The sequence below is a fragment of the Sciurus carolinensis genome, chromosome 1 (assembly GCF_902686445.1).
Source record: "Sciurus carolinensis chromosome 1, mSciCar1.2, whole genome shotgun sequence".
Lineage (NCBI taxonomy): Eukaryota > Metazoa > Chordata > Mammalia > Rodentia > Sciuridae > Sciurus > Sciurus carolinensis.
In genome coordinates this window covers 59,601,770-59,673,858 of record NC_062213.1, presented here as the reverse complement: position 1 = coordinate 59,673,858, position 72,089 = coordinate 59,601,770, and the positions used below count along the sequence as shown (strand labels likewise).

Below are 72,089 nucleotides of genomic sequence, written 5' to 3'. Positions count from 1 at the left end.
TTATTGTCCTATGAAGTCACTGCTTCTTTCATTGTTGAGTTATATTTTGATAAATTAATAATTGTCTCAGGTTAAAAGACAAAATATGAGTTCTTAGGAGGTTGACTGTCTTCTGGATATCTGAGTTTGAGAACAAATATTAGGTGTTCTGAGTTATTTAAGGACATCATCAAACCCAAATATTTCATGCTGTTTTCCTGAATTTTTTTTTTTTTTTGAGAAACATTTTTTCTTGCTATTGGGATTGTATAACTCTTATGTTACCCTGAAGATGTGAGCATTCTCAGTAAAGTCTGGGATATAATTTTGAAATGGAGGTTGCAAATATACATTTCCTAAGAACTGGGGAGGATACTCCAGTGGCCCTGTACATGGATCTTGAGAGATTACTAGTAATCCTAGCTCCATAGAATTTGATTTCAGGTATCACTAGAATTCCAACTCCACAAGGTTAAACTCAAAATCCTTTAAATCACTTGGAGACCATTGGTCTATCAGTTATACTCACAACCTCTGGAATGAAGCAATCTGGCTCCAAATCTGTAACATATATTACCTATGCAAATTTGAGTAAATTATTTATTTCTCAGTGTCCCATTAATTTCATTTGCAAAGTAAGGATTTTTAAGTAGTGTATACTTTGAAGTTTATATAGTTGTGGAAATTACTTGAAAAAAACATATTTTATGGTTAGAATGATCTCAGAAAAAAATGTTGAGTGAATGTTAGCTATTAATAATTGTCCATCTGGTTGCATTGGTACACTTTGGGCATGATACTCCCTTGAAGACTCTTGGGGAATATAGTGTGCATCCATTCTAGAATTCTCTTGGTAGATTTCAAATGTCCTCTTAGCATTTTAGATAGTCTGAAAATGTAGCTAATATTAACATAAATTTTTGTCTTTGTTGTCCTATGAAGTCATTACCTCTTTGTTATATTTTAATAAATTAACTTTGGCTCAGTTTAAAAGACAAACATATGAGTTTGTCTTCTGATTCTGAGTAGCTCTGAACAACTATTGGCAAGTTGTCTGGCAGGCAGACATCCTACTGAGTAGCATTGTAAGTCTCAGCTGGTTTAGATGTATGCACTTAATAGGTTAATGTTGTGATCGTAGACCTACAATATTGTGTGAAGGAGAGGCAAGAGATTAGTTGTTAAACCACTATACATGAATGATAATATTAGGGAGGGAAAGGAAAAAGACTGGAAGAAAGGTATGAGAAAGGCCAGACACCTCACTCAAAATCTAAGTTGAAGTTTTAAAAATCTTGAGTGCATTAGTTTAAAGGATAGAGACTGGGGCTAGAAAGGATAGAGACTGGGGCTAGAAACGAGGCTCAGTCAGTAGAGTGCTTGCCTTGCATGCACAAGGTCCTGGGTTCAATTCCAAGCACCACAGGGGGCGGGGTGGCGGGGAGAGTCTAAAGGATAGTTTCTGGGAGGACTGTGGACTGCTTAGGCAGAAGATAGGAGTGAAAGATTCACACAGGTTACAACAGTTAGTGATTATAAACCACACTGCCCATGACACTTTGTTATGATATCAGAGAAATTTGACAAATAATTATAAAAGACCCATGAAGAGAAATAAGAAATGACAAAAAATTCTTAGAAGTGTTTTTGATTTAAAAGAGTAGATATGAATAATCCTAATTTATAATTTATGTACCAAATTATTGTTTGGAATTTAAAGCATTTTCCCCTAGAAAGACTTGTTTTAAACTGCAGTTGTGTTCCACCATAACCACCAAATATCTATAACACAAAATAACATCTATACAATACTTCTGAAAGTATAATTTTCTATAAGATGTGAAAAACTTCGGATAAGATTTGCCTTGATTCCTGATTAAAGAAGAAGTAAAACATTTATTAAATCATGAATAGAAGATAATTCCTTAAAATGATAAAGACTAACTACCTGAACTTAACAGTGAAATAAGCATTAAGAGAAATTTGACATCCTCACTTAGAATCAAAATGAGTTGAGGAGAACTAATGTGAGTATTTTGGAATTTCTAGCCTTTGTAATAAGAATCAAAGGAAATTATAAGCATTAAATGAGAAGAGACAAACAATTTTTATTTGTACATAATATAATGAACATCAGGAATAACCAAGGGAATAAATAAAAACCTTTTAGAAATAGTAAGTTATAAAAGTATAGAGATTAAAAGCAAACATACAAAATCCATTTCACTATGGAATAGAAATAATCATTTGGAATATAATAAAATATCTTACATTCGCAATAGCAATAAAAGTATAATTACTGACTCTGAAGACAGTTTGAGGATCTATATGAATAAAACTTTAAAATTTAATTGAATGAAATTTAATAAACCTATATAAACATTTCTTTTTAAAAATATAGATTTTTCTCAGCTAATTCTTTAATTTTATGTAATTCTAATCACAATTTTGAATAGATTTTTTTAAGGGGAAGGATGGTGATTAAAAAATTCCAAATCTTATTTACAATGGAGAAGAAACTAAAAATTTGTAAATTAATGACAAGAAACGACATTTAATCATAGATCGCAAGGTCAATTGAGTAGTGAAAGGGAGTCTTTTAAAAATGATGTTGGAACAAAAGGACTTCCTTATGGAAAAAATGTACACCTCCTATTATGCACAGAATTTAACTCAGAATTAACTAAAATATAACTACATACATTTTTTGAAAGAAGAAAACTTTGCAGCCTTACATCAGGCTAAGTACTTTAAGAATAACACCAAAATCATAAACCATAAGTGAAAAAAGTTGATAAAATATATTTTATTCCTAGTTCATGCTCTGAAAAGGACATTGTCAAGAGAATAAAAAGACAAGCCTCAGACTGGGAGAAAATACAACTTCTACATCACACAACAAATTCGTACCTTGAATATTTTTTTTAAAGCTCTCAAATGGACATAAAACTTTATAAATTACTTCCCCAAAATATCTAGAAGCTAGTACAGACTCTTCACCAAAGACGATATGTGGATTGCAAATGGGTCCAAAGAAAGATGTGGATTGCAAATGGGTCCAAAGAAAGAAGTTCAACACCATTAGTCATTAGGGAAATGCAAATTAAACATGCAAAGAGCAGAATGGAGAAATTCTTTGGGAAGTCAGATTGTTCTGCATCATGTATGCAGCATTGCTTAGCAAAGACTGGGCCTGAATCTCACAGAAATGTATACCCAAAAAGGGAATATTATTTTATTTAAGTTTCAGTGTTCCAATTATGACAATGAATTAAATGAATAAAAAATAAAATTCTGCTTAATGTGTCCTGGAAAAAAAATCAACAAGTCATTTGAAGAAGCCAGCATACAGAATCAAAATATCCTTAAGATTTTAACATGTAGTATAGATGAATTTTCAAGTAAGAGGGTAAAGATGTATGAATGAACCAATGATGCTTTTAGGACACCGGATTACAATGTAGGGTAAAGTACTCCATTCCAACATAAAAATTATTTTCATCTAAATCTTGTTTTTATTTATTTATTTATTTAGTACTTATAATAGAACCCAGTGGTGCTTTACCACTGAGCCATATCCCCAATCCTTTTTATTTTTTATTTTGAGACAGGGTCTCACTAAGTTGTCTAGCTAAATTGCTGAGGCTAGCCTTGAACTTATGATCCTCCTGCCTCAGCTTCCTCGGTTGCGGGATTACAGGTATGCATTACTCTACCTGGCTTAAATCCTGTTTTTAAAACAAACCAACCAAAAGGAAGGTCTAGAAAAATATTTTCTTTCTTTTTTAAATTTTGAGTATTGGGGATTGAATGCAGGAACACTTAACCACTGAGCTACATCCCCAGTAATTTTTATTTTTTATTTTAAGACAGAGTCCCCGTAAGTTGTTTAGGGTCTCATTAAGTTGCTGAGGTTGACCTTGAACTCATGGTCCTCCTGTCTCCGTCTCAAGTCACTGGGATTATTGGCATGTGCCACTGCATCTGGCTGGAAAATAGTTTCCTATTATTTAGGAAGGAAAGCAATATCTAAGCATAACACCAAAAGCATGACTCATGAAGCTAATAGATTTTAATATATAAAAATTCTTAAAAACATAACCTGTAAAAGACAAGATGAACTAGGAAAAAATATATCATTATGTAAATAACATTTTTATTGCCAGCCTTAGTGTTTCAGGACTTGCAAATGTCACGACTACTTCTGCCCAACTCAAGGACAGGCGGATCTAGCAAATAGGGAATAATTCCCCCAAATCATTCAGGAGCTATCAAGGAAAAACAAAAGCAAACTTTTTTTAGTGTGGATATTGAAACTTTATTTTCCATATGAATATATTAATGATTATAGACTGCAACTAAAGCCCCAAATATATATAACAAAAAGCAAAATGTAATTCATAAAGCTCATGTGAAAATTCTAAAAGCTTAGATAAAACAAGGAATGCACAGGTCCACATAAGTGACAAGTCCACAGTGATTCTCTAATATGTCTGTACCCAACCATCCAGTGCTGTGTCCCAGACACAGCTCTTCTACCTCCTGTTTCTAGCTGTCACCTTCTTGTTTACTCTTTCTTGTGGTCCCAAGATATTTCATGGAAACAGCAACCTCAAGTTTATATTACAAGGTACTTATAATAGAAGTACATGGCTTTTTAAAAAAAATCCAATTTCTTGTCATGAGTGGGAAAGTCCCACCTCAGATGTAAGTTTCAAATACTGAACCTGATCCCAGCCTCTGTCTCTTCATTCCTCATTGCTATTGTGTACCAGTCATCTGGGTTTCTTGTTCTGTTATTAACCATGTATAGTAGTCATGTGGCTTAAGCCCCACACACAGATTTCCATTTTGATTTATTTTTGGTCCCAGAGATCTTGTTCTTGTTTTAAACATTCCTTAATTTTTTACCTAATATTTTTTTTTTCTAATACTTGAAGCAAACTAGGAGGAATCTCATAGTGCAAACTTCTAATTTGTCTTTAGAAGCATAAGGTGAACTAGGGGGAAAAGAGCCCCATTGTCTATATTCTTAATATTTTACAGAAAAGATATTAATTGGCATGAGAAATCTTTGAGATCCACATCATATTTAGAGTGGCCAAATAAAGTGCAAAAGAAGTCAGGTAACTTTGAATTTTGGATGAAAAATGAATGATCTTTTAGTATGTTTCAACTATTGCACAGGGGATCCCTTTAACCAAAAAAAAAAAAAAAAAAAAAAAAAAAAAAAAAGAAGAAGACTACTTTTTTCTTTTACTGGCATTAAATTTTGGCTGCATGTCCTGCACTTTTATTTACTAAATATGACAAGGAAAAGTTAGGCATAATAAACTATTTCTTATAAGGAATATATTGTATCCTTAGGATCATTATTTTAGGAATCTGAAGGTTTTAATTATAAAACAGTAGGCATAAACATCTCTATCTCCTAGGATTGTTGTGAAGATTAGATAAATTCTGAATGTAAAAACTGAGCATAGTGTTTGACCCAAAGTGCGGTTTCAGAAATGAAAACTAATTATTAGTGCATTAAATACCAAATTTACTGAAACTGAAAATAAGCATAAGTAAAGGGATAACAGATCCATGCAAACTAATGACTTCCAGAAAAATGTGTAAAACTATTCTACTTTAAAGGTGGCTGGCTTAGGAAATAAGAGAAGTTACACAAAACTTCTTTGATCCAGTTGTGGAGTAGGAAGTCATGGCAAATTTATAGACTAATCACTGGATACAGAAGAGCCAAAGAGGAGACATTTTTGACAGGTTTTCTGGGATCATACTATAAAATAAGTTTGCAAGGGGAGGGGAAAGGCAGATAATAAAGCACATTGAAAGGCAGGCAGAAGAGTGTGGATTTAATGGGATACATACGAGGAAGCCTTTTTCAATTTTTGACCAAGGAAGTAAAATGATCAAATTGGCCCCTAACAAAATTAGTCTGTCAAAAGTATGCAAGATGGATTGGAGGGGAGAGAAACTTATCAGAGAGCTCAGTTATGAGGCTATTGTAGTAATCTAGCTCCCAAGCAGGAAGGACCTAGATTAATTGGTGGCATGAGGGGGCCAAGGGAGCGAGCAAGTCTGAAAGACATGTGAAAGGAGAAGTGACAGAAACCCAGGAGGTGAAGGAAAGTCAAAGTGATGTCAAGAATTCTTAAACATGCAAGGGGAAAAATAATAATGATGGTGAAAGCACAGGGAGACTGATACAACTAGAAAATAGGACCCATTTTATAAAAACTCCAGTATGGAAATGAAAGCAACTTTTCTTGGAATTAAACTGTTTTTCCTTTCAATAATCAACCAATGTCAGATATGTATCTTCTTGGTTTGGGGTAACACTTCCAATTCAGATAATCAAGTGTAGGTGACTATCAGTTGATAGGACCTGAAAATCAGCCCAGATCAATCTCTGTAAGCCATATACGCATTGCCTCTGTATAATGAAATGCTCTCAGATGTAAATATATGTAAACTTATTCAGCAGTCTTCCGGTATTTTAGATTTTTCCTCAGTTTATAATGAACTATTATGTGCATTAATTATAAGTATTCTAAATTAGTATAGAAATATTAGATAATAGCATTCTAGAAGATAATTAATCATATACAGTACCTTTTAAAGATTTCTGTTTTGTTTCATTTTCTTATACATTAAAACTTCACATATTAAAATAATTATGTATGAAAACTATCTTTTTTATGTTCAAATATGATAGTTATTGTAATTTCTGAGTCAGTTTCCTCAACAATTTTTATTCCCATCTTGACAAACAATTTCATTACAGTTCTGCTTAAAAAAAAAAAAAAAAAAACGTTTGTTTGTTTTCCTTTGGTCTATCCTCTAAAACAGTGAATTTGAAAGAAAGTGGTTCAGGGGAGCTAAAAAAAAATCATGAGGAGATGTAATCCTAGCAGCTCAGGAGGCTGAGGCAGGATGATAGAGAGTTCAAAGCTAGCCTCGCAAAAGCAAGGTGCTGAGTAACTCAGTGAGACTCTGTCTCTAAATAAAATACAAAATAAGGCTGGGGATATGATTCAGTGGTCCAGTGGTCGAGTTCCCCTGAGTTCAACCCCAGTACAAAAAAAAAAAAATTATGAAGGGAAATTTGAGGAGCAGAAAGCAGAAATTTAAAAAGCTATCATTATAAAAAGAGAGTCTGTTTTGAATTAATAATGACCTCCCTTACATTGGAGCATATTTCTTGGGCAGATTTTTTAAAATATTCACTTGCGTTATGTTACTATAATCTCAAAGAAATTAATTTAAATGCATCAGAAAATATTATTGCTCCCATTTTCAAATGAGGACAAAAAGTGAACATTAATAAAAGTTGTCCATATTCTTATGACTAGTGGGTAATTTAAATAAATCCAGGTCTTCTGGCTTTCTCTACTGATGATAGTCCTTACTCAAAAAACAAAAGCAAAATTTTAAAAATCAATAACTGTTGGTTATTTCTTGAGTAACTAGAAAAGGAGTTCTAACACTCCATTGCATTGTTAAGTAGCTCTTCATAGATGCTACACTTTGACTCCCATAGTCCCAAGAATGCTCAGCTGCTCCTGGACCTTACTTCATTCCTCCTCCCATGAAATTCCCCTGTGACATGCAAGAAATAACCATGGTTATGTGCCTTTCAACCTTTCACAGACATTTTCTATTTTTCCTTCAGAAATTAACAATAAAATGGAAAGCAAAAAAAAGAAACTTATTCCTTTCATTATGTATAAATCATTCTTGGCCAAAGATGCAAAGTATAAATATGAAATGCTCAGTATTTAAAAATTTGAGATTAACAGAAATGTTTTGGAAATGTAAACTTACTGAGCAATTGCTCTATACCTTTAAGTTTCTAATTATTGTACCTCATAATATTTGATATTCACAGATTGTAGACAAGCCAGGAGAGCCCATCTGTGTTCTGCTGTACAGATCTCAAGGGTGCGTTTCTCTTCTCCTTACTGCCCTCCTCCTCCTCTTTCTCTGCTTTCTTCTCCTCTTCCTCTTCCCTATTGTCCCCCTTATTTTTTTTCTGCTTCCCCTTTTTCTACAGACATTTGATGATAATACTATAATCTGTGGAGTAGCATATTATAGCTATGCAGACTAGTTACTGATTATTTTTCTAGCCACAAATGCCATGAAATTTTTTTTTTTGGTTTTGATAAACTTCTGCATATAAAAGATTTTTCACATATTAAGAATGTAACCATCCCACTCCAACTTTATAATATATATGACAGGAAAATCTTGGATTTTATTCATGCTCCACTTCATATGTGATTCTGTCTCACTGAATTTGGAAGGTTGGGGGTTTGTCGAGAAGCAGAAAAAAACATTGTTTTGAATGGAGTATTCTGGTTTTGAATTAATGATGATCTCTCCTGCTTGTGAAGCACATTTTTCTCAGACAGATCTTTTGATTCTCTCTGTGACAGACTGCTGTATAACATGTTTAATGAACATGACATAGTATGTAGTAAGTATCCCTGACAGTTGTGAATAAATATTCATCATACTAAAAAAAGGCAATGACTCAGTCCACTCCCTTCATCATTACAGGATCCTATGTACTTAACTCATTGTCCTCTGATTACAATGAGCATCCAGGATGCTCTGACTGGAATATATGACTTGTATTTTGATTTACTCTCTCTAAAATCATTTCTTTTACATCCTCCAGTGATCAATTCTATTTAAGATTAGGCTTACATAAAGTCAAGTAGCCAAAATGAGAAAGCCACACAGTCAACCATATATTTGAGATAGCCCAGTTTGTTCATATGATATAGATCATATGTCTGGATGAACAATTCTGTTTTTACATTTTTATTTAGGATATATAAGATGTTCAGGATCTCTCCATCCAAAGTACAACATAGATATAAACAAAGATACATTTTGTTTTGTCCAAGAAACTTTTGGTTACTTTGACCTACTTACCACTCACTCAATTTAAGAACAAAAGTAAATGAAATAATATTGCCTGTTATTCCAAATTAAAACAAAAAATACAGATAAAGGATTTATGTTGATAATTTTTATAAGGAAGACGACCTTGGCTAAATTGATGTAAAATATATAAGAAAATAGAAGTGAGTCTATAAAGTGACTTATTCCTAACAACCTTGGAAGTGATGGCTTTTATTTCAATTTCAAGTTACAGTTTGCATATTGGCTCAGGGTCAACTTCTTGCATGCTTTTCAAACTGTATAGTATTTTGAAGCACTCATATTATACTTTATTATACTTTATTTTAAAAGCTACATAGTTCAAACTAAAGCTAAATGGATTTATACCAACATAATTTTGATACATGGTTTAAACAATTCAAGTAACATTGAACATAGAAAAGTTCACCGCCTTTATGTCTTCCTTAGCAACAGGAACTCAACTTTGCTGAAACTTCGTAATTAGTCTGTTGAAATTAAGGGGGGTGGGTGGGAAGCCCTGAATAGAAAATTCTGCCACTAAGAACAATAGTATTGAATTTTTCTAGGGTCAACTTTATAGCAGGGTACAATTCAGAGAAGATTTACAGCTAATTGGATGAGTCAGATGTAGTTCAAGGACAGGGCCATCTGAATTCTTCAGAATGAATGAAAAATGAATATAGAATAGTAATAATAATAGCTAGCATTTTTTGAAAGTTTTCTGTTTTCCAAGTACTGTTTTGTATATATTTTTTCTTGCATTAACTCAAAGAAGTCTTACAAAAGTCCTAGGAAGAAAATAGCATTAGTTCTCATATTTTATAGATGAAAAAACTGGGACAAATAGAAACTATATGACCTGACCAAGACCAAAGAGTTAATGTCATAACTTAAGTGTAATTACTATGCTGCATCAAACCAGAGTGTTGATTTAGAGGGAGTGTAAATTTTATGATTGCAAAATTGTTGGATATCACCAGACCATAAATATTTGGCAGAATCTATTTGTGTTTTCTTTCATCAAATTAGTTGAGTTCATCAAATTCTTAATAAGCCAATTTCCACATGAAATTAATTCCACATTGAAGAGCTAAACATTGCCCCATCTCAAAGAAACAACAGATTAACAAGAGGTATTGGAAACAGGTCCTTTTTTTTTTCTCCTTTCAGTCTTTTGTATCTCCAATTGAAAATAAAGATTCATTAATTGATTCTTCTAAAAGTTATCTTATGCACTTAAGATACATCAAATACGTCAGAGAAAAATCTGAGACCATGCCTCAAACAATGCACAGCGCAGTTGAAAAGTCAGTTACTTAACCAAGCACTGATTATAATGTATTGCTAAGGACTATTTCAGTGAACATAGTGAAAATCATACTAGCAAACTGGAATGTTGGTAAGGCAGGGAGGTGGGGCTGGACTTGAAGATGCAGCTTCCAGGTTGCTTAATTCTGGACATCATTGTTTATATCAGAGTCTATCAGAGAGTATCAGAGTCTATTAGAGCTGCCATGTTCTGTTTCCTGAGCTGTTCTTTAAAGAACTGACTGAAAAACTGAGAATAAAAGAAAAGCCTTTGTAAATGGTAACATAATATTCAAACATAAAATAGTGTTATTTTTGTTATCATCATAATTATTATTATATTACTATTGATATATAACAATCCATTGTTTACTTGGGAGGTGCTGCATGGTTGACCCTCAGGAGGCAATGGGAATGAGCAAAGGTATAACAGACTAGTTATATAATGTTAACTTTAAAAGCTAAACAATAAAAAACTTTCTTATTCTCCATAACCATACTCCTTGTTTGGACTTATCTGATGTTAACTTATGATCTTAATTTTCCTATGTTGAAGAAACTCCATCCTAAGTGGGTAAGGCATTGATTGCCCTGATTTTGTAAATCAAAATAGATTCTCAGATCTACACAAGGATATTAATTATGAGTTGTGTGATTTTTCCCATATACATAATTTCTGTGGAATTTCAGAAAATGTTTTTCAATATAGCACATTTTACAAACCCAAATTTTACATAATTGTATATATTACTGTTAGATTTTTATAACATTAATATTTAATATATATATTTATATATACATTAATTTTATTACAATTTTAAAATGCCAATTTTTAACCTGTGAAAAAAATAATTTAGTGTTGGAATGTGCTACTTTATGCATAAAGGATAAAAGAAAATACTGATAAAATTGTTTTCATCTGTGGACATTTCCAAGTTATATTAATATTAATATCAACAGCTGGAAAGAATTATTATATTTAGTAGAGGTAATTTTTCAAAGTACTGGTTACAGTTCGAAGTCACACTATTTCCACTATTAGGAATCATGTTTCTGAATTCTAATGAATTGAGAGTGTAGGGATTAGGTTTTATAAAATGATATACAAATAGTGATATTGAGGTAAAGACAGATTACAAAGATTCTGAATATGCCACATAGGTGAAAGTCTTAGGAAATAAAAAATTTAACTATACCTAAAATAGAAGCATCAATTCATTTTTACATAGTCTCTCTAGTTGGGATTCTGCACTTCCTAATCTTTCCCAGGTTTCCCCTGAAATCACCAGATGGTTTTTACTAGTATCCTTAATACCTAGAATGATACCTGGTGTGTAGGAGATTCTCAATATAATTTTGAACTAAATTGTAAATAAATAATTGTGTTTTATCCTCTATTCCTCTTCAGTAAAAAATTCAAGCATATGTGAAAATGTAAAAACAAATAATCAAGAAACAAAAAGACTAATTTCTTACCAATTGAATGTGCTGTCCACATTCAAGGGTGAGATTGTCCATTGATTCTGAGGTGGGACAGGAAGTGATTCCTAATCCTTTACCTTCAGTCGTTTACTGTCACATCAGCAAGGAATAGTCCTCATCCTTTCCACTTTCCTGCCTGCTGCACCCCAAAATTGTTTCTATCTATCTTTGTTCACAATTGATATTTTGAATGTCTTTATGCCAAAAGTTCAGAAAATATTTTTTGTTTTGGTCATTTTAGCCAATAACACAATGTGACAGTACTTATATTGGTAATTTGACAAAATCATCTCTGTTGACCCTTATCAAGTATGCAGAGAAAAATAATCCTGACCTAACAATACAGTCATAGATGAAATAAGGAGATAAAAAATGCCATTTTTGAGTGCCTACTATGTGCTACACACAATATTGACAATTATTTCTAGATAAAGATGTTATCTTAGGTTTATAGAAATGGAAAGGAAGACTACTAGGTATTAAGAGATTGCCTTAAGGTTATTCATCTTTTAGGAATATAGTAACTTGTGTGAAGTTTGGAAAGCATGGTCTTTAGAGCCTAAGTTCTTTTTTTCTTTATGAAACTTGTCAACAGCATGTATATTTGTTTCTCAATCAAAATATACAAAGCAAAAGTCTTATACTGTAAAAGAAAAAAAGTATATGATTTTAAGAAGTGGAATACACACACACATACAGCATAAACACTCCCATATATGTTGTATATATTTGCATCTTTGTGTGTACATATTATAAATGCATATGAATTAAAAATGTGATAATGTGTGATTTCAGTAACTATATGACTCATTAAAAAATTATACTTTAGTCTTATCAGAGTTTCTTCATCTTCATTTTCAAAGCATCTACAGTGATATCTAGTAACTCATAGACTTCTCATTAATGCTATAGTGAATGGACATTGTGTTCAAAATTTTATCAGTGCAAAATATCATTATCTAAGAGTTGAAACACTGGCAGATGATTGACAGTGGGGATGGGAGGTTGTGTGGGCTTGCAGAAATTGTGTGGGCTCTTGTCATACAGGCCCAGTGCCCATTCACCCAGCTTGTGATGATCAGCAAATTACTTACCACAAAGTTTCCTCATCTGTTTCAAGTGATTTCCTCATTACTTGAGTGGGATGCACTATGCTATTTCCAACAAAACAGAATGATCCAACTAGAGTAAACTAGGACAAACTATTCAAATGAAAACTTTCCCTGGTTAACCACACTAGCTATATTGTCCCCACAAACTTCTCTTACTAAATTCCTAAAGAGAAAAATTCAAAGCATCTTGACAAAGAACTGATACTTAAAAGAAAAAATTGCATGGGCAGAAGAGTAAAGCAGTGACCTGGTAATATTTCTTCTTTGAAGACACATGCTAAATTGCTTTGAATATGAAATAGGAATTTGCATAGTTGCATGGTTGTTGTGGTTTGGATATGAGGTGTCCCCAAAAAGTTCCGGTGTTAATACAGTAATATTCAGAATCGAAATGATTGGAATAAGAGCTGTAACCCAATCAGTCCATCCTAGTTTGAATGGGTTCACTGGGCAATAACTCTGGGAAGGTAAGCACCACCAGAGGAGTGGGTCACTGGGGGTGTGCCTTGGAAGGGTTCATCTTTCCTTTGGCCAACCCCAGTTTTGTGCATCATGTTTGCCATGAATGGAGCAGTGCTCTTCCACCGTGCCTTTCTGTTCTGATATTCTGCCTCACTTGGTCCCAGAGCAATGGAGACAGTTCACCATGGACCAAACCTCTAAAACCATGAGTCAAATTAAACCTTTCCTCTTCTAAATTGTTCATGTTGGGCATTTTGGTCACAACCATAAAAAGCTGACTAACACACATGTATTGGCTATCATTGTTTTAATGACATTATAATTGCTATTATTATTAGTGTATTTAGTAGCTCTTTTGTTGCTTTTATTATCATTGTTATTGTTACTATTTGCAAACTAGGGATTGAACCCAGGGCTGCTCTATCACTGAGCTACATCCTCAGACCTCTTCATTTTTTGAGATTTTGAGACAGGGTCTTGCTAAGTTTCAAAGACTATCCTTGAACACACTATCCTCCTTCCTCAGCCTCCCAAGTAGCTATGTTTTAATTATTTCAAAAAATTCTCTGCCCCTCGGATATTTCTTCCGTAAAATGAAGACAGAAATATGACATGTGCTCAAAATATTAGCCAAGAACTAGGAATCTTCTGAGATATTTCGGCTGTAATACATAGGACTAAAAATTTTGCAAATAATGAAGTTTGAGTTTCTAGGCCTCTGCTTGAATAAAATGCAGTAAATTATTTTACTTCCTTTTAAGCTGTTGTTAATATTTTATGTTTTGCTTTTTGCTAAGAATTAGGTAATCTTTCTGAGACACAGGTGCTAAGTGTTGCTCATATGTCTTCATAATATCCTTGATGGTTCTTCCCTTGTCCCTTTTCATGGGCATGGCTTAGACAGACTGACTAGGGTTTTACAATGTGACTCTGCTAGAATTTTCCTTCTGAGTCACTTTGGAAGGAATGTCCTATTCCTTTCTAGTTTTAGTTTCTAACTTATTTTTAGGGAATTTTTTTCTATACTTAAGCAATACTTCTTTAAAACAAGTTTAACTCTCATGAATTCTTCATTTTATACTGCAAAATTTAAAATAGGTCTGTATGTAATATCTTTCTTCACACTGATTAGAAACTCTGCTCATTGTCCCTGGTTTCTATTTCTGGTTTGTGATCAGATAACAGTCTGTCTGTGTTATGCCCATTTCATTTGTAGGGTAATCTGATCGTCTGAAGCTTCTGAGTTAAAATCACAAAATGTATCTTACTGTAGGTCTTTTTTTTCTTTTTTTTTCTATCTTTTAATTTGCAATAAATTTATCATTTTTAAAGGAGATGTCAGATATGATATTTTGGCATTCATAAAGCTTTCTGAAATATTAGGGCAATATGCTTCATGAAATAAAAAGTAATATTTTCATTTTCAATGAGGTTTTCAGATTATTGTATCAAGGCTTGGGTTTTGATTTTACAAAGGGCTCAGCTCATTGTTTAATGTTATTTCCACTGGTAAGAGGAATAGTATGTTCCTTCTCGATATTGGATATTTAGTCTAGGAAACATGAAAAATATATTTACAAATATACTTAAAATTAAGTGCATCAGATTTTGGAGCAAAAATGAAGGTCTTAACAGCAGTGCTATTTTAGGAACCAATGTCAAAAGCTAGTCTACCTTGTATAGTTCAATTCAATCCTAGTGTCTGAGGAGGATCTGGGAAGTGTGGAGAGAGATATATGCCAATAAGAAACAAAATGAAATTTCTGATATAATTATGAGAGGTGTCTTTCTAATAAAGAGGGTTATGAGAGAACAAAATCATACCAGTAAGTTCATTTTAATATACACTAAGTTCACAAATATAACATGTATTTGACCATGGCCTTAATGTTTTTGCTTGTTGAAAGTATGTTTACTTGCTTTGTAAACACAGGAATCCATACTTAATAAAATTTTATTTATTTTAAAAAACAACATGTATGTCGATTTTTTAATTTTCCTTTGTTACACAAAAGTTTTAAACTTTAGGCTTTAAATGTTGCGTTTGTAGCAGCAAAGTAAAGTTAAGCTGTAGAAATTATCTTGAAAGCAATCTATTTAACATGTTTCCTCAGAACCTTTGAAGAGGACATCCATCCTGATCATTTAAAACATTCATAAGTAGCAACAGTATTTCCTTTTTACTTAAAAGCTCAGATATTTTATAGGTCTGAGAAGCAATTTCTAGGTGAGCAGTAATCATTGGCCTAATAAAGGTGGATTGCTGTAAGCCTCTTTCCTCCCATTTCCCTTCTTTGTGACCTTTATGCATCCACACTTTGCACGCTCTTCCTACCCCCTACCATAAAATTGTCCAGCCATTTCTCACACTCATTTGTATGATTTTCCTTAATGGCCAAATGTGTCATGCTATTCCACAGGGTCCCTCCATTCAGCTGAATCTGCTTGAAATCTCACTCTTGATTTCCTTTGTCATTTTATACCATCTTTCTCCTTTTGTTTCCTGAGTTCCTGGAATTTTTTTTGGTACTGAATGAATTATACTAAATTGATATTTCACATTCTTTATGCCAAAACAACACCTCGTTTTGCCTTTATCTGAGTCAATGTAAATGTTAATAGGGTGTTTCCTTACAATGGGAGAAAATTACAAACTAAATCCAGAACATTAAAACACACACACACACACACACACACACACACACACAGTGTCTCTGCATAAGTATTTTGCATCACTGAAATTTTTTTAAAAAATTGTTTTAAAGTGTAATAACTAAAGATTTTGAATTTCCTATTGTTTTAATTTCTTACTAAAAGCCAGATGCCTTAGGATAAAACAGTGGCCATAGAATAGTTTATTTATAGAAAATACAAGCTTCTATTAAATTTGTAATATTTTAAAATATAGAACAAAGTCTAATTTGTACTATGATAACTAGGATATATATGTGTGTGCCATTTTACTTTATAATGCTTACTAAACACCATTTTGATTTTTAGCAAGAGATATTTAACGTCATGCTATTGCTACCTCAAGCATTGATTAAACCCTCTGCTGTTCATGAAAGCTGACAGGGATTCAAAGGAGGAAATGTAAAGCTTGAAGGTACAGCAAAATAGTGACATTTCACTCTATAAAACTGCCAATATTTGAATCCTGCATGTAAATCATTTTTATCAGTTCAATTCCATATCTTAATTTGAATATCATGGAAAATACTCAGTTGTATTAACTTTAATAAATAACAATGTGATATTAATTATCCTCATTTTCAGGGTCCTTATGAACCAGTAAGCATTTTTTTCTCATATTGGTTCCCAATGTTTTTATCAGTCTGTGAATAGATTCTTAAGGTATATTTTTCATTTTCCTTCAGTGAATAACATACCTTTCATTATTTTCTTATTTAGAATCTTTACTTTCTCAGCTTAAGTGATGTCTTTGTCAATGATAGCATTGTATTCATTTAGAGTGATGATTGATATGGTAATAGATACAGTGTGATTGAAAGCAACCTTTGTCAATAAGAAGGCCAAATACTCAAACTGCGTATTGGTCTGAATTTGCTCATTATTGGAGACCTTTCATAGTCATATTGACTTGCTGTCCAAATGTTGTTACTTACCTGATGCTTCCATTGTTTAAGTAGTATAGACATTGGTATTGAACATAGCATTTCCCAATATTTGTCCTAAAGTATATATGGCTCAATTATGCAGTGTCCAAGCATGTTATGACTTCTATAACAAATGTTTTCTGTTTAAAAATAAAATAGGTACTTAAATGCATAGAAAGAAAAAATATCAATAAAAAGCTACATGTAGTATGTCCTTGTACTCTTAGTTCACTATATTCTCAATTTTGAAACATTGCTTTTGTCTACATTTATTAGAAGAAAGGTTTAAAACATTTGAACAGAAAATGTTTAATTATTATTCAAGAATTTGATTTTATTATATTTATCTTTGGAAGAATTGTAAAAAAAACATAGCTTATTGCAAATTTCATAATTTTTAATGTGTACAAGCTATTAGACATATTCAGACTTCAGAATCTTAAAAATTCAGTGTGAAGATCACCCTTTTGAATGACTCCTTGAACCCCTCCAAACTCTTCTTGGCGTTTCTCGATCCTATCAGTATGAGGACCATCTTTTTTTCTCTGCTTTCTATGCACAAGCTGAGGACATCTTTTCTTGTTCATGTTTACTTTTCAATGCTTTCTACTGTGCTTGGTGCTTCAGATTACTTTATAATGCTTACTAAACACCATTTTGATTTTTAGCTACACATTAGTTGATTTGAACATGACAGTTTCAGGTACTCAAGAAGTAAGATAACAACTGAGTTACTATTTTTTTCATATAACACTTAGCATAGAAAAAGACATTTCTGAATTTTCAGAGAACAAGCGTGACCCTCAAATGTTCTACTAGAGAAAGAGATAATGAGAATATATATTCCAAACTCTTATTGACCTGTAGATTTAACCCCCACACTGTCAAATTTAATGACTATTCTCATTTTAAAAAATCAATCTCCTTTAGTTTATGGCCAAATAATCTCTTCTTATCTCATTACATACTTCCTACTTCCAAGTTTATGAATAGACTCATCATTTCATTTTTCGCAAATGATTTCAGAATTATGGAAAGACTTCCTTTTCCGTCTTCTTGACTGATTTGTTTGAGTGTCATGATTATTTAAATAATCCCTCTCCACTGTCTCTAGTGTCTATCGATACTTCATTTGCAGGGCCTTTCATACCCAGTCCTTGTTCTCTACTTCTACTGCAGTCTCTCTAATCCAAGCCCCAATAACTAGTTTAACTGGTTTACTAACTAGACATTGGACCCAAGTATCTCTCCTCATCTTCTACTCCCATTTCATCCCTCAGCCTGCTTGTGATCATATTACTCAAAGGTTTCCATTTGCTTATAAGGTGAAATTCAAACTCACTCTACTAGCCTTCATGTCATTCCGTATTTTGATCTCAACCTATAATTTTAACTTTTTCTTTCCTGTCTACTCTACACACTGCACTCAGCACACGCTACTCTTTTCTATCCCCTATACTGATGCTCAGTTACATGTTATTGTCTAAAATAATTTCATTTTCCCATTTTCACTGTGCTAAACCCGACATGCCTTTCAGATTCTAATTTCTTCATAAATCTTTATCGACTTCCCAAGATCAATCATTTTAGTTATTTGATGAGGGGCGGCACAATACATGTCCCTATGCCCTTCCTCGTTATGACCTGAAGTTGAAATGTCATATTCCTCCTAGGTGCTCCATGTTGCTCAGTAGATGGGATAGTTTAATGAGTGTGATGTGGGTGATCATACAGGGCTACTCTCTTGGAAGGGCCTAGGGTTTGGTTTAATGCTCTGCTATTTTCATTTTGAAATTATTGAATATTGAAGAAAAGTCCTTAAAACTTCCTTTTGTACTGAGCCCCACACATTATGAAGCTGGGTCTGTGTTCAGCAACATACTTAGTACAAAGTATTCACTGAGTAAAGAAATACCTGTTAAAAGGTATGTTGATCAAATTCTGAGCTCATTTTCCTCCTCCTTTGAAACAAAAAGCAGGTGAAACTCTGAAGCCTAATTCAGTTGGTGCCTTGATTTTTATAACTGTGCTGTAAGGCTTCATAAAACAATATTCAGAGAAGTATATGGGACAAATTGGTATTTACTCTATCCTATTGTGTTACCATTAAGGAAAAAAAATGACACCATTTTATATAGATTAGAATAAGTCTTTATGCATGACTACAAAATAATTTATCATTCTAATATTTAGAAATAAAGACTTGAGATTTTAATATTTGACCTTGAAATATAGTTAATATATTTCATTTAATCTTTTATAAAATGCTTGCAATGATTAAATTAAAAAAAAAGATGCATTTCATAGTCTCATTCACTATAGTATTAACTCAGCTAATATTACCTTGACTGTAAGACCTCTTGAGACTGGCAAAGGTGGGAAGCACACTTACATGTTTGTTGTTTAGAAAACAACAAGAAAATAGCATCATATAGGACTTTAAAATTAGCAGGAAGGTTGACAATCCTTAGATCCTGCCCCACTTGCTTATGGTGCAATATTTTAAATCTGTCTGGCAAGAATTTTCCTCTTTGACTCATTTTGAGGGATGTTGATCCAAAAGTAGTTACAGACTATTCAGCCTCTTTTTTTCTCTATAGATTTTGTATTGAGTACATACTGAAGGCTAAATTCTCCCTGTTCAAGATTCATGATAGAAACAATTCTTCAAGGACAAGATATATTTTTTTGTTCACTGAAGGCCTCAACTCTTATAATGATGTTAGTGGTTCATACACAGAAGAGAAATTTTAAGCATCAATGTGCATGTAGCAATATCTTTCTATTCATGTTTTAAGAGTTACATATTTATATCTTATTATCCAATTTTGTTTATTCTATGTCTTACTATCTAATGGCTGTAAAAATATAATAAAAAAAGGTGACTTTTATTTAGCTGATATGATAATTAAATTCTAAGGTGATTTAGAGAAATATTATGTTTTAAGTCATGGATAATTTTTATTTACTAAGTATCAGTTAGATGTGTATAGACTCAAAAACCATGAAGGTGAATGGTGAATTTTTAATTCTTTCAGATCAAAACTTCTGTGTACTTTAATAGTATTATAAACTGAACATATATTTGAAATGAACCAAGTTGAAGCTATATTATCTTTAAAAATATGAATATTCAAAAGCTGAGCATGGAGATAGAGAGGTAAATGAATAAGACTGAATTAGGAGCTAATAACATAAAATAACATAATCGTGCTCTCATTTTAGGTTCATACTCTAAACCTAAAATGTGACTGAATATGATTAGCTTTATGTTTAATATCCTCCAATTGAGTTCCTTTAATATGTTTTTATTATTTACAAGTAAAAGAGGCCTTTGAATTTCCTAGCTGAATAGGGCAGAATATTCAGGGAAAAAGGGAGAAGAGATAACCTCTAAAAAAATTGTCATGATCAAGTCCACTAGCAAAACTGTTTTCCAATAAATGTTTTTTTTTTAAGTCTTCCTCTTTAAGGGTTAATCAGTTCTCTATGTTGCATTTTCAAAAAGCATTTAAAAATAATCTCACTGGAAACTAAGTGCTCCAACTCCACCTGTATGCTAATAATGTTTGCTAATATCTCTTTTCTTGATGGCACATGACTTGAGTAATTCTCTGGACGTCTCTCATCTATTTAGTGCTGCCCAATGTATAATGGCATGTAGATATAAATACTAATGGAGAAAGTGCACCGCCTTAGGGAACACCCATCATGACAAGTAACTAATTGCTTTATGTACATTAGTACCAAGTGAAGCGTTTTACATCTTCTGAAAGGAACCAGCACCCTCTACTTTCTAATTTACCAAAATGTCATATCCCCTCCTGAAAGACAGGATTAGAAGACTTTTTTTTTTTAAAGCATCTCACTAACACTCCTCAATTGACTTTTCCATGTAAACTGACTTAAGAATCATTCTAAGTCAAAAAATGTTTAATATTATGACAAAATCACTCTAGATTTTCTGATTTATTTTCACTTAATGTCTACCCTTGTAATATATATATTATATTTATATAAATGTAATATATATAATATCATGTATATATATAAAATATCTTGTATGTATATAAAATATCATGGATATATTATGTATATACTCTATATTATACATTTATTATGCATATTATGTATATATGGATACACGCATATCCGTATATATATATATATATATGTGTATGTATATGTACACATACACACACATACACACACACACAGGTAAACTTTGACTTTTGATTCCTTAATGAATTAAGATAAAAATAAACCACCTGAATTTAATTTATATGGTGTCAAATGTGTTAAACTATTACTCTCTCAGTCGACAAGAAATTGTCATACGAAGATAAATGAAGGAAATACACACACACACACAAACACCTTCCTCTGGAAATAAAACTGAAAGATTTTGGAAAAACAAATAAGCCTCAAGCATTAATGACATTTCTTACTTGGCATGTAGTATTACACTTTGATGCATGTGTCTTTAATGTGTGTACTTAGTGATGATACACCATTATTAGAGAGTTAACATACCTCCAAATGATGAATTGAAGTTTCCTGTCATGAAGCCCAAATATTTCAACGAGATAGGTTGCTACTGCTGGCACCAGAGAAGTTCTAATAATTATTGAAAATTAATTGAAATGCTATTGCAAAAGGAGAAAAGCAAGTTAGAATAAATATTTTCTAATCTTCTTTCTACTGGTTTTGCCACACTCTCATCGTATATTTTTACTCCTCTCAGATTTGAAAGGGGGCCTTCCTATAATTGTAAGCTGTATTTCAGTTATAGACTAGGACATTTATTCTGATCTTCTAGCACTGCATTTTCTGATTTTGTAGTAAATTTTTCTTATAAGGAAGAAAATTTAAAAGTATCCTTGCACACAACATAAACATTGTCTCACATAGTAAAGCAGAGACCTGTGTTGTGCATTAGATAAGTAAGGAAGAATTAGAAGAAATAATTTCCTATGTCATTGAATAAGATTTACTTTATAACGTGATGAATACATTAGATTAGATGGTGTGTCCTGCTCATCTATTTCTGGACATCTGCGGCAGTGAGGGGACTGAAGACACATGTGCAAAAAACAGCGTTCAGGGGACTCCAGTTTTGAATCCTCACTCTCCTGGGCAATCTTAATCTTCACACAATTCTATTACATTATTTGTAACCTTGGTCATTAAAATGTTTCTTATGTGACTGTTGTCAGAATTGTATGAAATAAAGTTGATACTGCAAGTAAAGGCTTAAAAATCGCAGCTAATACTTTTGCATGATTGTTGACTATATATTTCAAATTGTTTTTATGATTTGCTTAATAGAATATCAGGGTGATGATTACAAAAACCAACTTTATCTATATCAAAAACTTATCTCTTATTTATACCATACAGGTAATTTTGAATTCAAGATACTATAAGGAAAACAATAGATTCTTTAAGATAAATTATTTATTGATAAATACATCATTCATTAAAATTTAATGTGTTTACATAGATGAAGTAAATCATTAGTCATTAACAAAAATTGATGAGTGTTTTTATTTTTCTGCATTAATAATCACATAGTATAATTTCCTTCTTATAAAATTTGGTTGTGTGATATTTTCCTGTTTATTTTATGGAAGCTATACCTTTGTTACAACCATACATGCATGTGCATTATCAAAATTTATTGGAAAATACATGTAAAAGAACATTTGTTTATTGTACTTAGTTTTGCAAAATAGAAGGTATATTTGACTATAATTCACTGATTTTGTTGGTAAAGGAGAAAAAATTATGAAATATCAATATTATTTTATATCATGAAGTCTTATTAATTTTTCACCTTTAATCATCTGATCATTATCAGAATTAAGCCAACTCTTATTTATTAGCTAAAATATGGTATTCAAGTAAACTTTATAATGACACTTTTTTTCTTGCCTTTCAGGGTAGACCTGTCTCTTGAAATTGCAAATTCCTTAACTATTTCTAAAAAACATTCCTTTTTAGATAAAGTAGAGGAATTTCTTATTTAAAATTATCCTATAACATTTTTATGCAAATGAAAATATAGTGCTCTTGGTTAATTTGTGTTGCCTTAATTTTGGTTTTACTTAAACTCTTCAATAAGCAGATGATTTTTATGAATTTACTTAGTCTTCTTTGACTGTTCTTTCCAAGTATTATCATTACCTACTTTATTTCTCCCAGGAAACAGTGAGCTTTTTGCTCATACAGAGTGTCATTTTTACATACAGATTTATTTTCCCAAAAGGCAGCAAGTCCTCTGACCTAGAAAATTCAATCTCTTAGGAATATGATTCCCATGTCCTGTAATATCAGATGAAGATAAGCTTAAGTCACTTTATATCTTGTCCTCAGTTCTTGAAATCCTACCATTCCCTGATTATCACCCTAAGAAGGAATTTTTGGTAAACAGCATAGGCACAGGTATTAACATATATGTACAGCAGAGAATAGAAAGAAAGGTGTCTTCCCACAAAAATGTCCCAACAGAGACTAGCTGCATTGGCTACACAGCCTCAAAGATAGTCTTAGGTTAAAATATTCACTTAGCTGGAGTTTTATGGGTTACAATATTTTGCAGAAGAGATGAGAGACATGGAATACTAAAGAAATAAAGAAAAAATGCCAGAAAGAAATACCAAAAATAAATGTTGCTATAGCATGTTTGTGTTGAAACAAATCCTACTTTCTATAATAAAATAGCACTATGCTTTTCATTAGTGGTATATTAACCACCAATGATGAATTCATTGCTATTATTATGTAGTTGATACAAATGTTTGCATTTTTCTACTTCCTACATTTGAATATGGTCACCCAATTAAAGGTAACTGGGATCCTAGCTGAGATGTCACCAATGTAGGAATATATGACTAGCAATGTTTAGTAAAAGACCACTAGGAGCAAATTTGCATGAGTAGTTTTATTAAGGATGTTGAAGGAAATAGAGCTGAGATATATGCAATAGAGAAGAAAACAATAGGAATGACAATATGGTAATTGTTTCAGTTACCATGAACTTGCAGCAGAACCTTATGAAGAGAAGGTTCTAACTGCAAGAAACAGAGCATTTTAATGGGCTTTTATTTTATGGGGCAGAACAAAGATTTCAGAAAGCTAAATAACAAAATATTAGGTAGCTCTCGAAAGTGTTGTGTTTCTATGTGCAATATAAGGTTTCTTAGACTTTTTGAGATTTCGGAGTAACTGGTTATTATGGTTTGGATGTGAGATGTCCCCCAAAAGCTCATGTGTGAGACACTACAAGAAAGTTCAGCGGAGAAATGATTGGTTTGTAAGAGTCTTAACCCAATCAGTGATTTAATCCCTTGGTAGGGTACCTGAAGTTGTAGGGTGTGGCTGGAGGAGGTGGGAATTGGGGCATGGCTTTGGGTATATATTTGTGTCTATTGAGTGGAGACTGCTTCCCTCTGCCATCCTCCCCTGCCATGGTGTTCAGTCTCACTTGGAGCCCCAAGGAATGGTGCTGACCTTCTATGAACTAAGACTAAGACCTCTGAAACCATGAGCCCTCAAATAAACCTTTTCTCCTCTACAATTGTGCTGGCCAGATCCTTTTAGTCACAGCAGCCAAAAAACTGACTAAAACACTCGCCCTATTTTGTGACCTTGTTTTCAGTTTTTGAAACATTGTGAAACTGTACCCTTGGCACAGATATCACCCTCATCTCAGGGGAATTGGGAAGCAAGGAAAGAACCAATGGACTCTAACTGGCTTCTTGGGCAGTCACCATAAGTCTAGAGTTTAATATTATGTAGAAGACTATTATGTGTTTCCCAAGAATTCCCAGATGAAACTACTTTGTAAGTCAAAGAAAAAACCATGAAAGGTTGATTGTACTAGTACATTTTTAATTACCACTGGTACTCTGTTTTGAAAATGGTCCAATTCTGAAAAATTGGATTTTCCTATTTGGCAATAATGCAAATTTGAGAGTCCAAACTAATTCTCTACAACATTCTTGATTATTTTTTATTCATTAAGTAATTCTAATCTTCCTATATTTAACATTAAATCTATATTGATAATATACATAGAAGTGGTAAACTTGGCTCCATTATAAAAATTAATGCTGTCATCCCTCCTTATTTGTGGATTCTGCAGATGTGGACTTTACATCTGTGGATTTAACCTACTGTGAATCAAAAGTATTGAGGAAAACAATTGTGTTTGTTCTGAACATATACACACTCATCTTTCTTGTCATTATTCCCTAAGCAATATAATAAATGTTAGCATTTATCTTGTATGAAGTACTATAAGTACTCCAGAGATGATGGAAAGCATACTAGAGGATATTCACAGGTTTTATGCACATGCTGTGCTATAAGATGTAAGGGAGTTGAGCATCCTCACATTTTGGTATCTATAAAAATTCTGAAACTAATCCCTCATGGATACCAAGGGATGACTGTTTGTTCTTTGGTTATTATGAGAAATGAAACCTTGATATTAACTAAATACTTATTTCTCTATGTGATCTGCTTATTGTCCCTATAAATTAGATATTCTATAATTAATTTTCAGTTATGGGAGAATTGTATAATGATAATGTTAAATAATACATGTCAGTAATAAATAAATGCACATACACATTGAGTTTTCAGATGGATTAGAACAGACTTGTTAGTAATATTAATAAATATTAATTGCTTTTCTGAGACTGAGCTAGTGACTTATATACCTATGTGTATTAGTTGGTGTAATACTGCTTTGTTTTATACTCTGATGCTATTAAATCCTTTATATTTTCTACATCTTACACAGAAAAAATGTTTAGCCTCATCTTTCTGAATTATGTTATTTGAATTGTCCACAAATTATCTTAGAAATCCTAAAATCAGAAATTACCCCATCAGATAGTGAAGTTAATCACTTCCTTCCCTTTCCCAATTTCATCACTAACATTACAAGCCTTCATCCCAGTCCCCCATGGTAAATATCTTGTACTTATTTTCATTTTCCTTCCCTATTTTCCTCTCTGGATCTAATCCATCAGAAAGCCCTGGCATTTTTTTTCTTTGTCTATTATTTTTCTAGAGCCTCCCTTCCCCACTTAATAGACAACACTTTAACTTAGCATTGAGGGTCTCACATCTGCATGAGTGTACTAGAGACATTGTCAAATCTTTGCCTCAAGGGTTTCTCCACTGTATTGAATTCTTCCAGTGTATTGTCTTGAATAATTTTCCTCCAATTTTTTAAAAATAATTTGCTTATTCTTATTTTTCTAAATCTAGTTATTTTCTCTTCACTTTCAGAGTTTCACTGTCAATTGCATTTCTTAGCTTACATCTTGTTCTTCAGAATCTGTTTGGATGACACATTAAATATACATTCATTTCCTACTGTTGTTCATTTTACCTCCAAGTCTTAATGCATACCAGTCTTTGTTTCCCACAGCTGTCCTGTATGTAAAACTCTGAATTCCTTAGCCTCAATGTTCCACAATAGGGAATGGTTCAGTAAAATATGGTCTATGAATAGAACAAAAGACCTGAAAATACTTTACACCTAGCTTTAAATTCTTAATATTATGCCAAAGCGTATGTATTTTCATTTTGGGGAAAACATTAAAACATCATTTGAAGAGTGTATAAAGTAGAGTTTCCTGGGAAACAGACTGAGAATAAAGTTTGCTTGGAGTTTTTTGGAGCACTGCATTTGAAACAGCTACTTTTTCAGAAACAAAAGAAGGACTGTTGAGCAGAGGGAAGTGTTGAACTATATATAATGCAGTTAGAACCAGGAATATAGTCAGTCCCATGGGAATGCCTTCACCTGAGCGTGATTCACAAAGAATCACTCAGCTGAAGGTCAGCAGATCCCACACACCCAGCAGTTGGGGAATGAGTGCCTTAACGTTAACAGGCATGTCTGGGTGGCATACCACAGCCTCCACTTAGAAACTACAAGAATAATGCTGAGAAATTCTGTAATTATAGAAGCAAGAGCAGGAAAGAAACACAGGGACATGATGATTGTTACCAGTTAATGGGATTATAAGGTACATGTTTATATTATTATTTTTATTTTCTAATATTATCTATGTTGGCTGCAAGAATGAGTATAATTTTACTCAGATAAATACCAGTTATTTGAAAATACTCAGTTTTGACATATTTTCTTAATTTTCATAAGTTTCTTTGTTGTTGTTGTTGTTGTGTGTGTGTGTGTGTGTGTGTGTGTGTGTTACTGGGGATTGAAGTCAAGGGTGCTTTACCAGTAAGCAATAACCCTTTTCACTTTTTTGTTTTGACACAGGGTCTTGCTAAATTGCTAAGGCTGGCCAGGAACTTGAGCTCCTTCTGTCTTAGCCTTCCTAGTCACTGAAATCACAAGTGTGCATCATCACTTCTGAAAGGGCTTCATCTCAGGTAGGCAGAATCTGAAGGTACTATGGACCTTTAGGAGATGAAGCCTAATGCAAGGTCCTTAGGTCCCTGAAGGGTACTGATACCTGTGTTGAGAATCAATCCATTTGGCCTGTTTCCCCAGTGTTGAAGATTGAGCACCTGAGAAATGCTCAGGCAAGTGCAAAAAGTTTTATCTTAAGAATAGAACAGAGTGGGGTCGGGAGGATGGAGGGGAGAGAGGGAGGGAGGGAGAGGGGGAGGGGGAGGGAGAGGGAGGAGGAGAAAGAAAGAGAGAGATTGATTCTTCTGCAGAGGCAGAGGAGGGGATCCAAGTTGGAAGGTGCCTAATGGAGTGGGGTTGTCCTATCCTTTTTGTAGATTTCAGATTTTCTTTGCTCTTAAGTCCCCTTTGCCTCTTATCTTGCCTACCTGACCAAAAGGTAGAGCTCTCCAAGGGCCAGAACAAAGCTGCTCAAGGGTACAGGCAGTAAGCGAGCGGCCCAGGGGGCATTCAATAACTACTCTTTCTTGGGAGGAATAATTCTCTGGAGGCAGGTAACCTTGGCAGCAAGAGAGGAGGAGGGAGAAGTATCCTAAAGGTATTAGCATTTTATTTCCTTTCCTTTTGAACCAGCCCCCATCTTCCCTATCAGACCTGAACCTTTCCTTACCTACACTCTGTCCTTGTGCCCCTCCCTCCACCTCAGTACTATGGAATCCTGACCCATCTTCTCCCTTTCTGCTTCCTGACTCAGTTTGTGAGCACTGGCTGACACACCCTCCTGTCCTGATATGCTGCCCTCACCAGGGGCCCTAACTGGTGGGGACTCTCAATCTTGGACCTGATCCTCCAGAACCAGGAGTCAAAATACACCTATGTTTACTTCCTAAGTAGCATGTGCCCTATGTCTCGTTACAGTGACACAAAGTTAACAAATCCGATGCATTTAAACATGTGGATATATCCTGCTTATAGCTGCTAACATGGAGTTCTATTCAGAGTATTGGCAGTACATTGAGCAACTAAAGAAAGTTCAGAGCTAGATTAGAGCTAAACTAACCATCAGTTACAAATTATGGACTGTCTCAGTGGACATGTTGTGCTTGAAACTAAAATTTTCAGGCATAGTTTACACCATCCCTTCTTTTTGTGGTAGGGGTTGGGTACAAAGTCATAACTATAAGGAATTCATAAATGTGCACAACTAAAAGGTAATTTCGGTTATTCTTGGAAATTACTTGTTACTTTTACCATTGATGATTTGTTTCTTATTTGAGGATTTAAGCTGGTCTTATTGTATATTTGTCCCAAACATAAAATGATAAACCCCATAAATTGGTATCAAAAAGGTGAAATGGGCTCTGATGTTTTACAAGTTTCATGGTTCATAGGCTTTTCAGTAATTTTTAGAGTAGCAACTACTCCATCAAGTAATTTTTGTGTAAGGAATTATTATGAGAATATTTTTAAACTAAGCAAGATACTTAGTGGCCTAATAACTTTTCCTCTAGCTTGACTTTAGAAAAGACAGAAACATCTATTCTTGCTTATTTGTTAAGAAAGTAAACCAGTTAGAATGAACTAAACACAGCTGTTAAGGTGATTTAGCATAATAATATTTAAGATATGACTTGAAAATGGTTTTAAGACCCAAGGTTGTTTTGAAACTTGAGTCCTCATATTTCAAATAGTTATAAATTCACCATCTTAATAGAAGACACAATATAACTCATGCTAATCACTGAATATTCATTAGAACTCAGTAGTTTCTCAATGTGTGTGAGGAAGAACATGTTTTCGTGTTTGAGGAGGAACATGATTTCAAAGTACACCCAAGAATTCCAAGAATAAATTCAACAACATTATTCAAAAAGAAAAATGATTTTTAAAAAGTTACAGCAGTAATAACACTAATTTGAGTTACAGTTTTATTTAGATATTGACTTCAATTTAGGATATATTGTTTAGTTACATTCTAATTTGTTATACTCACTAGCAATCACAATAATGTTTAAAAAGAATTTTTAAATGAAAATATAAGTTGCCTGGTGGATTTTTGTATGATATCTAGTTAAAAAATAAACTAACCGAGAGTCTCTCAAATTGAACTAACAAATGCTTATCTATAAATATAATATCTACCTTTTTCACTCAATGTCCAAGACAAGCACTTTTTTCCACTTCTTGTGCTACTTTTCGTTAATTATGTTGTCTGTATTAACCCAGTAGCAAATCATCCTAGATAATTCGGTGGGATCTTAGATTCTTCTTACTTATTCCGTTGACAAACCCGTAGATGGCACGTCTTCTCTGACCTCAGGAATCACTCTTAGACTTGTCTTCTCAACCTGCTTTTTCTATTGCTTTATTCTAGCCTTTCATGATGCATTGAGCTCCATAAAACTCTCCCTACAACAGTTTTCATTTTGTTCCCTGTTTGTACACTATTTCATCTACCCCATTTCCAGAAATTTGATTATTTAAAACTTGTTTTGATTTCCTATTGCCTAAAGAATAAAACCCAAATTATCTCAGGAAGGCAAAAGCAGGCCTTCCCAATCTGGCTCTCCCTCCTTTTTTCAGACATGTTCCTCATCAGTTCTCCTCAGGCATCCTCCAACTCTCTGTGACTAAAAGGGGGATTTGGGAAGGAAATACATAGAGTCATGTAGAATAATGAAAGTGCCATTTTAGCAATTCAGAAAATAATAACCCTTTTGGCTATAAACATGATCTATAGCCACATCACCTGTCCACTCCCAATTAGCCTATGTCCACAATGTCCTAAAGTTCTCACAACTTTTTGGACTACAAGTTTTTAAACTTTTTATCTTGAAAATTTTAGTTCAGATGTGGCCTTTAAACACTTTTCAATGCAATGGATCTCATCTTGTTCTCTGAGGTACCCCTGAAATTTCTCTAACAATTTCAGGAAAAATTTGCTTTTCTTCTCATTTTTGGAGCAGCAAATTTGTATTTTTGTGAGTTATGTTTCTAGTACTTATAAAGTTATTTAGTCTGTATTCCTGGTTGGGTAGTAAGTTCTCTACATCTATAGTTTAAACCCAGGGATAGGAGCTCAACAAGCGTTCGCTATCTGACTAAACAAATTAATACTCCAATTTTCCAGAGCACTGAGGGTCCTTTGGGCAATGTAAATGGTAGAGTCAGTCTTAAGCAATGAAGAAACATCACCCCCAACAACTATGTTAATATTAGACATTCCAGCAATAGCCTAAGCAAAAGAGGATGAAATTTCTAATTAGATTTGTAACTATGATAGAAATGAGGAGCAAAATATAAATATTGTTGAGGTAGATTCAGTGTCCAGGTGATATTTGATCAGAGATAATAAAATTCTAAGTTTGCCTAAGACAGTTTATAATATTATATATATATATATATATTAGAATAATTATGTATACATGTATATTAGATTTTGTATTTATTTTCATCTGTGTATTCTTTTGTACCTAGTGAAAAAAGCATCAAAGTTTGTTTATTTTTTTCAGTAATTTATAAGTTAGCTGAAGACAATAGTGGCATTTTCCAGAGTCTTGATAAGTATTTTTTCAGCATGATCAATGAATCTAAGAGGAAAAGTTTAAAGTAGTTGCTATACAAAAGCCAAATATTCAAATTGACAGTTGCAGGAGGTAAGATCAGTAAATACTAAGAAACGGGGTCCTAATTTCAGATCTAGCATTATGTTCACCCTATGTCTTCGGGAAATTGGCAAATTCTCCAGTTACAGTGATTTGGTTAGTAAAATACAAGCTTTTGTGATTCTCTGTGACTCAAATACTGTATCTAAACTTGGCTTTTTAGCTATTGACCTTCAAATAAAGGAATTGACTATCTTTTGGAATAAGAGTTAAAGAAAGATACAGTCTGTCAGTGAAATATTGTTTACAATTATAAAAAAATTTCTGTAGTTTGGTTTTTTATGGAAACAAATACCTTTATCTCAGCCAGAAAAAGGAAATTCAGGTATCTACCCCTTGATTTCAAGTGGAAGATAGCCCCATAGTGTTTCTCAGTATAAGAATAAATGATTGATTTTCAAATATATATGTGATTGATTTTTAAATCAATCTAATAATAATATCAAAATCTTATCTTTGTCTATATTCCCCTAATAATTTTTAAATTGCTACTGAAAACCCTTCCACGTATTCAAGAGTTCCATGCGTGTGTCTGAATTTCCAAGTTTAAATTGGTGTTTCATAACTACCCCTGACTGAAGTGATAACTCTGTGCTTATGAGTGTCATATAATGCTCCAAACTCATATAAAATATGTACAATGCTGCTAATTTGTGCACAAATTTACATTATACAATTTCATAATTAGGGAAATTTCTCAATTAAATATATTTTGCATGTACATTCATTTAAAACTCCTCAGATTTACAAATACAAATTCTATCCCTAAACATTCAATCATTTATTCATTCATACACTTGATTTTCTTTCTGCTCCATTGTCAAAGGTACTGTGGATATAGCAATAAAAAGAACATATAGGTATAGTAGGCTGATCACCATAATCGACAACCCTAAAATCTTAGAGCCAAAGCCATAAAGGCTATTTTTCACTTACATTGCAGTCCAATTGGGAATTTGAATTTGGTACTCCATGCGTTGATGGAGGACTATGGCTACTGCCAGCTGGCAGCTTCTCGAATCCTGTCACTGGATTGGCAGAACAGGCTGGCTATGAGGGAGAAGAAAGAGATCCTGGAGGATCTTAGGATGTGTTAAGTGCTGGTTCTAAAAGAATTCCAGATAACTTATTTCTTTCCGTATTTCATTGGCTACAACTAAATACATGGCCATATTTAGGTGCCCAGGAAGTAGAAATGCAACCTTTATGCCCAAGAGAAAAAGAGAATGGAACTTATGCACACATAGCATCTATCTATGCCAGAGAAGATCCCTTGTCTCATGAAGCTTATTTTCTAGTGGGAGGATCCAGAAATAACCAATTACATAAATATATGATTCAAAATAAAGAGAATATTACTCTGTTGGATGTGCAGTAACTGGATTCTAGGAGACAAGAATGGATGTGGGTGACAGATTTGGAAATACCTCAACAATCTGGTAAAGAACAAAGTTGTGTATTAAGCTAGAATTTCAGATCTAAAAAAGATGGGTGTAATATATAGTTAAATATGGAGATTGGTTGGGCATACTGATACATATCTGAAATGTCAGCTACTCAGGGGGGTGAGGCAGGACAATTCCAAGTTTGATGCCAGTCTCAGCAACTTAGTAAGATCCTGTCTTAAAATAAAATGGGCTGAGGTTATAGCTCAGTGGTAAAGTGTCCCTGGATTCAGTCTCCATTATGCCCCCCACTCACCCCAAATAAATAAATAAAAATAAAAATGCAGATGGATTATTCCTGGAATTGGGGGCTGCATAAAGGATAAAGAAGAATGAAAGATATCTACCATGTTGTGTCTTGATCTACTCAGTGAATGATGGTGACCTGTGATAAGATTTGAAAGACTGGGAGAAGTTATAGCTTTCTGGTAAGTATTGGGAAATGGAGAGTTTTATTTAGGTCATATAAGTTTTGAAACTCATTTCTTAAATATCCAAGAAGAAATGCCAGGTTTTGGATTAAATAAGTGCAATGGGATGCTCTATGTTACTTCCTCTTACCTAGATAGGTGACTAAAGCTACTGTTAAGGGTTGGATATGAGGAGTCTCCCAGAGAGTTCACGTTAGGCCATTTGTATGCTGAAAAATTTATGGATGAAATGATGAGATTATGAGAGTTGTAACCTCATCAGCAAATTAATCCATTGGATGGACTAATACTTTAAAATGATGAAGGGATAGCAACTGTAGGCAGGTAGAATATCCCTGAAGAAAGTAGGTCACTGGGTGTTCCTTTGAGGGCTATATTTTGTCCTGTTTCTCCCTCTCTCTCTCTCTCCCCCTCCTTTCCCTCACCCTTCCCCTCCCTCTCTCCCCGCTTCTCTGATTTCTGGCTACCATGAACTGAACTGAACTGATTTCCTATACCACACCTTTACAGCCTCACCTCAGATCCAGAAAAATAGAGTTGGTCAATCATGGACTGAACGTCTGAAATAAAGAGCCCAAGATGAACTTTTCTTCCTCTTAAGTTGTTTTGACAGGGATTTTGGTCAGAGTGACAAAAAGCTGGATAAAACAGCTCCAAAGCTGAAATATGTGTACTACACATATTCCATGTTTACTTAAGAGCTGTCAAGGGCTATCTCTTCGTTCTCAAAAATTTTAGAAGCAGACAGGAAACAAGTGTTAAATTGGATATGAGATTAAATCTTAAAATATGTGAGAGATAAATTAGGATTGCAAAGGCAACATTCTTGAGAATGTAAGAGAGAACGGAGATCCAGCCCACGGGGAAGAATTTGACTTTGGAGATGATTGGGTGTATTTCATCTGCTGTCACTAAAGGGAGGTGTTAGCAAGTAGGTAGGAGATTTGATATGGAAAGAATATGAAGGTGTTCTCATAGCAAGAATATCATCTGAGTTGGTGTGCCTCGCTGACTCTGGGTATGTATGCTTGTGGTGGTAATTATGGGCTGTAGGGGAGCCACTGAAAGGTCACAGAGCCTTTTGAAGAGTTCTGCCTTGACCGGTTGGTATGAAATAGTCATTTTAATGAATGGAGTGCTAACATATTAGGTAAGGATTATAAGATTGTCAGTTTGTTTTGTGTTCATTTGAGATTTCAGGTCATGAATTAATGCTGCTCAGCATTTGAAGGTTTTTCCTGCACATAGTGAATAGCTCTATTATAAGAACAGAGTAGGTGAATATTTGAGTTTTACTAGTGTTGTAGTTTTGTCAGGAAATCATGAGAAGAAAAAGAGTAATGTAAGAAAATTGAGGTCAATGGCAAGGCAGGAAAAATGGTTTAGTTTGATTCAAAAATTTGAATTATTTCATAATTCTCCATTTCAGGTTAAACAACTTTAAAAAAAGTTTATGTAGGTTTTTTTTCCCTGTTTATATTTATAAATTTAACTGTTTAAGTATCATTCAACTTATTTTGCTCCAAATGATTCTGAGGAATAATTAAAATATAAGAAGTAAAAATAAATAATATTTCTTTATTTGGGAACCAAGAAAACTGAATACTAAGGAAGAATTTTTCCATTTTCCAGCAATGATTAAAACAATTTCTCTTATAAAATTTCTTTGAATAATTTGACTCTTCTGCGTCTTAGAAACATAATAAGCCAAGAACTTATTTACAGTCCTTTTGGCAGCTTGGCTGCTATTCTTGTTGTTAGCCTTGTAACATTGTCTCACTGAAGTACTGCCACATAGGATCAAAAAAAATTATTGGGACATCAGGCATTATTTTTGAACTAAGATACTTTGGAGGCATTTCCTAATTAATGGATTTCTGCTTTTTTAATGTGATCCATTTATATGCGTGCACAGAAAAGTAGCAGAGAAAAAGGGTTAGTGATTTCTATGTACCAGATACTTTAAAACCTGATTTAATCACCCAAACAATTTTATGAGGTAAATGTCTTTATCTCCATTTTAGACAATAAGAAACCATAGTTAAGAAAATGTATATCACTTGCTCAAAGGCACAAATTTAGTAAGTGACTGAACCTGGGTTTGAGCCCAGATCTGTCAGTCTACCAAATCTGTGTGCTTTTTAGGTCAGAAAATTGCCTCCAGGTTTCTAACTGAATGTCTGTATCACTTTAATTTGTGCAACCATGTAATATTTAAACTAATGGAAGTGATGAAAATAGGCACATAAACAAATAATCTAGCCATTCGACATCATTTAAAGTTTATAAAGCAATTCAAAATCCTTCCTGCACAACATAAGCTTACAAAATTATCTGTACATGGTATACCATTTACTAGTGTTTGAAATAATTTTTCTTAAAATAAATTGTTTTTAATTATCTGTATTTACCCCATATTAAAGATTTTGTGCTGCTGACTATAGAAACCAAGCCCATGTCAGTTCTTTCTGTTTTCTCAGCTGATTCAAATGAAACCAGATAATTCCATCTATTTAATTCCCTTTGACCCAATTCACAGTCAGCACTAAATGGATTCCAGAAATACCAGTTCTGAAGCTTATGGAGTTTTCTTAAAGCAAGTCTAATGGATCAAAGTGTGTCATTCTATCTACCATCAGTTTATTCATGATACAATAAATTCACATTTTGCACAAACTTAATTCAGTGCTTGGGAAAGATGTAAGGTCTTAACCTCAGAGACATATGCATGCACACCCTCCCTCCTACATATACTCTATAGAAATAGATATGCACAAGCAAATATGTATAAACAAATATACTTATGAATATGTAAGGTTAAATAAATATTTATTTATGTAACATCTTTAATAATGTAGAATATTGTTTTAGTCATTTGTTTTGCTGCTGTAACTAAAGGACCTGACCAGCACAATTGTAGAGAAAAGGTTTATTTGAGGGCTCATGGTTTCAGAGCGCTTAGTCCAGAGAAGGTGGGCTCCATTTCTTGGGGCTGGAGGCGAGATTGAATGTCGTGGGGGAAGAATGTGGCAGAGGGAAGCAGTTCACATGCTGGTCGGGAAGCAGAGAGAAAGAAAGACTCCACTCTCCAGATACAAAATATATACCCCATAGCCACGCCCCCAATTAACCACTTCCTCCAGTCACACCCCTCCTGCCTCTAGTTACCACTCAGTTAATCCCTTCAGGGATTAATTTGCTGATTAGGTTAACCCAATCCCTTCTCCTCTGAACCTTCTTGCATTGTCTCACACATGAGCTTTTGGGGTCACCTCATATCCAAACCATAACAAATATCAAACTATAATCATTGGACTTCTATACATTGACCTATAAAAATTCAGAAAATGGAAAGATGTATGAAGCCCATAAATATTAGCAATAGAGTTAGCAGTTCAAATTATTTGGTACTTGTTAAACTTTTTATATGAATTATCTAAACTGTCTATTAACATTTACTGCTATATAAAAAGTTATGGTCAAATTAGCAGTATAAAACAATAACTATTCATTATCACAAAGTTCAATGAATCAGTATTCTAGGCACAACCTAACCACAGACCACTGGCTCCAGGTGTCTGGAAAGGTTGCTATCGAATCATCAGTTGATCCAACTGCAGTTGCTAAACTGGAGCTGAAGAACACATTTTTAAACTCACTAGGTTGTTGCAAAAATGTCCAAGTTCACTTATGAGGGCCTCTTCTCTGAGCTGCCTCATGACATAGCAGACTGACTTTTTCCAGGGTGAATTAAAAATTAGAGTGAATGCCCATAATGGAAGTGGCCATTGTTTGTAACTTAATCTCACAATGACATCCATTGCTTCTGCCATACTACAGGCAGAAGCAAGTGCAAAGCCTCATACTATTATCTAGGAGATGATGTTATGGTTTTCCAAAGAGTTCATGTGTTGGAAACTTGGTCCCCAATGTGTGATGTGAGAAAGTGGCAGGACCTTTAAGAAGTGGGGCCTTGTGGAAGGTACTTAGGTTATTGAGGTGATGCTGCTCTTAAAAGTGACTAATGTAGTAGGTTTTGTGGGACTTAAATTAGTTCCTGTTAGAGGAATTACTATAAAATAGTAAGCCTGGCTCTTCCCCTTGCTCTGACTTCCTCTCTTGTTATGTGATCTCTCCCTCCTACGCACATTCCTACTGTTATGATGCTTTCCTCCATTAAGTCCTCACCAGAGCTGAGCCAATGCCAGCACCATTCCCCTGAACCTTCACAAGTTTAAGCTAAATAAACCTCTTTTTTTTTTTAAATAAAGTATGCAGTCTCAGGTATTAATTTGTAGTAATGGAAAACTGACTAATACAGGATGGTATTAGAGAAGATCATGAATACTTGGAAACTAAAGATTACTGGAATTCATTTTAGAGACTGTCTATCATAATCTTAAAATTAATTTTATACTGTAAGCACTATTTTAAGTCGATAAGAAAACAGCAGTACGGGTTGGTTAAGTAACTTTCCCCATGTTATATAGTTGAATGTGTGAGCAGGCCAGGACTCAAGTTCAGAAAGTATTTATAGAGACTAGAGAGATTCCTAGAATTTAAAATTCAGACAAAGAAGAAATACATTCTAGAAAAGTAATAGAATAGAAGCACAAAACAGGGATGCATGTTTGAAATGGTATATAATGTTAATAATATGGAAGCATTGATTTAGAAGTTGGTAGATGATACATCTGGAAAAATGAGTTGATGTTACTGAGCTCTTACTCTTGAAGGTTAAGGAGTTTGGATTTGGATAAATAAGAAGTTATCCATTTTTAAAATAGGGAAATTGATGACCAAAGTCTGGTTTTATAAAGACCTCTCTGGAAGTTTGTAGGCAGTCTGTAGTGGTATGATACAAAAGATATGGAGACCTGTTTTAGTGTGTAAACATGCTGCAGTGAGTATCTGCCCCAGAGGAGAGGCCATGGAAAGAATAGGGAATATCTGCCAACAAGAATTCTTAGGAATGTTTGACTTACCTAGTGTCAAAAATTACTCAAATGTTTGAGAAAGGGGTATTGTGATAGAGGAAATTCAATGATAATCTCTATAAGCAAATTTTATCAGATTTATTCAGTTTTGCTTCCTGGAGTTTGGGACAGGCCATAGTAGTTCTTGTTGAAGAAATAAATGACTTTCATGTATTGGATGAAGACTCACTCCAATAGCTCAAAAAAAAAAAAAAAAACAGCAAAGATGGTAAAGAAAGGTCAAGCTTATGAGGTTTAATCCTGTTAAAACAGTCAGATTTCATGAGAACTGGAGGACACCAAGAACCACACATTACTCACTTGGGTTTGTTTGTGTAATATATCATTTCTTGTCTCTTCGCTCTCTTTCTCTACTCATCACTCCCATCCTTAACTCTCTTAAACTCTTATGCACATTAGCACCATTCTGTGCTGTGTAGGGGCAGATTTTCCAGATTTTTCAGCTTGCCTTAGTTTTGTTTTGCATTGGTGAGGACTCTGATGTATATATACATTTTGGGCTAGAAGATTCACTACCAAGTGTTCATAAACTCTTCTCATGTTAGTTCAAATGAAAGAGAGACTGAAATAAAAAATTTCTATCTGCATCAAGATATCTTCCTTGGCCTAATTGACATTGAGAGGGGTCAGGTTGGTAGTAAGTTATGAAGCCTGCAAACACACACAACCTGGGAAGATGACATAATTGAAGTAGTCAATTGTATGGTCAGGTGCAGTGCAATATACAGTATTTCTAATCCTTTACAATAGATTGCCCATGATGGGACTTAAATATTTGGCAAGGAAATTTAAGTTCAAAAGGATTTAGGTAATTAATGTAGCACATATGGTAAGTGATTTTAAACAAGACTCCAAACCCACTGCTTTCTCACTCTAAAATTTCTACCTTGTTCTTCCTATTTCTCCCTGTAAGATACTACTAAGAAAAATAAGGACCTTAAAATCAGAATGGCTGTTTTTTGATTGGGAATCATGCAGGCCAGGCTATAATCATGGGCAAGGTGCTAGTTAGGGTAATCAGTTAATTTCCCTGACCCTTTATCAACCTCGCCCTACATCCAACGTGTAATGACTCCAGGATGCTTGAAATCTGTCCTAATGTTTTTCTTGTAATTAAACATTTTAGAACTTAAACCTTATATTTGTAGCCTTTTTTAACAGAGATGTTCTTCAAAATGTCATATATCTTACTGTGGTAACTATAGTTATTGAAATATACTGGCAGAATTCTAGCAGAAAAATTCAAGAAATTGTAGGTACAATGTTAGGCAGCTTGTCTTTACTGTGACCAAAATATTTGACAAGAGCAACTTAGAGAAAGAAAAGTTTATTTTGGGCTCATGATTTCAGAGGGTCATCCTTGGTTGGCCAACTCCATTTCTCTGGGCACAAGGTGAGGTGGAACAACATGGCGCAAGGGCATGGAAGAGAACCACTGCTCTCCTCCAGGTGACTGGGAAAAGGAGAGAGAAAGGCAAAGGAGCCTCAGGGAAGATGAACCCTTCTAGGACATGCCCCCAGCAAACCACCTCCTCCAGCCACTCTCCTACTTAGTTTTTACCCAATCGGTTGATTCAAACTAGGACACACCAATTAGGTTTTAGATCTTATAATATAATCATTCCCACTCTGAATGTTCCTGCACTAACACAGAGGCTTTGAGGAGAAACCTCATAGCCAAACCTAAACAGTTAAGCAACATCAGCATCAAATATAGGTTAGGAGAGTTAATTATTGGTTAGTTGTTTTACTCTAGGCAGAGGATATTCTGTTCATGTTACAAAGAAAAGAAATCGTCAGGGGAAAGACAGAAAATATAAACAGGAGAAAGAAAATTAATTCAGTGAGGCAACTGAGAAGGAAGGAGGGGATGGAAATAAAATAATTGCTGAGAAAATAGGTAAAGACATGTATCTTTTCCTAACTGACGAGAAGGAGAAGATATGTTCAAATAAGAAAAATCTCACTAGACACTACATTCTAAATAAAGAAGGGAATGATGCATTTTGCTAGGAAAAAGAAGTAAAGCAAGAATTTGTACTTGAGAAATACAGAAAAGGTTTGGAAAATAATTTATTCATAAGATTTGCTCATGCATATTTTATATGGGATTACATTAAATATTATTAATTTAATGTTTATAATATTTACATGTATGTTCTAAAGCAGGACACAATGTTCAGTCATCCTTCATCTGATTCAAAGATTCTATACAGTACCATTCACATAGTAGTTGCTTAATAAATTTTGTGCATGAATAAATCCAGTAATGAAAAAATAAATATTGTGTTCTACCTTTCATTTAGAACACAATGATATTGTATTCTACCTTCACAGTCCTATTTGGAAATATTTGAGCAGTTATTTAATAGCTTTTAAAATCTGCTTATGCATTCATAAGTTAGCTATCCTGATAAGCATTTATAACAAAAAATGTATATAATCAGAACTGTTTAAGTTTTGTGATGTAAGGATAAGAAGATTGTTTTTACTAGGTAATATTGTTGAGAAAAATTCTTAAATTCATTTTCATAAAAAGGAGAAAATTATTGACAAACACATCTAAATTTGCAGATTGGTTATTTTTCAGAGGTTATTTGGGGTCATAATTGTAAATCTCATTACCTTGCTTGAAGGAGGTCTCTTTCATTATTATGGTGCTGAGGTCCATATCCCTGAAGCTAATTGCAAGGTAGAGCTGCAGAGTTCTAATTGTTTGCCATCAAAATAGCTGTGTAAGCTTGATTAACAGTGTTCAGCAACATTCATAATAGTCCAAGCCTGGCCCTGCATAAAATAGAAACTGGGAAAAAAATCAATAAGATTTAATAAGATCAGGAACAATCACTTACAATAGTACATCAATCACACAAAGTAATAGGTGCAGGATTTGATAGGGTCCTGAACTGCCTGAGAGATTCATAACCAGTACTCGTTAATGATTTGTTCATTTGCATTTTATCAATCCAGCTACAGCTGACAAGCAGAAGAAGCAGGAAAGAAATATGTTGACTTAAACTCATCAGCTTTGCAATTAAAAAAATAACATATAATAGCAAATGTCTTGTCACATGAAAATCTGATGTTATTACAAAGATTTGTGCAATCATTGGTTCTTCATACTGAGCTGCTGTTAGACTTGCAGAAGAGCAGGGATAACAGTGTCCCTGTGGTCACTAGGAAGTCTCAAAAGGTTAGAAAGAATGTACATGTGAATATAAATTTCCTTTCCACTTCTTATAGACTCCAATTGCATAATAATATTTAATGGAAAATGTGCATATTTCCTTGTTTTTATCCCTTTGAAATAAATGAGGCTCCTGGCTTTGCCTTAGGCAAAGCCTCTATCAAATGCTAAAACAATCATAATGAGATGGCTTTCTGGTGATTATTGCTTATCATTATATCTTCTTTCAGTTGATGTTATGACTTTATAAAGTAATCATGCTGTATTTACAATCTTTATTAAAACACATTTTGGGAAGAAAGGTAAATGGATAAAATAAAATTGTGTAAACAAATTTCTGATTCTAAATAAATGATAGTCAGTAATATGAAAAAATAATCCCCCTATAAACATCAGAGGCATAATGAAAAGTCTGAGCTATTTCCAAGAAATTCATGTGGATTCCTGCTTTGAAAATTTCATACTGGTTTTCTATGAAGAGAATTACGAGTGGTGGGATGCAGAGCACATTGTCAGAAGCCAGCAGTGGTACCATCCAAAATGTGGATTAATTAGTCTCCGTCCAAAACTACAGTAAATAACGTGCTCCTTCAGAGAAAAAACGTTATGATTCAGGTCTTTGTACGTGTTTAAATAGCTGATCTCTGTATAGGATGCTTTAATTCAATCAAAGTACAGGTAAAATTCCATTATGGTAGACTCCATGGGGCCTCTAAATTGTTTTGTTGTGGTAGAATTTGGTTAAAATGAATAAATACATTTATCACATTCTCAGTGTGCAATACATACTAGAGAGTCAGCCTGGATGCCCAGTCCCTTTTCTATTGAATTAACACATGAAAAGAAATGCTTTGAATGGAAGGGGGAACCAGGAGGAAAGTATAAAGCTCCCCACTTTTCAGGCTTACCCCTTATCTCGAATCACTTTAAAGCGATCTTGGCAATAAGATAACATTTTAATTTTTTTCTCCTTTTTTAAAGGTAAAATTGATTAGGGTGACTGGAAAATTGAAATCTCAAGGAGTAAAGAAAATAAAAATAATTATTATTTGCTTTGACAAAAATAATCATAAAAAACTCACATGCTGCTTTATCTGCTTTCCCTGTAAAGCAAACCACCCAGAATCAAATGCTTCAGTTGAGTTGATTTTTCTACAACCATTAAATAGAGAGGATTAGTAAATTTACCAAGAATCAATTCATAGAATGCCTATTTGCCTAAAAGCAAATTGATAAATGTCCAATTTATTGAAAGATCAATTCACATTAATTTTTGGCATTCAGTGATTTGCTTTTGGCAAATTAATTCAAGTATCAGTTGTTTGAAAGTCATTGTAATATGGAAATGGTTTTATTATTCTGAATATTCTTATTTTTCATTCTGAAAAAAACATTTTTAGCACTGGTATCACAGGGCTGGGAGACATAGAATGTAATAAAACATAGAAAGATTTTACAACAGAAACAACATATATCTTCTAAACATTCTAATAAAAACATTAGTAGTATTCTCTCAGGATTCAGAGGAAGGAGGTTGGAAGAGTGTCCATCTGATTTATCATCTCCAAGTCATGTCCCTCTTGAAAGTAGAAAGTGGGCTGTTAATGCTTATATTGAAATAGAAGGAGTAAACAATGACCATTTCAAGCAAACCAGAATATATGTTCACCTTAGCTATAAGAGTAGGGTAAGGTAAATGTTGTTGAGAAATAATATGAGAGAACTGGTGAGTTGAGATGTTGAAAGTAAGTAGAATTTCCTTATTCCATGTGAACAAAATCCATTTCATGGACAAATGAATGTGAGCAATAATACAGAGTTGAGGAAGTGTCTTGAGTGCTCAATGAAGAGTGGAAGACCTTGGAAAGAGCAGTTATAGCTGAATACGGAAGACCATGGATGTAGATTGTGTTTTCTAGAATGGCAGATTCATTTTTTATAAAGTGTTTAAAAAAGAAAGTGAAAGAAAAGTAAAACTTATGGTATTAAGTAATGTTATGGTTTGGATATAAGTTGTCCCCAAAAAGCTCATGTGTGAGACAATGCAAGAAATGATTGGGTTGTGAGAGCCTTAACCCAATCAGTGAATTAATTTCCTGATAGGGATTAACTGAGTGGTAATTGAAGGCTGGTAGGGTGTGGCTGGAGGAGATGGGGCATTTGGGGCATGACTTTGGAGTATATATTTGTATCTGGCAAGTGCAGTATCTCTCTCTGCTTCCTGATCAGCGCCTAAGCTGCTTCCCTCTGCCACCCTTTTCCTCCATGGTGTTCAACCTCACCTTGAGCCCAGAGGAATGGAGCCAACTTTCTATAGACTATAGTCTGTAGACTAAGACCTCTGAAACCTTGAACCCTCAAATAAACTTCCCCCACTACAATTGTTGGGTCCTTTAGTCATAGCAGAGAAAAAAACTGACAAAATCAAGTAGTTAGCACTTTGTGCTCCAGAAACAAGAGACCTGAATTTGCTTCCCAGTCCCACACTGACAACTGTTTGTGAAATTGTTTCATCTCTATTAATTTCATTTTCTTCATCATATATGATGCATAGAAATTACCTAGAGTATGCATAGCACATGGCAAGCTCTCAATGCTTATTAGTTGTTATTATAAAAAAATACTAATTGCTAGGGCATAATGAAAGGACTTACCTCAAATTTTATGCATTTAGTTATGAAAAATGTTAAATGACAAACTGATAGATGATATCATTTATAAAGATAAATAAATAATAAGGCTTAAATAAAATTTCTATAGTATCATGACAAAAATACACTTGATGGCATTCTTGAGAATGGAAAAAGACAAAATTGAACAAAGGAGTATTATTTGAGAAATGTATTGCAAATACTTTGGTAGGCCCCCAACAACTAAACAGTCTGTAATTCATACTTTTCTGGGTTCTTCCCACCCACTTATTCTGGGCTTGATCATGTGACTAAATCTGTTTAGCTTTCTCACTGGAACATGTGAAAACAAAGTAGAATATGGTAAGCATTCTCACATTAAGGCTTGTCTGCTTCTAATATTCCTTTTTAGAACCCAGTTTCCAGACCTTGACTAAGACATGGAAAGGATAAAGCAGGGGGCAGAGAAAGAGAAATATGAACCAGCCTACCTCCACTTTTTCGATCATTCCACTGTGATACCAGATACCAGACTGGACATCCAGTCTTAACAGGTACCATGTGGAACAGACAAGCTATGCCAATCAAGCCTTATCATTACTACAAAATCATGTACAAATAAATATTTGTTGTTTTAAGACATTAGATTTTAAGGTGGTTTCTTATGCAGCAATAAATAACTAATAGAAATTAGTACCAAGAAATAGGTAGTAACATAACAAAATAGTAAAATACATAGCATTTGTTCTGGTACTGAGTGACAGGTGAAGGCCTGAGGAGCAAAAAAGAAATAACTATTTGAGGCTACAGTAAAGAGAATTCAAGCTATATACTGCAGGATAATTGGTGATTCTGTCAACTGCGATAACATAACAGAAAGTGTTAGTAATTCTGGCTAAAACTTCTGGAAAATATTTCCAAAATACCAACTATATACTTTTGTCTTCCTATCAAAATGTGGAACAAGTTAGACAAACCAAAGAAATAACTCTTTAGCATTCAAACAAAATTCAAAGGAAATATAAAGGAGATATGACTTACCGTGTCACCGAAACAAAATTATTTCCTATCTCCAGCATTAATTAGCAAAGGACCCTCAAAGTTTAAAGTTAACTCTGATAAAGATCAAATTCTGAGTGCTGGCAGTAAAGTATGACCTCATAACATCAAGTCTAGGGATGGAGTAGGAAATTTTTCAAGGCTAAAATATGTGCCTATAGAGCCAAATGAAAAAAATAGAGAGCTAGATTAGAAAAAAAACTTCTAAAAATGTTAAGTATGTTCTTCCAACATCTTTAACTGAAGTTTTAAGAGAATTGTATTGGTGGATGTAGAAGTATTAGGTAGTTAAGAAAATTTTCTTTTATGAAAAGGAAAAAAGTTGAGGAATAAGTGTGCAGTGAGGAATACAGACCAGTTCTTATTTAACAACAAATTAAGGAATAAAACTCAGAGGATAGAGTCAATGGCTAGAAGTGCTGAGCCAAACTGTGCAGAAACACTTCAAATAAGCAAAATTGGGCCCTAAGCACAGAGCTAGTGATGTGTCCCTGAGATTTTAGAATTGCTATGGAACAAAGACTACTATTTGTCTCCCATTCCCTTCCTTTTTGAGTGGGAATGTCTGTTGTGACTTTTTTGTTTCTCATTCTCCAGTGTATTTTAGATGCAAAATGGTACATAATTTGTCTATAGGTTACAATTCTTGAAATTGAGCGGACCAATAACCAAGCATCCTTATCCACACTTGAACCTGATTTGGATGACAAGATGTTGTCTTTGAGATAATGTCTGATGCCAAAATTAGGTGAGATTTTGCATGTTTTGGAATGTGACAAAAGTGTGTAGTTTGTATGTGGAAGAGAAATAAGTCATTTGTGGTCATAGGGATAATTTTAACTTTGGTACACCTATTCTGCAATGAAGTGTCTCCTGCTGAGCATGCACTTACATGTTCCTCTCTTCCATTGACTCTGAGCTTGACCAGGTTTAGCTAAAGGGACAAAAGCAAGTATAATATAAATGGAATTTTGATAACTGTATTCCATTGAAGTTTGTTTTTTTAGAATGCTCTTTTTTGTATCCAAACATGAAGTTTAAGAAAGTCCAAGTAGAAAGACCAAGACCATATAGAAGTAAAAAGACCCAAGTTTTAGCTATTTCACTCATCTAAGCTAAAGTGCTGAGCAACTAAATAGGACACTATGAGCATTTTCAACCCAAGAGATGCCGGGGGAGCAGAATTAAGCCATCTTCATCAAGCCCACTCTTAATTGTATGATTGTGGCAAATGCATGCTTATTTTACAATATTAAGTTTTGGGTCAATACTTTATAGTGGAAACAGATAAATGAAACAAAACCATTTTTTTAAAAATTTTAGAAACTGTCAAAAATAAGTTGTATGATTTGTCGGATTATTATTTGTGGGAATGTATGATGTTAAAATGATGACTACAAGGTGTAGTAATTTGAAATTGGTGGATTTTTATATATAATGAGGCTAGGGAACCCAAAGGAAAAATAATGAATTTATGGAGTTGGGAGGAATAGAATGGCTTTAGTTTTAAAAACAAATTTTAAATGACATTTTATCCATTCTGGAACCTTTAAAAAAAAGTACTACTTTTACATCCATGTTCCCACAGCACAGGAAAGCCAGTAATAAGAAATGCTCATTTAGATACATACTTTTCATTCTGTTCTACTTCTGCTTGTTTCAGTGGGTTCCCTTCAAGGCTCTGCACTGTAGGCTGAATAATTCCTCCCACAATTACGTTCATGTGCTTATACTTGGAAACTGTGTCTACACTAGGTTTCATGGCAAAATGACTTTGCATAGGTAATTAAGGTTATGAACCTTAAAGCAGGGAGATTATCCTGGATTATCTGCTTGGGATCAATCTAATGATATGAACACTTGAAAGCCAAGAACTTTTTTCCGGGTAGAATCCGAGAGATGTGGAGGAAGAGGAAGGAAAACAGATTGAGAAGGAAAGGAGGTAAGAGATTCCAAATATAAAAAGTTTTTGGTGCATCTTTGTTGGTTTGAGAAATAGACAGTATGTGCAAGGGTACAAGGGAGATATTCCAGGGGATAAAGACATCCTTTAGCCAATAGCCATCAAGAAAACATAGACCATAGTTCTCCAACTGCAAAGAATTAAAGTTGACAACAACCTGCATACACTGAGAACCAGATTCTTTTTCAGAAGCTGCAGAAAGAAAGACAAACTGATTTTTTGTCTTACAAGACCAAGAACAGAGGAACTAACTAAGTCACAACAGTGTCCCTAGACTTCTAACCTATGACAACTATAAAGTAATAAATGGAAGTTGTTTTAAGTCACTGCATCTTCTTGTAATTTTTTTATGGCAGCAATAGAAAGCTCACATGCTCTATTCTCCAGGTTTTCTTATTTGTGTCTGGCTTATTTTGCACACCATTTATGCATCACCTCAGAACCTGTTGGCCTTATCTGTCTTTTATTTCATCCACTAATGTAGTGACCAGTTCTGAAAAGGCCCTGATAAACAGAATTATCTTGACATTCTGCAGATGTCATACTGTCATTCTGGTTCACAAAAATGATAACATTATTTCAATTGGGTCAGGTGCACAAGGATTGGGAAATATGCTCAATATCCTAGGATACCACATTTGTGTAAGAAAAGAGAAAAATTAAATCTCAAGAAAAAGCAAGTGAACAATTTAGTAGTTTAAAGGTATGTGGTATCCTGAGACTTCCCCTTCTTCTTTCTCTCTCTTCTGTGTTTCACAACTACCATGAAGGGGCAGTATTTGGTGGAGCTATCTTCAGTTTGAAGGCAACTTATGTTTCACTTGGAACTCCTGATCTAGTCCATTTATTAGAAGACTGCCATTTTCAAACAGGGTTCAGGTTGAAGTACAGAAGTAAGTCTTCCCTGCCACATGGGTTGTATGGTCAGGTCAGCCTAATGGGGCTCGTAGTATCTCTGTTGGATAAGGACACTGTGTGACAAGCTCCATAGCAGAGCTGAAATACAGGTTTAGCTCCAGAACAAGAACAAGACCTTGTCCAATAAAGAATAAGTCTATTTTAAAAATATCTACTGTATCTCTGGCACTGCAACTTTTCCACTAACCCTTCCACATTGTCTGTTAGTAGAACTGTATTTGATCATTGTTATGATTTGAATATGAGTTGTAGGAGGTGTCCCTCCAAAGTTCCTGTATTCATGCTGGAGGTGAAATAATTATATTAGAAGAGTCATGACCTAATTAGTGGATTTATCCACTTGACTGATGGATAATTTAAATGGATTGCTGAGTGGTAACCATAGGTAGATGGGGTATAGTTGGAAGACATTAGGTCATTGGAGGCATGTCTTGGGGGTTCATATTTTGTCCCTGGTGCCTCACTCTGTCTCACTCTGCTTCCTGATACTATTAAATTGAGCAACTTCCTCTGCCATGCCCTTCTATCATGATGCTCCACTGCACCTTGGGCCAAGAGTGACTATGGATTGAGACCTTTAAAACCATGAGCCCAAAATAATTTTTTTCCCCTCTAAGTTGTTCTTGTCAGGTATTTTGGTTATAGTGATGAAAAGCAATCTGACACAACCATCATTTGAACTGACCCTATGATGGAATGGTTTACACCTCTCCTTACTCACAAAAACTGAGGATCTGAATAACAGATATATTGAATAATATGGGAAACCTGAATGATGCCAGTGTTGTGCTGCATTGATACGCTTTCTTATGCCATTTCTGATAGGATAGGTTCCATCTGTCTCCCTCCAGTTCAGCATGGCTTTATGTAACAAATAGTCAATACTAATTTACTTAAAGTGTATGCTGCACACCTTCAAGCTTCCTTCCTAATACTTCTCTGTTTGATTTTATGGAGTGGAATGAGAACGAATCCACTCAATGCTTCCATATATGCAACTTGGAGCTATGAGAGAGCTAACACATATTATCCAACCCTTTCAACAATAGAGAATGATAGTAGCAAATAAACATTTCTTTTTCTCATCAAAACAAAATCCTAAAATCCCTTTTATACAGGTTATCAGTTCCATAAATCTATGTAATCATCAACACATATATCAATATAGAGACCTGATTCATTATTGCCAATTATCTGAAATTTTTTTCTACAGCAAGGAATCTAATTCACATGTTGTTTTTAGTTATCATGTATTTTTATCTTGATCAATTTATAATAGGTAGTCAGTCTTTCTTCACTTTTATAACCTTGGCATGTTTAGATATTATAAGACAGTTATTTTGCAAAATGTCCCTTAGTTTGAGTTTTTCAGGTGTATTCTCATGATTAAATTCAAGTTATTCACTTTTCTCAAAAATATCAGATTATCCTATCAAGTGGTACCTGATTTTGCTTTGTTCCTTAATTGTTATGTTAATTTTGATCACTTGATCAAAATAATCTTTACAAAGTTACCTGTATTATCCTTTTATAATTAATAAATGCTTTATGGAGAATTTCCCATTCATAAACAAACTTTGTCCACTCCACTAGTTTTAGCGCCTATTATTTCCTTACTAACTAATAATAGTTGTCAAATAATGATTTCCTACTTCTAATCTCATACTTCCTTCCACATGTGTCAGTTAACATAACACAAAAAGAAAAAAACTTCCGAGTCTTGATATATGCATTTTTAATTATATCAGCTTGGCCTCATTGATTCCTATTTTATTCAATGAGTTACAATATATTAATATTTTTATATATTTTAATGTTCATATTCAATTTATCTAATTTTGTAAATTGAGGTACCCTTCTGGTTGACTTTTATGTCTTTTTGGTATAATTCTTTTAGTACGTTAAAAGAAAAAACTTTTTGAAAGATGTTCCACACTTACGTTGTATTTTCCCTGATTAAGACCATTTGCCCTATAAAGTTGCCATTTCTCATTTCTCTGAGGATAAATGGCTCCTTTTGGTAAAGAACGGTATCTAGAAACTAAGATCTGAGTGCTATATGAACACTTTGCTGTTAAGATCTCACTATTCTTAGGCTTGAATCTCTCAGTTAGTACATCTCTCCCCCCACACACATACCCATATTTGTTACTGATATGAAATAATTACTGAGAAAGTGAAGTTTAGAAGAAGGAAAAGCCTGTCAGGAACCTGGTATTTCCTGATTCAGTAAGCATATCTTGGTTATAAAGTATAAGCCAAGCAGTATAATTTTTAACTCGTGATTTTAAGGTCTTTCACTTTTATGCTCAAATCTAGGTTAACTTTCACACACAACTTTTTAAAAAATTACTTAGTAGGTTGTTGTCATTATTTTGCTTTGTGTAACTTTCCAGAAGAGTTCAATGTCTGCAAATATCACATAAATCACTTTAGTCATGTCCTATCTTAGAAGTTTGTAATATTGTTAACTTTGTACATTATAATTTACATAATGTGTAAATGATATACCATCTTTTTTTTTATCTCAACATGAACATGATTAGAATTGATTAAAGAGCTATACTTGTCTTGTAAATTGTGTTTTTCATTGACACCAGTTTTATTATAAGAAGAGTCATTTCTTAATCAGCAATTCAAAATCAGTTTGTGAAGAATTTCTTCCAGAGAATGAAATATATAAAACATGATATCAAATGTATTTTTAAATATTTAAAAAAATAACCAAATAAAATATGGCAAAGGGATGCTTTTGCTCTTAAATTTAATAGGGTGTACTGACCCTCAATGGTAGGAGACACCCTCTTCTGATGAATTATGCAATTACATTGATGGATGGTTAATTGAGTCAGTGTGGCAGACCATATGTTTACCCATGACCTGAATGTCATTGATCAGATTCTGGTTTCACATCCCTGACCTATGAATGTATGCTGTTTTGGAAAATACCTGTTTTTAAACTTCTGGTTTGCAATGTGCTCTGATATTAATAGAGCCCTTGTGAACTTCCATAGATGACATATATATAGACAGATAGAAAGATAGATAGATAGATAGATAGATAGATAGATAGATAAAAATTTAGTTCTAGTTTATTGAGAGAGAATGTGAAAGAATATTCACTGCTGACCCTTACCAGAATTGTATAATTGGAAAAGATTGATAAGTTACCATGTATTTACAAACTTAGTATAGGCAATTGAAATGAATGGAATCTTGTGTTTTCAGGAGAAGCATATTGTGGAGAGGACTGACTGAAGACATAGACCTGTTGGGATCTTCGCTCTTCTGGTTTTGGACTCTTGGCATGCCTTATTACAGTCTTAACTTGTTTCCTTAACTACACAATGTAAATAATATCTATGTCATAAAGTGTTGTAAGGTTTAAGTGCAGGCATTCAAATAATATCAGTGATTTTATTATCCTTGAAAATCTCACAAAAATTTGTGGCAATAGGAATAGCAATGATAACTACAATACCAATAATACAACTATCATTCCACAGTTGACTTTAAGGGAAGGCCATGATGTGGGATGAGTCTGACTTAATCAGCAGAGCTGCTAACAAGAGAACTGAGGTCAGAAGTTGAGAGTATTAAAGAGATTTCACAGGAGAGCTTCTCTATTGACAGCTTTGGCCTTTGAAGGTATAGGTGAACATGAGATAAGGAGAGCAGGAAACCATTTGGAGTTAAGTAGCTCCTCACTTAACAGCCAGTGAAGAAACCAGTGCTTCAGTACCACAACCTCATGGAATTGGATTCTGCCAATAATCTAAATGAACATGAAGTTGCATATTCCCAGATCCTGTAGATAAGAAACCAGTTTGGCTGACACCTTGTTTTCAGCCTGAGAATAAGTAAATTCTGACCAGGACCAGATAAACTGAGATTGACAAACTGAACCTAAATCTTAGTGAACAGGTGTTGTTTTAGATTACTCAATTTGTGGTTATTTGTTACACAGCAAGAGAAAGCTAATAGACACCATTTAGAATATAACTCATTTACAAGCGAGAGAGTTACTCTTAGAAGCAAATGAAAAAAATAATTATGCATACTTATAAAATGCCCACAGGTCTGTGGGCATCTTTAAAATATAATCATGTTTGGAAGCATGGTAAGTATTTTGGTAAAACATATCCCTGAACTTTGATTATTTTTAAGTAACCATTTTGATCTTGAGAACCAGAATAAATATTTGTTTTTCAAAATGACATAAAATATTATCTATAATTGTACAAGCCACTTTGAATATTTTTCCTCTAAATCAAGCTATTTAAAATTTAATTAAAGCTATTAAAATTTTTTAAATGTTGTAAGGTAAATACCCTGAATATGTGAATGCAGTAAAACATGCATCTAAGCAACACTGCTTTATCTATGACATATCTTTGATGATTCCTCCAGTTTGACAAGTAACTGTCTGCTTTTGAGCTCTTTAGTTTGTAAAAACATGGAGATGAAATGAGACTTGAACAACATGTACCACTGAAGCAAAATAGCATACAGTCATTGTATTGTCAAAAAATAAAGCTTTGTGATAGATAAAAATAGCTAATGGAGCAGGATCTTTCACTCAATCATTGATTTTCTCACAAAAAGTCCAGAATTAACTTAAATATCCTTTGTCCAATGACTTTAACCTATAATAATAGTAAGAAAAAAAAGAGGACTCATGTCTGCTGTATGATTTTTAGGGCTACATTGAAAGAGATTATCATAATGTACATATAATAAAATTGTCGACAATGGTCGAGTCCTGTAATTGTGCACTAAATTCAAGAAGGCTGCCTTGAAGATGAGAACTAACAGTGTCTTCATTTTGATTAGCCTACCTTTTCAAGTGTTCTGCTCAGAACCTCTATCACACAAATAGAAGTAAGAACTTTATTATCATCACTATAGCAACTGCAGGGAAATTTATTTCAAAACAGTTGGCTACCTGAAACATTTTCTGGATGGAAAGAGGAGCAGATGATATAAAATATTTTAATTCACTTAAAAAATTATTCTATGGTTTAAACCAATGTTGTTTCTTTAACATTAGCAAGACAGTTCTATTGCTTTATATTTTTTTTATTTAAGCAATATGAGATCTTACACATATCTGTGTATCGTATAAGCTAATTTCAATTTTTTTATAACAGTGTTCAGTATCATTTTTCCTTTTTTGAAAGCAACTTACACAACTTTATAAGGAATTGTTTTCTATTGAGAGTTCAGAATTTGAGTATGCCACTGCACAATATTGTTTCTGTGAATAACATGTAAATAAAGAGCACTGTACCAAATATTAATATACATGAACAACTGAAAATAAATTAATACTTATGTCTTTGACTTGTACAAAAATGACCACAATTTTAAAGCAGGTTTATTTATTTTTTGTGTTCTTAAATTTCTGTGAAATTAAATGCTTTGTTCTTCTTATATCTTTTCGTATCTCTTAAATTTATCATGAACATGCATGGTTCAAAGTTGTTGACAATCTGCATTTAAAATAAGATGATCATATGGTAGGGCTGCCTAGGCAATTTTTAACCTTTATATCATTGCTGGAGCCAGAGTTCTGAGAACTTCGTTTATAATGGCCTTTTAAAAATGCCTTTCTGGACTGATAAGACTTACTTTTTAAGTACTCTTTGCCTTCTTTAACTGAAAAAGGCATGACAAGATTTCAAGATCTCCTGGAATGCATTTGTATGCATGAATTATGCACATTCATAAGATAGCATGGCTACCTTTAGCCTTCCCCTATAAAAAGTGTTCTACTGATGACTAAGGTGGTGAGTTCTCTGAAAAATTTAGGGATCAGGTGCTTTATAAGACAAGTGATATCAAACCACTTTCTAAGCGTTCATAATCTTTCTGTGAATTCTACTATTGGTAAGACTGGAGAATTAAGTCTAACAAATGTGTGAAATTATGCATGAAAAGAACAGTAAATGGATAAGAATATGCTTGTAGTAAAATATTAAAATGATGCATGGAAAAGAACAGTAAATGGATAAGAATATGCTTGTAGTAAAATATTAAAATGATGCATGGATTATTTTTTAAAAATACTTGAGTGTTTTAAAATCTAAAGTTGGTTTTCCCCCTTCATTATTTTCTTTTAGTATGCAATCAATTGAATACTTCTGAAGCATGTATGTTTATATCAGAATTCTAAGTTTAATATTAGGTTCGATTGTTTAAAATTAATAATTGTTAACAATACTTTTAAAAATTATTTCTCAGAAAGTCTGATTAAATCAATCCTTTATATAATTTGGTATGGGAGAATTTTTTTGTGCTTTTTCTGCTTCTATTCAGCACAAAGTAAGCTTTCAATAGTTTTTATGTCTATGTTATGTACAATTTCCAACAATATTTTTGAATCTAAATGTAAGTTAAGAGGTAAATTGGTAACCAAATGAGATCTAGAACTATTCAAAAATATTTTCAACCCTGAAAAATATTTTTAAGGGAGTTTTACCACTTTAAATTAGCATGAACATTGAGGTAATATTAGCTTATTGGATAATTATATTATCAATATTATCAAGTGAAGTTGGTTTCCTATGATAGTATAAAATGTAGTATGAATATAGAAAATACCTGAACTTTTAAGTTTGTACACATACTAACATGCATATTAATCTCAAAATCCATAAATTTCATTATTAAAAATATAGTTTTCAGATTTTAAATTGTTTTAACATGTTACTTTTGCTTAAAAGTTTACAAAATTTTGGAGGCTGCCAGCAGATGGCATTCTGGTTTCTGTAAGAATTGTTTATTTGGGGATAGACTCTTTTCTTTGAGGAAAGGGAAAAGAAACTGACAATAGAACTCTGATTGAAAAGGTTATTAGACCTTCTTAAGAAAACTGCAACCATTCTATAAAGTTAGGTTTCCAACCATGTTTTCTGTATTATTCTTGGTTAAATTTGGTGTGCCAAGCTACGTCAATTTGTTAATGCTCAAAATTGTAATTTTGCACTTTAATATATAACTTTATTGAATAAAAATATAATGCTATACTGATTTTCAAATAAACTATTGAAAATAGTGTTTCAATTTAATTTACAACCACTATGATCAACTTATGCTATTTCCTACCAGCATAAATTCATACATATCAGTGTCATTCAATCATGAATGACCACGTGAGCCAATTTTCTGTTTGTAAAAATTATTATTCTCAAATTAACTATTTCTAAATAATATACAATCATCTCCTTCATATGATAGACAATTAATAGGTATTAGTCAATGAATGAATGAATAAAATGTATAGTTATAACTTATTAGGATACTTTTTCTGATTTTATTTCTACAATTATATAAATCTAAGATTCTTAAATGTGCATTTTTATTCATAAGTGACGAATCCTCTGAAAGAGAAATTAGGAAAACTATTCCATTTCACAATAGCCTCAAAAAAAAAAAAAAATACTTGGGAATCAATCTACAATGAAAACTACAGAACACCAAAGAAATAAATTAAAGAAAACCTTAGAAGATAGAAAGATCTCCCATGTTCTTGGATAGGCAGAATTAATATTGTCAAAATGGCCATACTACCAAAAGTGCTATACAGATTCAATGCAATTCCAAACAAAATCTCAATGACATACCTCATAGAAATAGAGAAAGCAATCATGAAATTCATTTGGAAGAATAAGAGACCCAAAATAGCTAGAGCAATACTTAGCAGGAAGAGCAAGTCAGTTGGTATCACAATACTAGACCTTCAACTATACTACAGAGCAATAGTAACAAAAGCAGCACGGTATTGGCATCAAAATAGACAGACAGACCAATGGTACAGAATAGAGGACACAGACACAAACCCACATAAATACAGTTGTCTCATACAAGACAAATATGCCAAAAACATACAATGGAGAAAAGATAACCTCTTCAACAAATGATGCTGGGAAAACTGGAAATCCATATGCGACAAAAAGAAAACTAAAACCCTCTTTCTCACCTTGCACAAAACTCAACTCGAAGTGGATCAAGGACCTAGAAATTAGACCAGAGACACTGCACCAAATAGAAGAAAAAGTAGGCCCACATCTTCATCATGTTGACTTAGGACCAGACTTCCTTAACAAGACTCCCAAAGCACAATAAATAAAAACAAGGATCAATAAATCAGATGGATTCAAACTAAAAATATTTTTCTCAGCAAAGAATCCACAATGTGAAGAGAGAGCCTACAGAGTGGGAGAAAATCTTTGCCACACACACTTCAGACAGAGCACTAATCTCCAGAATCTATAAAGAACTCAAAAAACTTTACACCAAGAATAAAAATAACCCAAACAATAAAAGGGCTAAGGAAATGAGCAGGCACTTCACAGAAGATCTACAAACAATCAATAGATATATGAAAAAATGTTCAACCTCTCTAGTAATAAGAGAAATGCAAATCAAAACTACCCAACAATAAGTTTGACCCAGCTATCCCACTCCTTTAAATCCCAAAGGACTTAAAATCAGCATTCTGCAGTGACACAGCTACTACAGTGACACAGCTATATCGATGTTTATAGCAGCTCAATTCACAATAGCTAGATTGTGTAAGCTACCTAGATGCCCTTCAATAGATGAATGGATAAAGAAACTGTGGTATATATGCACAATGGAATTATTCAGCCATAAAAAAGAATAAAATTATGGCATTTGAGGTAAATGGATGGAGTTGGAGAATATCATACTAAGTGAAATCATCCAATCCCAAAAAACCAAAGGCCAAATGATTTCTCTAAGTGGATGATGATACATAACAGGGGGTAGGGGGAGGCTAGAATAGAGGAAGGATGGATTGTATAGGGGAAAATGAGGGGTGTTGAGGGATGGGGGAAGGAAAGATAATAGAGTGAGACAGTCATCATTACCCTATGTACATGTATGATTATACAAACAATGTGACTCTACTTCATGTACAACCAGAGAAATGAAATTTGTACTTCATTTGTGTATAATGAATCAAAATCAAAATCAATAAATAAATAAATAAAATTTAAAAAATTTCTAACATAAATTGCCCAATGTGGAAGATAGACTTCTACTATTTCTGAGAAAACCTTTCCCTAAATCTTATTAGGAGATAATTTAATTTATACTAACTAGATAGCTTCTATACCATCATTATTGGTAGTTGCATTATTTATTTTAGTCATGAGGTATGGAGGAGTTAAACCCCAAGATCACTAAAAATATATATTTTTATATCGCAGAATAAAAAGTAAGAAAGATTTGCTAAAAAAACTGAAAGTGCAAACAAGACTAGGGTGGATGATCATTTAAGATAGAAACCAACTTCTAGATACTGTTTTCTTCCATGCTGTTGATTTGTGGACAAATAATAAAATAATTGCCACACCTATCTCCTGTTGAAGCAGTCCTCTTTAGGACTGCACTTTGATAGGTTATATATACAAAACAACTGAAAAGGAATTAAAGTACTTTCTCAAAAGTTTACAGTTTTTACTACCTCAATCTTTCCTTTACTAGTTGAATAGAGTAACTTTTTTACTGTAATGAATCACAAATGATATTCCAAGTTAGAAGGAGTAACTAATTAATCTCAAAGAATACCTAAAAATTTCTGGTGCTGGTAATAGTTTCCAAAGGTATTGATTTTTCCAAGTTACTTAAAGATTCTTCCACCACAGAAGGTTTAGAAACAGGGACAGTTCTGGTTGTCTGCACAATTCAAAATGGCAGATACTCGGCTATTTTAAGCAAACATCTATTTAGAACACTGTTATTTTAATGCACAGAGCTTCAGCAAGTTTATCTATTCTTGCTGGCTTTGCTCAAAAGCTATGGCCTCCCAAAATCCTTTTCTTATAACTTCAATCAGATTTATATTTCTCAGTCCTCAATTCTGAAAACATTTTCAACCGATTTTCAATATAGTTATATTTCTTAAAAATCCTTGCATTGTGTACATGTATGTATTTTACATATTTCATGTAATAAGTTCTACAAAGAAATATTAATTATTGTTTCTCTCATAAGGGCTGCTATACTTTTATGGACTGAGTACTAGACAATTATTTTCAAGTTTATCACAAAAAATACTGCAATAAGCACAATAAGTACTTTTAACTGAGTATAAAATCAATAAATGAGAATAAAATGAATAAAAGAATGTATAAATAAGTAATTATGATAGCTCGCAAGGGCAAAACAAACCTTAAGCATACTCCTTGGGGAATGACAGATTATATATGAAAAATTCAGGCTAGTGTTTTCTTTCTTGGAGATTCATTAGTGTGATATTCCCAGTGGGCTATGTTTTATTCTATAGCAGGATTTCAACTATTACTGCCCATTTAGAATCACTGGGAGCTGTATAAAAGCAATACTGTTTCTACTTTCTTAAGAAATGTTTAATTGTCCACTATTATATTGTTACCTCTGGGCACTATGTTGTACAAGAAACCTCTAGAACTTATTCATCTTGCACAAGTGAAACTTTTACTCATTGAGCAATGACTCCCTCTTATGTTAAGTACTATAAACACACAGACGTGCACACACACACAAAACTTACACACACACACACTGTACTCACAAAAGAATTCAAGGAAACTTTTGGAGATGGTAGTTATGTTTATTAGCTTAATTATGGTGATGATACCATGGGAGTATGTAATATGTACACACTCATCAGATTGTAGATACTTGCAGATGTTTACATCAATTATAACCCCCAATTTGACAGACTTGGACCTATGCATAATCTATGAATTTGTCTACATTGACCACCATGTGATTTCATGTAACTTTTTTCCCACATTTTTATCCCAGTGAAATACATATAACGAAATTTACCATCTTAACCATTTTAAAGTGTATAGTTCACTTGTACTAAATGCATTTATAATGTGCAACATTCAGCACTATCTGTTTCCATAATTCTTTTATCTTGTAAAACTGAATCAGTACTGAAACTCTGAAATAATTAAGCCCCTACTCCCTTTTTTCTCACAGACCCTGATCATTCTCCTTTCTCATCTCTAGAAATTTTACTTTCCTAAATAACCTTCTCATATAAATGGAATCATACAATATTTGCCTTTTTGTAACCAATTTATTTTACTCAGCACAACATATTCAAGTTTCATCAATGCTGCAGTGTATTATGGAATTTCCTTAATTTTTAAGATGCAGTAGTATTCCATTAGATATGTCATACTTTGCTTGTGCCTTCAGCTGTTCATGAAAATTTAAGTCGTCTTCAATTTTCAATTATTGTGAATAACACTGACATGAATATAGATATGTAAATATGTCTTTGATTTCAATTTTGTTGAATACAGACAATCCTGACTTAGTGTGGGTCAACTTATGATTTTTCAACTTAACGATGGTGTCAGTGTAGTATATATTCTGTAGAAACCATACCTCAAATTTTAAATTTTAAACTTTCCCTGGGTTAGTGATATTTGGTGCAATAGTCTTTCATGGATGCAGTGCAACAGCTATCAGCTTCATCTCCACGTCAGTCGTGTGGTCAGAAGGATACTCTATAATGTACTGTTTCTAAGCTCTGATGTTTGATGATAGGTGTATTAGACACACCTTTGATTTACAATATCGTTAACGTAAGATGGATTTATCAGGACATGACCCTGTTATAAGTCAAGGAGCATCTGTATACACTGAAAGTGTAATTCCTGGATCATATCATCATTATAGCTTTGATTTTTTGAGGAACTGCCATATTATTTTCCAAACTGATTGTGCCATTTTACATTTCCACCAACAGTGCACAAGTGTTCCAATTCTCCACATCATCACCTTCTTTTTTGTTTCTCTAATACTAGTTATTTTAATTAGTGTGAGGTATTATTGTAGTTTTATTTGCTTTTCCTTGATATTTTAAATATCAAGCATCTTTTTCATGTGCTTATTGGTCATATCTTCTTGGGAGAAATATTTATTCAAGTGCTTTGCTCACTTTTGAATTGTGTGATTAGTTTATTTTGTTGATGACTTTTAGGAGTTCTTTATACATTTTATATAAAATCTTTAGCAAATATATAGTTAAATATATAGTTTACAAATATAGTCCACTTTATGGATTGCCTTTTTACTTGGTTGATAGTGTCTTTTTATGCACAGTTTTCATATTTTTTTGATATCCAGTTTGTTTATTATTTTCTTTTGTTTCCTGTGTCTTTGGTGTCATAGCCAAAAAAAAATCATTGCCAAATTTAACTCCATAAAGTTTTTTCCCTGTGTTTTCTTCTTCTGTTGTTTTTTTTTTTTTTTTGAGGATTTAATTACTTTATTTTCTGATTAACACACACACACATATATACATTATATATATATATATATTTATAAAGGAAGGGGATAAAGTGAAGTAGAAATTGCACTGTCCTGACACAGAGATCTGAAATCCTAGTCAAAATTAAGACCAATACTAAAGGCCAACTGATGGTTTTAAGGAAATAACTATAAGGAGTTTGGTAGAGGCATAGATAAAGTGAGTTTCATCATTAACCTCAAAAATGTACAAAAACAATTCTTAACAAAATTGGAGTCCATAGTTGTCAGGTATGCTCTGTTATGCATTGGTAGGTAAGTCTGTGTGATATGCCTGGTGTGATATAAGGAACAGCTCCTGTTGCCAAGCAGTATCTGCAGCTCACAGCAGAGTTCAGCAGTGGAATGGAGTGGAGAACGTAGGAAATAAGACACTGTCAGAGGCTGGTCACTTGACTTTACCTCCACAGTCTGGTACTTGAGTATTGGATTTGAAGAATACTATTATTTTAGATCTTACAGTTGAATTTTTGTTCCATTTGACTACATTTTTGTATATGGTTTTAGTTTAGTATCTAACTTCATCAGTTTTCATGGAGATATTTAGTTTTCTCAACACCATTTGTTAAAAGTACAATCATTTTTCTCATTGAAAGATCTTAATACCTTTGTCAAAAATCACTTCATGATTGCAGGGAGGGGTTTTCAACATGGCGGACTAGAGGGTGACTGCATTTCATATCACTCCAGTACTCAGGATTCAAGAAGAGGTATTGAGAGACTCAGGACCAACTCAGAGCTGCTGGGTGAGTCTCTCCCACTGGGCAGGGCTTCCTTGACTGGGCGGTAGTCCCAGAATGCAGGGAACTTCATGGAGTAGAATTACCCAGCGAGACTCCTACTGCTGGAGCGGTGAACCTGGACAACCGGGAGCGCTGTAGAGGAGGGCCACTCAGCAAGAAGCTTTGGCACAGAGAAAGGTTCCCAGGCCTGGGCAGCAGGAGCAGACCACAGGCAGCTTCCCAGAGGAGGGTCACCCAGCAAGATACTCACTCACAGGGCGAGGCTCCCCAGCCAAGGAAGTAGTTCCATACCCCAGTGAATGTCACAGAGGAGGGCTACTCAGTGAGAGACTCACTCACAAGGTGAGGCTCCCTGTCCCAGGAGGAAAGTCAGGACTCCAGGGAACATCACAGAGGAGGGCTGCACAGCCCAAGCGGTAGTTCTGGACTGAAGGGAACTTCTCGGAGGAGAGCTGCCCAGTGAGACATCCCCACCGGGTGAGTCTTCCCAGCTGGGTGAGGCTTTCCCACCAGGGTGGTCGAACCAGAGACCCAGGCCCAGACCAGATATGCTCTAGCCCACAGTCTAGTCCCCCTTTGGCTGACCATCAGTCAACAAGTGGAGACTCAGCCCACAAGCAGGGAATATACCCCACCACAAGGTCACCACCCCTAGAGGGGCAACATCCTTGTGGATCACTGCATTATCAAGTTCCTCCAAGACTTCAGGCTACTGAAGGCTAGGAGGTGAACTGTTGGAAATCTACAGGGACACTATAAGTCAATAGAGGAAATTTGCAATATCTCAGAGTTTCACTACTAGAGGGGTAGATACCTGGGCAATATGAGAAAACAAGGGAAGAAAATGTCCCAAACAAACCTAGATACTACATCAATAAAATCCAATGACAGCATGGCAGAAGAAATGTCAGAAAGGGAGTTCAGAATGTACATAATTAAAATGATCAGAGAAGCACACAATGAGATGAAAGAGCAAATGCAGGCTTTGAATGATCACACCAATCAACAGTTAAAAGAGCAAATGTAGGAAGCAAAAGATCATTTCAATAAAGAGTTAGAGATACTGGAAAAAAGAAACAGACATAAATCCTTAAAATGAAGGAAACAATAAACCAAATTAAAAACTCCATAGAAAGCATAACCAATAGGATAGAACACCTGGAAGACAGAACCTCAGACATTGAAGATGAAATATTTAATCTTGAAAACAAAGTTGGCCAAACAGAGAAGATGGTAAGAAATCATGAAAAGAATCTACGATAATTATGGGATAGCATGAAAATACCAAATTTAAGAATTATTGGAATTGAGGAAGGCACAGAGACACAAACCAAAGGAATGAACAATCTATTCAATGAAATAATATCAGAAAATCTCCCAAATCTGAAGAATGAAATGGAAAATCCAATACAAGAGACTCATAGGACACCAAGTGTACAAAATTACAACAGACCCACACCAAGACACATTATAATGGAAATAACCTAACATACAAAACAAAGACAGAATTTTAAAGACTGTGAGAGAAAACAATCAAATTACATTCAGGGGAAAACCAATACATATATCAGCAGATTTTTCAACCCAGACCCTAAAAGCTAGAAGGGCCTGGAACAACATTTTTCAAGCCCTGAAAGAAAACAGATGCCAACCAAGAATCTTACTCCCAGCAAAACTTACCTTCAGATTTGACGATGAAATAAAATCCCTCCATGATAAACAAATGCTAAAGGAACTGACAAAAAGAAAGCCAGCATTACAGAACATTCTCAGCAAAATATTCCATGAGGAAGAGATGAAAAACAATGATGCAAATCAGCAAAGGGAGGAACTACCCTAAAGGAATAGTCAAATAAAGGAGAAACCAAGTCATGTCAAAAACAAAAATGAGCCAAATGACCAGGAATACAAGTCATAACTCAATAATAATCCTGAATGTTAATGGCCTGAACTCATCAATCAAAAGACATAGACTGGCAGATTGGATTAAAAAGAAAGATCCAACAATATACTACCTGCAAGAGACTCGTCTCATACAAAGAGATACCCACAGACTAAAGGCGAAAGGATGGGAAAAAACATACCATGCACATGGACATAGCAAAAAAGCTGCAGTATCCATCCTGATATCAGATAATGTGAACTTCAAGCCAAAGTTAGTCAGAAGGGATAAAGAAGGACATTTCATATTGTTTGAGGGAAGCATAAATGAGCAAGACATAACAATCATAAACAATCAAATAGACCACAACACAATAATACTAGGTGACGTTAATACACCTCTTTCCCCACTGGACAGATCTTCCAAACAAAAATTGAACAAAGAAACCATAGACCTCAAAACACAATCAATAATTCAGACTTAATGGATATATATAAAATATGCCATCCAACAAAGAGCGAATACACTTTCTTCTCAGCAGCACATGGATCCTTCTCTAAAATATTCCATATATTATGCCACAAGGATACTGTTAGCAATTACAAGAAGATAGACATATTACCTTGTAATCTATCAGATCATAATGGATTGAAACTAGAAATAAATGACAGAATAAAAAACAGAAACTACTCCAACACCTGGAGATTAAATAATATGCTATTGAATAATGAATGGATAACAGAAGACATCAGGGAGAAATAAAAAAATTCTTAGAGGTAAATGAGAACAAAGATACATCATGTAAAAATCTCTGGGACACTATGAAAGATCAATGCTCATAAATCTAATGCATTTTTATATATAAGTGATGAATCCTCAGAATGAGAAGTTAGGAAAACTACCCCCTTCACAATAGCCTCAAAAAAAAAAAATACTTGGGAATCAATCTAACAAAAGAGGTGAATGTCCGCTACAATGAGAACTACAGAACACTAAAGAAAGAAATTAAAGAAAACCTTAGAAGATGGAGAGATCTCCCATGTTTTTGGATAGGCAGAATTAATATTGTCAAAATGGCCATACTACCAAAAGTGCTATACAGATTCAATGCAATTCCAATTAAAATCCCAAAGACATACTTTACAGAAATAAGGCAATCATGAAATTCATGTGGAAGAATAAGAATCTCAGAATATCTAAAGCAATCCTTAGCAGGAAGAGTGAAGCAGGGGGTATCACAATACCAGAACTTCAACTCTACTACAAAGCAATAGTAACAAATACAGTATGGTATTGGCACCAAAATAGACAGGTAGGTCAATGGTACAGAATAGAGGACACAGACGCAAACCCAAATAAATACAGTTATCTCATACTAGACAAAGGTGCCAAAAACATGCAATGAAGAAAAGATAGCCTCTTCAACAAATGGTGCTGGGAAAACTGGAAATCCATATGCAACAGAGTGAAATTAAACCCCTATCCCTCACCCTACACAAAACTCAACTCAAAATGAATCAAGGACCTTGGAATCAGACCAGAGACCCTACATCTCATAGAAGAAAAAGTAGATTCAAATCTTCAACATGTTGGCTTAGGATCAGACTTCCTTAACATGACTCACATATCACAAGAAATAAAAGCAAGAATCAATAACTGGAAAAGATTCAAACTAAAAATCTTTCTCTCAGCAAAGGAAACTATCAGCAATGTGAAGAGAGAGCCTATAGAGTGGGAGAAAATCTTTGCCCCTCATACTTCAGATAGAGCACTAATTTCCAGAATATATAAAGAACTCAAAAAACTCTACACGAAGAATACAAATAACCCAATCAACAAATGGGCTAAGGAAATGAACAGACACTTCACAGAAGATCTACAAGCAATGAACAGATGTATGAAAAAATGTTCAACATGTCTAGTAATAAGAGAAATGCAAATCAAAACTACCTTTAAGATTCCATCTTACCCCAATCAGAATGGCAATTATCAAGAATAAAAGCAACAATAGGTGTTGGCGAGGATGTGGGGAAAAAGGTACTCTCATCATTGTTGGTGGGGTTGCAAATTAGTGCAACCAATCTGGAAAGCAGTGTGGAGATTCCTTAGAAAACTTGGAATGGAATCACCATTTGACCCAGCTATCCCACTCCTTGGCCAAAGGACTTAAAATCAGCATACTACCGTGATGCAGCCACTTCAATGTTCATAGCTGCTTAATTCACAATAGCCAGATTGTGGAACCAACCTAGATGCCCTTCAATCGATGAATGAATAAAGAAACTGTGGTATATATATATATATATATATATATATATATATATATACATACACAAATATTACTCAGCCATAAAGAATAATAAAATTATGGCATTTGCAGGCAAATGGATAAAATTGGAGAATATCATGCTAAGTGAGATAAGCCAATCTCAAGAAACCAAAGGATGAATGATCCGCTGATAAGGGGATGATGATACATAATGGGGAATGGGAGGGAGGCAAGAATGGAGGAAGTGGGAAGTGTATAGAGGGAAAAGAGGGGTGGGAGGAGTGGGGGGAAGGGAAAAATAACAGTGGATCAAACACCATTATCCTATTTAAATGTATTATTACACAAATTGTATGCCTCTATTTAATGTACAGAGAAACAAGTTGTACCCCATTTGCTTAGAATAAAAAAAAAAATCACTTCATCTTATATGAGAGGGCTTGTGTATGGATTGTCTTAGTCTGTGTTACCATAACAAAATACCTTAAACTATGTAATTTGTAAATGGGAAAATTTTATTTCTCACAGTTTGGAATCTAGAAGTCAAATATTGGGTGTCTAGTAAATTTAGTTTCTATTGAGGGTCCAGTCTCTCTGCTACCAATATAACACCTGTTCTCACATTCTTACATGGAGGAAGGTGGAAGGGCAAAAGTGAGAACTTTGTATGAGGTTTCTTTCATAAGGGCACTAATGCAATCCTATGGTCAAGAGCCTTAATCATTTCCAAAAGGCCTTACTTCTTAATTTCACCACGATGTTGATTGTTTCAATATGAATTTTGTAGGGGATAGATATTCAGCACTCATTATTCTTTTGGTCTATGTATCTGTCATTATACTGGCACCATGTTGTTGTCATTATCATAACTTTGCAGTCAGTTTTAAAATCAGGAAGTACCAAGTCCGCCATCATTTTCTTTTTGAATTTTACTTTTTGCTGGGCTATTTGGTGTCCCTTGGAATTCCATTTGAATTTTAGGATAGATCTTACTATTTCTGCAAAAACTTATCATTGGTATTTTGATAGATAGATAGATAGATAGATAGATAGATAGATAGATCTATTTGTAGATAACTTTGGGTAATATTGACATTTTAGCAATACTACAATCTTCCAATCCATAAATATGGGATGTTTCCTTTTATGTATGCTTTCTTTAATTGATATTTGATCTCTTACACTGCACAAGTCTTTCACTTGTTTGGTTCATTCTGAAGTATTTTATTTTTTACAATGCTATTATAAATTAAATGATTTTGAAAGTGTACATTAACGTATGTAAGTGCAATTAATTTGTTAAGTATATCATTCTATTCTGCTAAATTAATTATTATCAATAATGGGTTTTATTGTGTAGTCTTCAGTGTTTTCTATACAGAAAAATCACAATTCTGTGAACAGATATGATTTTAATTCTTTTGTAATTTGGATGGTTTTTATTTCTATTTCTTGTCTAATTCCTTTGGTTGGAACTTCTAGTACTTTATTGAACAGAAGTGATAAAAGAAGGCATCCTTGCTTTGTTTCTGATCTTAGAGGAAAAGTTTTCAGTCTTTCACCTTTTAGCATGTTGTTTGCTGAGAGTTTTTCATCCAACTTTAGCTATGTCTTGCCAAGTTGATGTAGTTTCTTTATTCTTATTTGTTAAAGTTTTTATCATAAAATAATATTACATTTTAAAAATATGTTTACTGCATCAGTTGAGATGACTGTTTTTCCTTCTCATTTTTATAATTATGTTTTATGTTTTATATTATGTTGATTTTTTTATGCTGAATCATTCTTACATTCCTGTAATAAATCCTATTTGATCATGATGTATAATTTGTTTAATTTGCTACTAAATTCAGTTTTCTAGTATTTTTTTGAGAGTTTTTACTTCAATATCCTTTAGATCTACACTTTTATTTTGGTGTTTTTTTTTTTTTTCTGGCTTTAGTATCAAAGTAATTCTGGTACCATACATTGAGTTTGGAAGCATTCTATCCTCTTCAAACTTTTTGAAAATTTTAAAAAGTGTTTGTATCAGTATTTCTTTAAACATTTGGTGAAATTCACCTAGAAAAGTCATCAGATCAATCCCTTCTTTGTCTGGAGGTGTTTGATTATTGATTCAATCTCTGTAGCAATTAGAGTTGTATTCACATTTCTATTTCTTCATGATTAAGTGTTGGTCGGTTTTTTTTTTTCCAGAAATTGTCCATTTCATCTAGTTCAACAAATCTGTCACCAGTCTATTAATCATAGTCTTCTCTTTAAATCTTGTTTTATTTTTATACAATTAGTAGTAAAGTTCCCACTTTCAGTTGTGATTTTAGTAATTGAGTCTTCTCTCTTCTACTTGGTGCATCTAGCTAAGTGGTTTTGCTGATATTTTCAAAGAATCAACTTTTAATTTCACTACTTTTTTATATTTTTATTCTTATTTCTTTTCTCTCTGACCTAATCTTCATAATTTCCTTCTCTGTGCTACTGTTTTATTTTTTTTTCTTATTTTTCTAGTCCTTAAGTCATAAAGTCAGATCACTCATCTGATATCTCTCTTGTTTGTTATGCTAAGTGTTTATAGTTGTAAAATTTCCTTTGAGTACTGCTTTTACTTTGTCCCTTCAGTTTTGGTACATACTATTTTCTCTCTCATTCATCCCTTAATAAGTATTTTCTAATTTCCCTTGAGATTTCTTCTTTGATCTATTTATTTTTTCAGAGTGTACTGTTTCTGTGCCCATAATGATGTTCCTAAAACCTGTCAGATATTCTGTAAGAAGTGTGGCAAGCACCAATCCCATGAAGTGACACAGTACAAAAAGGGCACGTATTCTCTGTATGCTCAGGGAAAGCAGCATTGTGACAGGAAACAGAGTAGCTATGGTGGGCGCACTAAAATGATTTAAAAAGATTATGCTGAGGCTTGAATGTGTTGAGCCCAACTGCAGAACTAAAAGAATCCTGGCTATTAAGAGATGCAAGCATTTTGAACTGGGCAGAGATAAGAAAAGAAAGGGTCAAGCAATCCAGTTCTAAGCTTCATATTTTAATTTTGTTTGAAAGAAATAAAATCTTGAGGTTATGTTCACTTAATTTTGTTTCAGTTGGTTTTTGGAAGGAATAAATTAGAGCCATCAACAACAACAATAATGAAAGAGTATATTGCTTTAACTCCACAAATATCGTGAAACTTCTAGATTCATTTCTGTTTTCATTTCTAAACTCACCCCATTAGAGTCAGAGAAGATACTTTATATCATATCTTGTTTTTAAAGCCTGGTGATACTTGATTTATGGTCTAACATGGAAAATGTCCCACACACATTTAGGAAGAGCATATATACTTATAACAGATAACATATTTGGTCTATTGTGTTAAGTCCTTCATTTATTCACTTATTTTCTCTATGGTTGTTCTATCCACTATGGAGAGAGAGGTATGGGAGTCTCCACCTAATTGTAGAACTCTCTCTCTTCAGTCCTGTTAGTTTTCACTTCGCATATTTTTATATTCTGTCATTAAGTGCATAAATGTTTGTGATGGGTTACTTCTATATTAAACTTTTATTAAAATATTATATTTTCTTTGTCATTTTTTTCCTCATACATTTTTACCTTTATACTCTGTTTTGTCTGATGTTAGTATTGCCACCCCTGCTTCATTTTGGTTACTATTTGCAGGGAATAACTTTTCCCCTTCTGTGAGTCTTTTAAAGGAGGTGTATAGTTGTACCATGTGGTTTCATCCATTTTGACAATTCCTATCTTTTGGTTGCAAATATTAATCATTTTGGTTTGGATTTGAGGTGTCCCTGAAAAGCTCATATGTGAGACAATGAAAGGTTTAGAGGAGAAGTGATTTGATTATGAGAATTTTAACCCAATCAGTGAATTGATTCCTTACTGGGATTAACTGAATGGTAACTGAGGGTGGGTAGATTGTGGTGGGATGAGGTGGGTCTTTAGGGGAATGCTTTTGGGGTATATATTTTGTATCTGACAAGTGGATTCTCTCTGCTTTCTGATCATTATGTGACCTGCTTCCCTCCACCATACTCTTCCATCCTGATGTTCTTCCTTACCTTGAGCCCCAGGGGAATGGACCCAGCTGTCTATGGACTGAGACCTCTGAAACTCTGAGCCCCTAAATAAATTTTTCCTCCTCTAAAATTGTCCTTATCAGGTATTTTTGTCACAGCAGTGAAAAGCTGACTAAAACATTAGACCATTTATCAGTAACTACTCATATGGAGGGCTTAATTTCCATCTTCTTGCTATTTGTTTTCTATACATAATACTTTTTTTTGTCTCTTATTTCCTATGTTACTATTTTCTTTTCTGTTTATCTAATGGTTTCATAGTGAAATGTTAGAATCATTTCTTATTTATTTTTGTGCGTAGTCTATAGATTCTTTTATTATGATTACCTTGGGGATTACATTTAGCATCCTAAAGTTATGGTATTCTAATTCCAATTTATACCATTTTAACTTTAGTACCACATAAAACCTCTGATTCTTTATAACTCTGTCCCTACTTCTTTATTGTTTTGATCTAACAAAATTTCATTTTTATACAATGTAAGCCTCTAAACATTAAATAATAATTATTTTAAATACAAAATCCTCTTAAATTGTGTAGAAAACAAAACATTGAGTCACAAATCAAAATTAGAATAATACCAGCTTTTATACTAGCAATTGTTTTTTCAAATTGAATTAGTCTCTTAAATAATGTGAAAAACAAAAACTGAGGTAACAAGTCATTATTTCAGTAATGCCAGCTTTTATACTTGCCCATGTATTTACTTTTGTTGAGATCTTTATCTCTTTATATGGCTTCCAGTTACTATCTTGTGTCCTTTCGTTCCCAGTGATTTCATTTTTTATTCAAAAGAACCATGTGTTCCTGTTTATTCTTATGCTTGTGTTTTTGTTGAAAACTGGACATTTTGCTCTAATAACACAGTAACTCTGGAAATCTGATTCTCCTCCTTCCCCAGGGTTTGCTTTTTTGTTATTGCTTTTATTTATCGTTTTAATTGTGGTAGCCTGACTCCATGTCAAGGACAAGCCTGAAGTGTAAATTAAGGTCTTCCCAGATCGTTTCTGAGACTTCGCCTTCCCCTGGGCATGCATAGTCACCTTCTAATCTTCCTCATATATACAGTTTTGGGGGGGCACATTCTAGTCGTTAGTGTCTTGTTCCAAAAAGGCAAAAGGGAAAAACAAAAGGTAGAGAAGAGTACTGGTCCCTTAAATTCCCTGGAATTCACTTCAGCCTGGGGGGTTGCAGGGAGGAGCTCACAACTATGAGGGATAGTATATCAACCATGGCGACTAACTTAATCTGCACTTCAGAAGCAACAGTTTTCAGAATATGGACTCCCAATATTTGGAGCAGAGGGCCCTTTTTGCTCATTTTCACTCCCCAAAACCACAGGTAGTTTGGTCCAGGAGCATGTGCACAGGTGTCCACCATAGGGTTGTAGGCAGGAAATGGGTATCTATGTGTTAAGAGTTCAAATTTACTGAAAACAATCTCAAGTTACTATTTAAGTCTTCCTGTGAAAAGTTGTAATCCTCCAATTGACTCCAGAGTTCCAAAATAGTGGCATCAAGCAGATTCTGTCAGAGTGTCTATCATCTAGATGGGAAGCAGATTCCTGGTGTGAACTTCCCAGGGTCATTTTTTGGTTTCTATAGTTTGTTTTGTTTTGGGGAGGCTGTTTTGTTTTTGTTGGGGTGTTTGTTTCGTTTTTATAAATAAGATGACCAAAAAATCATGCCCGAGGTCCAACCTTAGAATTTCTGATTAATTTTTTTCCACTTGGTACCCTTCCCATATGATCATTTAGAACTATTTCTGATGTGATTAAAATGTTTAGTCAGCAAGAAGAACAATGTAGAAATGTGTACCGGACCAAGTAGAGCTATTGGGTATGATCCTAAGGATTCTTCCTTCAAAGAGGTAATTAGTTGAAAAAAAATTTTTCATTGTTAGTCATGCATTCAGAATTCATTCACACACTTAGTAAGCCATATCTGAACTGTGACATAATCTCTAGGGAAAATATTATTTAAATATATACTAATGGAGGTTAGATTCATCAACTAAGTACTTTGTTTTGGTTCCTACTTGAACTTTATATTTCAGCCTCAAGATTCTGCCTTAAAATGCCTTGAATTATTCTAAATTAGAATCACTAACACCTATTTTCTCTCATCACATCATTTTCAGGATGCTTGTGATACATGCTTACAAATATGATCCAATTCTCCACCCTTGACAGTATCTACTTACTTTGTAACTGAAATCTGTTTAGAGAATGAAGCATGCTTCTTTATTGCCAACACCTTAATTTTTTTTGAAAATTTAGTCAACACAATGCTTTAACAAATATATGAGCAAGTTTTCAGACTAAGAGTCTAGAACCTTGAGACTTTTTGACTGCTCCCTAGAAATGCTCTTTCCCCTATACAAGAGGAACTGTACACATGGGCAGTGAAGAATCAACAAAAACACCAACATAAAATCAAGATGGGGCAAATTTATGAACTCTCTGGATTTTTAACATACTCTTCCACTTGATAAAACAAATTAGAGAAGAAGGTCCAAAAAATCAATAGAAAATTGGGTCAAAGATATGAGTAGATAATTCATGAATTCCTTTAAATCTATGAAGAGATGTTCACCCTCACTAATAATTAGAAAAATGCAAATTAAAGCTACACTCAGGTAACATTCTCGAAATAAAAGCAAGAATCAACAACTGGGATAGATGCAAACTAAAAAGCTTTCTCTCAGCAAAGGAAACTATCAGTAATGTGAAGAGAGAGCTTACAGAGTGGGAGAATATCTTTGCCACTCATACTTCAGATAGAGTGCTAATTTCCAGAATATATAAAGAACTCAAAAAACTCTACACCAAGAATACAAATAATCCAATCAACAAATGGGCTGAGGAAATAAACAGACACTTCACAGAAGAAGATCTACAAGCAATCAACAGATATATGAAAAAATGTTCAACATGTCTAGTAATAAGAGACATGCAAATCAAAACTTCCCTAAGATTCCATCTCACCCCAATTAGAATGGCAATTATCAAGAACACAAGCAACAACAGGTGTTGGAGAGGATGTGGGGAAAAAGGTACACTCATACATTGCTGGTGGGGTTGCAAATTAGTGTAGCCACTCTGGAAAGCAGTATGGAGATTCCTCAGAAAGCTTAGAATGGAACCACCATTTGACCCAGCTATC

The 72,089-nt window shown here is 33.8% G+C and overlaps 1 pseudogene; it reads left to right on the top strand.

Annotated features, from left to right (window-relative positions):
• The first annotated feature begins 31,947 nt into the window (after positions 1–31,947).
• On the top strand, positions 31,948–67,860 carry LOC124982235 (60S ribosomal protein L36a-like; annotated as a pseudogene).
• The last annotated feature ends 4,229 nt before the right edge of the window (positions 67,861–72,089 follow it).